General features: G+C 39.7%; 1 protein-coding gene across 1 annotated transcript; it reads right to left on the reverse strand.

Moving 5' to 3' along the window:
* Nucleotides 1-7,088: 7,088 nt before the first annotated feature.
* Nucleotides 7,089-36,401, reverse strand: LRRC8C (leucine rich repeat containing 8 VRAC subunit C; the record flags this gene model as incomplete). Its single annotated transcript, XM_082857763.1, has 2 exons — nt 36,260-36,401; nt 7,089-9,359 (listed from the first exon to the last, which is right to left on the reverse strand). The coding sequence occupies exons 1-2, from the start codon at nt 36,395-36,397 to the stop codon at nt 7,089-7,091; spliced, it is 2,409 nt and encodes an 802-aa protein (XP_082713889.1). The 5' UTR covers nt 36,398-36,401.
* Nucleotides 36,402-72,089: the final 35,688 nt, after the last annotated feature.

A 72,089-nucleotide genomic window follows, 5' to 3' on the forward strand; every position in this document is an offset into this window, starting at 1 on the left:
CAAAAGCCTTATGTAATATAAATCAGGTATTTAATCCCTCTGACATTTTTCATATTTCCCATTTGAAACCAATTCAGTTTCTTTAAGAGGTTATCTGGACTTAAAATATTTATGTAGCTAAATGTTTTGACTGAAGCTGAATCTCTAGTTTTCAATTTCACAAGCAGAAACTCATTTTAAACACTTCCTCACTTCTCGTAATAACCTAGAATGGAAAATAATCTTAAAATTTTATATATATATATATATATATATATATATGAAGTACTTTCCTGTACACATGAAGCTAACACTACAACGTAAATCAACTATACTTCAATTAAAAAAAAGCAAAGGGGAAAAATACTAAAGTTAGGGCAGTCAACATCCTGTCTTTGTTTCTGGATGCATAAAACAACTACACCTGTTAGCCTGCTGATACTGTTAAGGCTTAGAATGTGACTCCCAAGAAAATATGCAAGTTGCATCACCAGAGGCTAGAACCTGGGGAGAATTAAGAAGAAACCCTGAATAAATAATAAGTCCTGAATAAAGTCTTCCTTACCATTCTAACAAGTATCAGATTAATTTTTTCTTTAACACCACTTAGAGGTCATTAATGTACATGGCCTCAGGTTTTTGCTGAGACTGGCTACATCATAAATTATTTTTCGTAAAGCAATTTAAATCATTAAGAAATATAATTTATACATACAACTCAATGGGCATAAATGGAACACATCAACTATTTCATAAACTTGTGGACATTTATTTCTCAAACTTACAATGATTGTAGCTTCACATTTTGCATTGATTTTATCTATACCTGGACTGAATCAGCCTGAGATGTTGAAAGCTGTTCAAATGTTACTTAGAGTAATTTTTTTTTTTTTTTTTTTTTTTTTTGCGGTACGCGGGCCTCTCACTGTTGTGGCCTCTCCCGTTGCGGAGCACAGGCTCCGGACGCACAGGCTCAGCGGCCATGGCTCACGGGCCCAGCCGCTCCGCGGCATGTGGGATCTTCCCGGACCGGGGCACGAACCCGTGTCCCCTGCATCGGCAGGCGGACTCTCAACCACTGCGCCACCAGGGAAGCCCCTAGAGTATGATTTTAACAAACTTATTCCACATAATCTATGTGAAATTAAAATGGAATCCCACGAACCTTGTAATTCAGATTGAAGAAATGCAGTTTTTTCCTATACCAAAATCTCTGCTGAATAGTTGATTTTTTTTTCTTAGAAGAACTATGGAGGAGATATAAAATGCAAAACTTGCATGTTGCCTCTTTGTGTCACTTTCCCCAAGATCTGTATTACATGAAACTAATAAGAATGGAACTAAATACTTTTTTAATGGTGCTGTCTAAATGTAACCTGAGTTGAAATAAAATTAATTCCACAACAAGGACCTACTGTATAGCACAGAGAATTATATTCAATATCTTGTAATAACCTATAACATAAAAGAATCTGAAAAAGAATATATCTGTATATATTTATATCTGTATATCTGGATCACTTTGCTATATACCTGAAACTATCACAACATTGTATATTAACTATTCTTCAATTAAAAAAATTAATTCCTTAAGTGTTTAAAAAAATAAAGTCCATCTTCTAATTGTTCCCAAACTTTACAAAAGAAGAATCCCTGAATCAAAATAATCAGAATGGTCATTTCCGTTCAGATGTTTGGTAATAAAATCTTTGCCTAATGTTGTGTTTTTTATGCAAAATCTCCAAACTCTGAAAATACTTCATCACTTATGGTATGCCTGATCACATAAATGTTTACTTGTACCTTGCTTTGTTCAAAAATGTTTAAATATGAAATGTAAAGTATAGCCTGTATTCAAAGATTTACACACAAAAATAATGTAGCTTATGAAGAGCTTTTCACTTTTTCCTACTTGGATATTTAGGATGACATTCAAATGTACATTCAGAAATACGCAGGCCTTATGCTATGGCTATTTAAGTATCCCACTGAGTCTAAAATTGGCTTTAGTGACTACTCTCTTCATATACTTCTCCATCCAAATCAAAGTGCTTATCTTATATCTTGCTAGGCAACAATAATGAATAACTGAATCAATCTAGTTAATTTCAGTGTTTATCTCAATATTCTGTACAAATGAAAGGACTGGAAGATGGGGCAGTAGAAGGTGGCAGTGGACAAGAGACTTTTTCTTATGTGCATATTACACTGAAATCACCACATGTCTCTAATCTGCTGCCCATCTCAGTTCTTGTCTCCTCCAAAGGATTATCAGTAAAATAACTGAGTCATAAATAACTATGGAAAAATATGTAAAGTGACAATTTAGCTTCGAAATTTACCCGTCACAATTTTCTTATGCATAAGTGGTACATAAAGTTTTCTTATAAAGGGCTTCCCTAAGCCTGGGGTGTATGTGTTTAACTAGGGGAGGCCTTCTGGTTGTACAGAACCATTCTGATTTCTTTAATGACAATCATCACCATAAAAGTATTTACCGAAAGCTGGGCTGGACAGCCATGGTACAATGTGATCTGGCAAACGCACAGAAACTGCACTCCAGATTACACAGCAAGGCACTAATTACCCAAATGAAACTCCAGGGGCACCTTGGGGAGATGCAGTACAGAGAATTAAGGAAGGAAATAATTAGTCACAATTGCAGAAACTAGCTAAATACAAAGTGAAAGAATGCATGCAGCCTATTTCCTGCAGAGTACAGGAAGCCTTAATAACAGAATATGCAAAAATACAAGAGAAATCCAAAAGAGAAACATGGTTTCTACAAATGAATAAGAAAGGGACCAATCTCAATTTTAAATTACAAAAATGACTTTATTTTCTGTTCCTATGTACTACATAGCCAAATAACCCTAAGACATTGTATCATGAGTTTACACTATGACAAATCAACTTTCAAGCATTTTCTTGACAGTCTTAGAGGTTTTGCCAGCATTTGACACAATCTGAACACATAAAGCGAGAGAAAACAAGCAGCAGAAGGAAAACTAAGTGACCACGTAAGGCATTGAGTTTCAACCCTAGTAAAAATGTTCATTAAACAGGCAGAATCGTATGGGAGAGGGAATGGTATTCAGCAGAAAGCAAATTTATTCCACATCCGAAACCACACATAGGGACTGTTATTTAACATGGCCGAGAAATTAAGTTGTTCGAAGTTATATACCCCTTTTTGAGGTCTTCTAAATAAAAAAAAATTCCTTGGGGTGGGAGGAGACCCTCTTCCCTCACCCCAAAAGGAATTCAAGGATGTTACCTTTATCAGTGAAAGGCTCTGGGAAGATGGGGTAAGAGTGGACAGCTAGTTTGGAAGGATGGCATGTAATTGTATTAGAAGCATGTCACTGAGGCCTAAATCTGAAAAATCAATGGCACGTCTGGTCGAGACTGTCCAGGCTTTCTTACAATGTATCTGAATAGACAAGAAAAAAAGTGAGAAAATCTTACCGACCCTTGAGGCATTCCCCTCACTAATAACTGTGCTGTTTTGCTATGGAACCCTATGTACCCTGAGTTCTGGAGATCCTACCAAAAATGTGAATTGCTTGAATGGCATTATCACATTCAGGATTTATAGGAGAATGTAAATTGAATCTTACTTTAGTCTCTAAACACAAATGGAAATTGTTTTGCGGTTTATCTTATCTATTCACTACTACATATTGCTGACAGTTTTCATAAAGATGGATCATGAGTGTTCACTGTTTTAGTAAATATATCATTACTACTGATCAGGTGTTTGGTATGAAATTAGATTAGAGAGTAAAATACTCCTTAAAAAATGGACTTTTCTTAGAATTAGGAACATAAACAACAGCAAAACCCTTGGGGGAAATGATAACAAGAGATGTAAAGATTTTTTCTTCTCTTTCTTATAACAGAAATCATAAGATAGCATATTGCAGAAATGTGAACTTTCCTCATCCCAAGTAACCCAAGAAAGATTCCAGGTTGCTTAAGCCCCTCTCTATAAAGATGGCTTCAGAGGCAGATAAGGAGGCACCTCTAAATGACCAAAGTGTTCACAGCAGGCTCATGTCCCAAGCCTTTCTGAAAAAGCAGTGCCTGCACACAGGATGCCATGGAAATTGTTAGAACTCATTACAATAGCTACATTGGAAACCTAAGGCAGAGAAAGGTGGGTGAATGAACAATCAGAAAATTTACCAGTGTAAATAACAGGTTTCACTGTATCAAGAACATTTATATTAAAAGTGTTGTATTAAAAACAAAACAAAGTGAAAACCCAACATATAACTAGTTTTCTGAGATGTGGTCTTCTTAGGTGAGTTCCACTGGGATATACTTAGATGCTCTGTTTCAACCAGACCATCTCCAGACAACTGTCTGTTCTACACTTAACCATTAAAACTGACCAAAAAGCATACTCACTGTGGGTGTCCAATAGCCATAGGATTTAAGAGTACATATGATGCTTTTATATTTACATAAGCTGTTTCCCATGAGTCTTATAGAAGTTGGAGAAATAGAGCTAGTTGTTCCTTTTTAGCAAGAGCACTTGTAAAAATACGAAAAGGATTGGGTTAATACCCCTTTTAACACTGAGTTGATTCATTAAAGAACTTTAAAAAAGTCAGCAGTTCATTTACCTGAGTTTCCCAGTTAAAGGCTAAAGAGTAATTTAATGCTTTTCACTTAAGAATGTGAACAAAAATATACAATATTAAAAAGGGTCAGGGTCAGAAAATTTAGACTCAAGATGAAGTTTGAACATTTTGAATTTTTATAAAATCTAACAGAAACATCTATGAATTTTCCTTCCTAGTTAAACCATAAAGTCACAGAACTATACTGATTTACTGGATGTTATTTAGAACTTAGGTTAGGGGTCAGCCTGTGAAATCATTAAGAAAGCGAATCAAATTCTTTTGGCATTTTGAGCAAACTGTCACAAAGACTAATTATTAGTTACTTCAGTTATGAACACATATGAGATTATGCGTTAACACCAGATAAAGATTTCAGCATAAATATGATTTTTAACCTGAATAGGTCCCTTTTAAAGGTGATACAGAAAACAACTATAAATTTTATCCAGAAAAATAGTGCACCTAGTGTTTTACCAGTAGTTATCAAAGCTCACCTTGCAACAGGGTCATGCTCAGCCATGGACAACCTTCCAGGTTTGTTTGTTTGTTTAGAACAGGTAGCGCTATGTTTCTAAATATAACATATCGTTCATAATCAGGATCCTAACAACATTCGAGAATTGAATATTTTATCCTACAAGAAACATAACCATGTTACTATTTTAGACATTTTGTTTCAATTCCAGGGCAAAATAAACCAGCTATACAAAATCACCATTGTAACACTTAAACACAGAGCAGAGACAGCAAAGCATTTTGGTCTACATGATTCAATTATTAAATAAATGAAAAGCCTCTCTTCCCCAAATCCTTTACCCCACGAAGTATCTATCATAACATTTAAAACACAGTTGAGGTACATATATCTGCTGAGTAGTTCCCATAGCTGTGTTCCATGTATGACTCAAAGTAGCATTAAACAAAGTCACCAGGATCAAGGGGTAGATTTTAAAAGCAGCATCTTGAAACCCCAAACCATCTTTCTATTTTTCTTCGTTAAGTCACAAAACTTCCTTAGGTCAGACTAGGGTTCCGAAAACAGTGTGAATTTGGAACATAAAACAAAATTCCCATGATAGGTAGCACTGGTCCTGGATTGAGGGCACAAATAGTGCTTTCATTTTCCTGTTCTATACAGCTTAATAGTCAGTGAAAACTTGTGCCCAAGACCCATACTATGTTGGATGTTTAAGTACAGAGATAAATAAAACTTGGCTAACCACCAGGCAAAAATTATTTCTATCTACGTAGCAATTTATTCACACTTAAAAAAGAAAAAAAAAGGAACAGAACCATTTTAGATGAGATACTTTTTTTTAAGCCAAAGAGAGCAGACTTTCTGTGCTTGCATCACTAGCATTTGCAGCAAGGACAGGCTTGAGGGAGATAGATTTATATACGTACATATACGTGGATTATTTCGTGTAACAGGCAGAATTTGAATAGAGATCCCCACTTCCACACTACCCAGAGGAACCAGTGTGCCTGCCTGGAGTGCATCAGCTCTTTAGCAGAGTGCTTTAGTAGCACATTTTTTTTTTCTTCCATCGGATGTATTCACATATCAAGATATCAAAGATGATTAAGTTACTAAAAAACAGGCTTCAGAGTTTTAAATTTAATTACCTATTTGAATTAAAATAAATTAGCATTTCTAAGGTTGTTCACCAGTACTACATACAATATTGATATTAAATGGGAGGAACCTCTGTATTTCCTTTTCAATGATTTTTTTTAAATGTTGGTAAAAATGTAAATCAGTTAAATTATAAATGACCAATTCAAGCAAGCTGACCACGGGAGATTATTGTCTTTACTCACTTACAAAATCCTTGCCTAAGGATAAATAACTGTCAGGTATATGAAAGAATAGAATTTAGGGTTCTGTTGGAGGCAAGGGGAAATTTCGCAAATAATAGTCTATGACAATGCCCTTATGTGAGTTTACACTCCAGAGAAGTGTTTTCTATAGAATGAAATACTTGGCCAATGGAGAAGGCAGCTGGAATTAAAATAACTAGCACAGATTCCTTGGTACACATACAATGAAAACAAAAATAAGGACCCTGTACAGGTGTAAACAAGCTAAAAATGACCTTGGCAAAATATCTTCATGGATTTAAAAAACACCAAAAGCATGCAACTTAAAGTTCCCTTCCCTTCACAAGAATGAACTGAAAAACCAAAACAAACAAAACAACCAAAACAAAAAAACAGACGGAACCATCTGTTTCTGTCAGTAGAAAACAGTAATAGATACATTAGGTTCCAGGACAAATAAAACTTTAAAATATTAATATTGAAAAAATACAATTAACTTTTTATTAAAAATACATACTCCTTACTCAGTCTTTGTGTACATTTTGTTTTGTGTGAAAAAGAAAAAAATAATAAAATAGGAAAGGCATTAAGACTACCTAATTATTTATACTGTATTTGGTAGAAGCATGTTTCAGTCAAACTTTAAACAAAAATAAGTTATTCTGTTTTCATTTGCTCCCGGACATCAGAAGGCAGGGTTTCAAACAGAGCATCTTCTACAACTAAACCAGCTCGCTTCAGAGCCCGACAGTCGCCCAGTTCGGGAGGGAGGATTTCAAAGTGATTGCCTTTGACATCTAAATAGGAGAGAAATAGTAAATTTCCAATTTTTGGTGAAAGTACTGATAGGCTGTTTTTCCCAATCTTCAGAGTTTTGAGTTTCTTACAGAAATAGAGTTCATCTGGAAGGCTCTCCACTTTGTTACAAGTGATGGAAAAATACTGTAAACTTTGTAGAACTCCGATCTCAGGCGGGATAAATCTAATGTCATTGTAGGACAAGTCCAGGTATCGGATCTTGTTGCATAGGAAGAGGTGGGAAGGCAGCACCTCTATTTTATTGTGACTAAAGAAGAGGCGCTCCAGGCTGGTGAGTTTCTTTATATGCTCTGGGATGTAGGTGATGCTGTTATGCCACAGTTTTAGCACTGTCAACTTTCTCAAGTGCTGGAAGCTAACGATCTCCTCTACAGATTTCAGATTATTTTCCTTGAGGTCCAATTCCTGGAGGCTAAGCAGGCTGAACACGGCGTGAGGAATGCGCTCCAGGTCACAGTGGACCAGCTCCAGCTCTGTCAGGTTGGTCATCTTCTTCAGATTGTTAAGCATCACCAGCTTGGTGCCATCGTTGTGTATGCACATCTTCTGGAGATGGCTGGAAACATCAACCACTGCCTGTGGGATTTTGGAAACATTGCTTTTGATAGAGAGAATTTTAAGGCTTTTGAGATCCCGCAGAGACTCAAGGGTGATATTTTTGGAAATATCGTGACTTAGAGAGCCAACCAGGTAGAGCTCCTCCAGGTTCCGGAGGCCATACATCCAGGGGGGCAGCTCCCTCATATCATCAAACTTGACGCTCAAGACCTTGAGGTTCTCCTTCAGGAAGGAGAGCGCCGCGCTGTGGATTTTGACCGAGCACTGGTGCAGAGAGAGCTCCTGGAGATTGTCTAGCTGTGCAATGGTGGCTGGTATCATGACATTCTTAATGATTTCAAGTTTTAGAGACTGCAACTCCGTGATTTCAAAAACAGTGTCTGGAAGGCCAGAGAGCATGATGAGAGGCAATTCCAGGCGGTTATGGGCATTCGTCTGCAGCTTCTGCCTCAGTTTATCCGGAGTCCACTCGTTGTTTAAGTTCAGCTGCTTTAATTTGTTTTCACTCACTTCAGATAGGAACACTGCAAATCTCTTGGAATACAGAGGGTCGTACTGATCTATCATATGAAGCATAAAAGCAAAGTCATTTTTCACGTCTGGAATATCATCAATTCCAGTTTCCTGCCGGACGTACTCAAAAGAGTACTCCCTCAGAGAACGGTAGAACAGCCAGTATAAGGTATAAAGGCACGTCAATCCGTAGATACTTACAAAGCACAAGTAGCAAAAGGAGAGCTTCGAGAACAAGTGTGCCATGGTGTGATTGCAGGAAAAGTTCTTATATCCAGTCATGTCCTGAATGTCAACATTGCAGTCCACTGTAAATTGGACTTTGGAAACCAGGGCGCTATTATATGCAATGATGATTAGGAATTTTATAACCTTAAGTACAGTCTGACGAACATACATGGCGTATAATATATCACCTTCTTCTACGTGCAGCCTGAACTTCTTCACCTTCTCAAATAAAGCCTTCGCTTGCTCACCCTCCTTCTTATCTAGAGCCCCTGCAGTGGATTTGTCAACCACAAACTTCTCAGGAATTGACCTTAAAGACTGAGAGTTGACCAGGCCGCCTTCCGGACCAGACGGCGTGGCGTTGGACCTGCTCACGTTCTTCCTGTTGTCCTTTTCTTCTGAGTCCTCCCCAGACACTTCAGATAAAGCCCGTGTGGTCCAGGGAGAGTCAAAACACTTCCCCAGGATCGAGATGAAATGTTCTATTTTGGAGCTGGAACCAGGGAATTTGAACCAAAAGTTGCTACAGAGCATGAAGATCAGGGTATGGATGAGGACAAGGTAAGGGAAATACTTGGCGTACCAGTGGAGGGCTCGCTCATAGCACATCTGGTTAATGAAGCTGTACTGCTGAAGGTCCAAATCTGTCTTCAGTCCTTTCATTTCCACAGTGACTGGGTTAGTGGGAGACGGTTTCGGTGGAGGCAGTGGGGTGGTACTGGCCACTGCTTGAGAGACATTCGAAACGGAAGACTGGTTCTGAGAAGCCTGCACTCTTTTTGGAAGGCAGATTATCTTGTCTTGCATGACCTGAAACAAAGAAAGAATATTTTCAAATTATATTACTCAAAGAGCTTTCATAATGTCATTAGTGCGAAGAAAGCAGCAATACCATCCAATAAATGTCCATTTCCTTTGCCTGGAGAATACAACGTTCAATTCCAGCACCGAGATTTTTATTCTTAGCCCACATGTTGGAAAAATGAATTGTATCGATATATCTTTGTTCACCATGTCTAACTCAGGACACAAAACGCAGCAGTTTTTTAGGACACAGAACGATTCACAACAAAATAAATAGTTAAAGAACATTCATGTATTTAAAAAAATTTGCATTTCTTCTCTCACTGAAGCCTGGGAGAATCAGTCATTGGTCTGGGAAATACATCTTCTTATCAGACTCAGTCTTGAATTGGATGGCTCCCAAGACTGATATTAGTTTCTGTACGAGAAGCATTAAAAGGAGGAAATACGGGAGAAATTCCCGTCTTTATTGTTTCCTCTTTTCTTCCTATCCATATCTTAGACATGCATAGATGAACGTGAATGGCTTTAATAAAATGGGAATTTACTAAGCTTTTGTAAAAACTATTTCTTCAGAGAGAGATGAAAAAATACAGAAATGTTCGATAGTAAAATAGTTATGTCTAAACTTGCTGCTTTTCACACAAAATATTACATCAACTTCTATCCCTCTACCAATGCTTCAATTTGTTGAAAAGAATATTAAGCCCTAAGAATGTCCAGCAGTCTCATAAGATTGCAGTTTGGGTAAGAGAGAACACATTCTTTCTGAAGATGAGGGAGGATGAGGCAAAATAATCCTTGAATCAACCTGGAGGAATCATCCCCAGGAAGAAGTACACGTAAGTGGAATCATCTGGACAGTAAGCAAACAGTTCAGAGAAAGAATAATAACCAAGAAATTTATGGTAATAACACGGAATTGATAATGCAGGGGAAGTCTATTTGTACCTTATTAGGTCAAATGGCTGAAAATCCATAGAGTATAATGATTTTGCAACAGCAAAGCTCTTTATGTTGAGTCTAGAAGTAGAAACTGACTCTATTACAAAGTAGACTGCTATGGCATGAGAATATGACCATAACCTGGTGACATGGGAGATATAGCCCCGTAGAGAAAAGTATTTACAAGGTTTGACAATGCAGTGGAGCACCCAACCCTTAGTTGAGTGTCTGATACATAGGAGACCATCAGTATTTGCTGAGAAAGTGAATGAATCTAGAGCTGACACTAGTCCTTCCAATTCAGAGTTGCATAGGTCTGGGTGTAGACCACACGTCTCCTAGGGATGAAGATAAGGATGGTGATTATAGTGATGACAGCAACAACCTTTCTGTCGTATTTAATATGCAATCCTGTTCCAATAATGTCATGGGTATTAATTATTTTAATTGTCACCTTCACCTGATAAGGCAGGCACTCCTTTTATCCCAATTTCACAGATGAGGAGACCAAGCCACAGAAAGGTTAAGTAACTTGCTTAATGTTATCAAGCCCAGGCCACCTGGACCCAGAGCCCACATTCTTATTTTATTTTATTGAATTTCTAGGATTAAACCAAAAAGATCTCAATTTGACTTTATCCTAAGTAACAAATTACCTTATATAAATTATACATATTTTAGGGAAAAGCTTATCTCTCCCCATATCCTATGCAGAGAACAATGAAAGAATGAGGTTAGGGGAAGAGAGGAAGTTTCATTTATAACGATTTATAAAGGCTCCAGCCTAAAAGATATAGCAGGGGGCTACTACTTACCATGTAAATCAAAAGAAGGCAGGGAAGAAAAACAAATGTAATTGCATTCAGAGGGTTCAGTGGCTACAGAGGTGTGAGAATGTTTGAGAATGCCTTCAAACATTTTAATCACCTACCTGATGTTAAACATGCCCACGTTTGTGGGCATATATATGTCTACTTATAATTATACCCATAAAGTATTGCCAATCCATATGTCAAATATTAGAAAACTTAATTATTTTTCCTTTAAGTTTAAGATAAACATAAAGCTTTCATTTTAATCTCATCTCAATGGGGCATCCTTTATATTTCTTGGAGGTCAAGCACTCTACCTTGGAAACCTCTGGAACAGAAAATAGTAAGAGAAAGTCTTGACAGATGCCGGATTATCCTGAAGAAATATCCCAGAGAAAAAGTAAGAAAGTCAGTGTTTGGGGCCATATTCTAGATGTTTTCTCATTCGTGGTCTCATTTAATGCCCCCAATAATCTGTGAAGTAGGCATAAGGTAGGGGCTAGAGACCAGCATGGGAAGAAATTCTTCCCCAGCACCTTCTCCAAGAGTGACACCTTTGAGCTAGCATGTTAATATGACATTGTTAATGGTGTGATGAAAATAGAGACGAGCTAGAAGGTAAAAAGGCAGGCACCTTCTGGAGGTGCTACGTCCCTGCCAAGCAACCAGGTGGCCCCCTTACTGCCCCCTGCCCAGCCCTTCTCCAGGCTTGCTCCTCATGGGGAAAGACGATAAACCTCTGGAGCTTGGCTGCTACAGAGGGTTTCAGGTTATGTCCTGCACCAGGGTGCCCAGCTGAGGGGCAAGTGTGGGCTGAAATCCTGCTACTGCCCCCCTCGGTCAGCTGTTCACCCTTTCTGCACAAAGGTACCTGACTGGCTCGCATCTGCCATGCTAGAGAGGTAGGTCATTTTCTCCCCATTCTACAGAAGAACCCAACTAAAGTTCAGAGAAGTTCAATCACTTGCCCACGTTCACGTAGCTAGGAAACAGCAGAGCAGACTAGTATATTTCCACCATTCCAGATAGTCTCCGCATTCCTCCGAGTTTTTGCTACGATGGCTTTAAGAGAACAGCCCAACGTAGGAGGGGAACACGTAGACAATCTCCAGAAGTTCCTCTCCGCCTTCTGATGCCATATTTCTTTCAATCTTCACAAAGATGTAATTTTTAAAATGTGCCTATTTAAATCCCAGGAAGGTAAAGACAGTGCTCTATTTTCCAGAAGCTGTTAACTACTCAGAAATGAGCACAGAGTAGAAAAAGATGCTGGAATTTAGTCACCACGAACAATTGCTGCTCATGCTGCCAAGAGAACACATCCTAAGAAGACTCCAGCAGAGACACAGCTCATAGTTGAAGTCCCAAAGAATGTGATGGCCGGTTGTCTATCCAGGACTATGAAAAGGAAGAGGGCAGGTTACGGAGTCCAACAGTAAAGAGTGTGAGGACTTAAACAGTGAAATAGCCACAGGAGAGAGGAAGGAAGTTATCTTCCGTGGCTAATGGAAACTTTGCAACACTGAGAAGAATTGGGAGAAGCATCAATATTTTCAAAGGTAGAGTAAAACAGAGAAAGAAGACAGAAAAAAATAAGGCAGATAGGTTTCTTTTAAAAAAAGAAAAGGGTAAAGGGTGTTTCTAGGGGATATCTGTAAATAGCAGCTTGTAAGAACTTGAAAGTTTCTGCTTCACCTTTTCTGCTCTTTTGAGAAGCTTGTCTAATTAAACCTATACCTCACTTCTTTTTGCCTTTACCCAGAAATTTAAAGATTAAAGTACAAAACAAGCCTTAAGGAAAGGCTGCAAAACAAATTGCAAAGGCATAATGGTAGGGTTCCAGGCTGCCGGTGCAGGGCTAAAGGAGAGTGCTTGGGGTAAGACCAGGGAGAAAGCCACCGCCCACATCCCATCCTACAAACCATCGAGGCTCAGACCATCACCACCAGCTCATACACACACATGTCATTATGACGAGGAATCCCATCCTTTTCTTCTAGGGACAGCCCTCAGACTGCCTTTGGACGAAAAAGCATTGAGACTAGAGATACACAGAGTCTTTATATAGGGGGAGGACGAGAAAGAGGGGAAAGAAATGAGGGTAGGGGGAAGAGAAAAAAATTTAAAAAGCAAGATGAACGAGAGAATCTGATCCACAATATAGCAAGGTGAGAACGTTACTCTCCTAGAAGCAGATACGAGAATAATTCTTTAAAAAAAAAATGTTTTTTTTGATGTGGACCATTTTTAAAGTCTTTATTGAATTCGTTACAATATTGCTTCTGTTTTATGTTTTGGTTTTTTGGCCACTGAGGCATGTGGGATCTTAGCTCCCCAACCAGGTGTCAAACCCACAGCCCCTGCATTGGAAGGTGAAGTCTTAACCACTGGACCACCAGGGAAGTCCTCCATGAGAATAATTCTTGAACGAAATCATCTACTTTCAAGAAAATATCTCAGTTTGGGAATGAGGAAGATAGGGATATAGAAGGAGGTGAGTCACTGAGGGCAAAGGTCAGGTGAAGCCAGGCAACAAAGATGCTAACCGCCCCCCACCCCCACCCCGCGCTGTATTGGGATGAACAGGCTTGGAGGTAGGAGGAGTGAGTCAGCAGAGCAGAGAGGGGCTAGAATCGAAGGAAATAGCTCAAGCAACATGGTAGGAGGCTGGGGTGTACACTCATTATTTCTATTTTGAGATGTCAATACCTTTCACTCTTCCCTAAACCTTTGGTAAAATCTGCTAAATGTACACATACACCCCTATTATGAATGAACTTTGTGGAAATCACAGCAAAAAAAGGACTAAATTTCATGCTTGGATCAAACCTGAACAGACAAGGAGAGTTTGCCTGGGATGCTAAAAATCTATAAACTGTTTCCACGGAAGCAGGAACTGGGACCATGAGAACCTAATTCTTCTATGAGTCCGTCAGAACTTAGGCCATGGACTGGAATTTGATCCAATATCCTCTCTAGGTCCTACGGAGCAGCTGACATCCAGTAACATAAGTATATAAAATGCTCCTCAAGACTTTACAGTGAAAGTTCCTAGAGGAATAAAAAATATACATGTAAAATTGTTCCATGTCTGTCGTAATATCTAGGTAATATCTCTGGAAAAGAAACACAAGGGTTGCAGTGATTGGAGAAATGGGCTCACTAAAGTTGGATTCATGAATTCCCATTTGCAAATTATTTTGAGATAACACCACAGCTGTTTTTGAAAAAAAATCCTAAGGTCAATGAAATCAACTGAATTTCTTGCTTTTACTTTCTACAGGGGGATGTCTTTCAAGAGAAACGAAGTAAAATTCAAACTTCTTTAAAAAAGGAAGCAACCCATCCAAACTATGCCCTGAAACGCTGCTCAGATCTAGGAAAAGAAATCAAATATTTAAAATTGTAATGATCACATTTATACTAGCAAAGAGATGCATTTTTAAGTAGAGCATGTACACTCTTGATCACATATTGAAATACCTCGCATGGTCAATGTAAACTTAGGGCCTTTTAATAGTAATCTTCACAGTTTTAAATCATTAATGTTCATCTACATCTTTGATTGTTTATCTTTGATGATGGTTATTTGATTCTCAGTCCCTTTGTTAGAATCATAACACCCATTATTATAAGGGAAATCTAAGATCTACTTAATTTAGGCAGTTTCCAGAAAAGGACTGCGGTGAGAAGCAGCAGGGAACAGTGGTAACATGCTGAAACAGTTTCACATTTGCATGAATGAGACACCAAAGGGCTGAGGTTCAAACCAAACCAAACCAAACCAAACCACTTAGCTTCAGAGAAACGGCTTGATATAACAAAAATAGAGCAACATAAATAAAGGCCAGCTTATCTGTTATATGAGGGAGACATAAATGACATCGATGGCGGTGGTGTAGGATGTGTAGAACACAAGTGCTGAGTAGTTCTGCGTGTGCCTCAGGAAAAGTCAACCATTGTGGAGCCTCTGCTGTACGTCAGATATGTTAGAGATACCAAGAGCAATGTGCCCTTCCAGGTCAAGCACAGGAGAAAGACAACTGAATCAGTCATGAGTGTTGCAAGTGCTCAAATTCATGCTCGTCTTTCACAATGAACTTTATAATCAACTTTATAGTCTAGATCCAGAAAAAAAAAAAAACAAACTTGGTGGTATTTTTATTGGGATTACATTACATTTATAAATTAATTTAAGAAGCACTGACATCTTTATGGTGTTGATTCTTCCTCTCCATGGTGTGTGTTTCCACTTGTTCAATCTAATTTTCTGTCTCCCAAGAGTGTTTCATAGCTTTCCCCAAATAGATTTTGGACATTTATTGTTAAGTTATGCTTAAACATTTTATTTTTTGCTATTATAAATCTTTTTAAAAAAACACATATTTAGCACAGAAGGGAGCATCCTCCCTTCACCTTTCCTACTCCCTTGCCATTCCTTAGGAAGCCCTGATAAGCTTCGTGCGTACTCTTCTGGATCTATATCTGTGCATTTACAGAAACATGACATATAAACACATGGGATCTTCCTACATGAGTTGTTCTTGCACCTTGAGTTTTTCACTCTCATAGTATGTCTTGGAGACCTTAACACATCGGCACATAGGGATCTACTTCATTCTAAGGGCCACATTATTACATGGTGTGGATGTGCTCTAATTTATTAAAAACATTCCAACGACGATGTGCATTTAGGCAATTTATTAAAAACATTCCAACGACAGTGCCAGTCTCAAAAAAGTACATGCTGCCTGATTTTACATGGCATTCTGCAAATCAGGCCAGAGAACAGATCAGCGGTTGCCAGAGGTTCACTGCAAAGGTTCAGAACCAGGGAATTCCTTGGGGTGTTGAGATTCTTTTGTATCCTGCGTGGTGTTACAAGAATTTATGCATGTTTTAAAATTTAAATAGATACCTTGTTTTGATAAAGAGTGCATTTTAGAAATGCTGTCTAATATTAACAGAGCTCCACTGGCTTTTTTCTGTTTTTTAAATATCCTTCTTTAATCTCTATTTTGCACCTTTGTCTGTGATTTTGTTTTATTTTTTTAGGTGTCTGTTTTATGTATTTTTAAAAAAATCTAAACTAATCACCTCTTTCTCTTACAACTGAATTTAATCTATTACATTATTTTGCTAACCTAACTCATATTGGGATATTTACTGATATTTGGATTTATTTCCATAATTTTACTTATTTTTTTAACATGTTCATTGGAGTATAATTGCTTTACCATGGTGTGCTGTATAACAAAGTGAATCAGCTATACATATACATATATCCCCACATCCCCTCCCTCTTGCGCCTCCCTCTCCATATTTTTATTTCTATATATACCATTTCTTCCTTCTTCCTGTTTTCTGTTGCATTGATAACATCTTCCACATCTCCTGTTTTCCATCCTGCTTCAGCTGGTTGGGAAGGTGAAGATTAAATTTCTGTAATAAAGGTTATCTATTATTTCTCAAAACATATACACTTAAAGCTTTTCAGAATCCCTACCTCCCCTTCCAAGCATGTTTCAACTAGCCGCTGAACCATCCCGTTTTGTTGCTCCCAGAGTTTGTTTTAGCTTTCCTTTGAAACACACAATTAAAAAAAATAATCTGTAGTTGCTTGTGATTATTTACATATTTATCATGTGCTCACCAATTTTCTTAGATCCTTTATCTTGCCCCTGGGTTCCTTTTCCTTTTGATTAAAGTATCTCCCTTAATAATTCTCTAGGGTAGCTTTGAAGATTTTACCTTTAACCCCAGATCTTCTATAGTTTCACTTTAATTTTAAGTGTATGTAGATGAACACTGCTTGGTATCTGTAGCTAAGGATTTGACTTTCTTCAATTTTGGAAAACTTTAGCAAAATCTCCTTAAATAATTGCTTCAAAACTTGCTTCATCATTTCTTCCATTTTTTTCTGCAATTCCTATTAGATGTACGTTAGAGTCTCTCAACTCATCTTCCACGGGTGTGTGTTTGTGCTTTTTAATACCTGTCTCTCTCTGTGCTGGCCTCTGGGTAACTCAGAACTCTTATCTAATTCATTACATCTTTCTACAACTGAGTACAGTGACATTATTCTACCTATTGATATTTTAAAGTTCAGTGGCTTTTTTATTTCCATGATTTCTAAATTTTTTATATCCATTTGATCTTACGTCATATCTACCCACTTTTTAATGTTATTTCTTTGACCACTCTAAATCTATTTTTTCTGCTTTTTATTTTATTTTTTTTGAACTTTTTTAATTTTTATTCTTTTGGTACGCGGGCCTCTCACTGTTGTGGCCTCTCCCGTTGCGGAGCACAGGCTCCGGACGCGCAGGCCCAGCGGCCATGGCTCCGCGGCATGTGGGATCTTCCCGGACTGGGGCACGAACCCGTGTCCCCTGCATCGGCAGGCGGACTCTCAACCACTGCGCCACCAGGGAAGCCCTTTTCTGAACTTTTTAAAGTAAATGTATTTATTTTAACTTCACTGCTTGTTTTAAAACTTAGTTTCATCTCAAGTGGAGAGTATCAATATTCCAACTGTCAGTTTTGCTGAGAGAGTTTCTTAGCATAATTTTCTTCACGTGTTCTGGGTGGTAGGCTCGTTCTGAGATTGTTTTCTCTTGCGCACTCTTTTGTGGTTTCCTGCACCCAGCTCCCCAGTCCACCATTAGGGCTCGTCATGGTGTTTTGATGTTCCACTGTGATGTCAGGATCTCACAGTTCCAGTCAGGGAGACATGGGCAGGCTGACTCAGTTCCTGGTTGGGAGGCACCCCAGATGCACGGTTTCCTCTGAAGTACCAGCTCCAGCAGCCAGTTAATTGCCATTCTTTTTAGCTTCCTTTTGGGAGTGAGGACCTTTGGCTCCAAACAGTGACCAGGCTCCGGTCTCTTATCTTGCTTAGTGCATTTTTAGTTCCTTTACTGGCAGGAGCTGAGCTCCTGGCCGCTACTGCCTGCGTTTGGATGACAGCCCAGCTGTTGCTTCAGCCCCACTCAGTATTCCATTTGTGCTCCACAGAAGTGTTTATCTTGTTTTTGAGTCCATATATGCATTTTTGGTACCTCCTTTTATATTTTATCATGGCTATACCCGTTGAACACAGGGAGTGTTTTCAAGCATAACTCTTGCTTTACTATCTTTTCATAAGAGAGAGACAGTGTGCTGTAATATAAAATTAGTCTCAAGACTACCATTATGAAGAATCAACATTGCTTGGGTAGCGCCAAACAAGGTAAACCTGCAATGTCAAATTCCTCTCCCCACAAGAAAAGGCTGGATTTCTTTATACATCTCCCCCTAACAGCATATGAGAGTACTTATTTTCCTACAACCTCAACAATTAAGTACAATATTTTTTCTATGAACTATAGCCCCCAAATTATTTCTCTGGTTTAGACTTTAAATCTTAGTTATGACTCTATTATCACTGAAAGGAGTGAGAAAACTTGCTGCATATGGTGAAACAGCAGGCGTCATTCCAATATGTTAATGTGTGACCCAGGGGTATTCTTTAGATTATGATCTGTTCGTTTAAAAGATGGTGCTTTAACTTGCTTATGGCAAGTTGGATACAGACATGTAGACTGGAGCCACAAAGTGGCAGGTGGGCCAACAGGAAGGTGATTATCTTTTACCCTCCCTCCACTCCATAGATTCAAATACAACTGGTTCCAGAGGGTTGCACCCTGAAGCTGATTGTCCAGATTTGTCCCCAGTCTGACAGAACAAAACAAGCTATCTCTGCTGATCTGAGAGTGACCTAGCAAGAAACAGATCCCAAAGACCTATTCCCCAGGGCTTGTTCAGAGAGATACTAAGGACAGACTATCCATATAGTCTAAAACTATAAGGACAGTTTATAACTTATTGAATATCTACTTTATGCTAACCATTATAGGAAAATCAAGGAGGCCTAACTGACGTTCTAAAACTTATTGAATATCTACTTTATTGAATATCTACTAAAACTTATTGAATATTTACTTTATGCTAACCATTATAGGAAAATCAAGGAGGCATAACTAAAAGCACTTACAGTCTCATTGGAGAGACATAAATAGCCACATGAAAAGTCAAACAACAGTGCACGCAAGGCTGTATATATACCATGTGAATGATGTGGTAAATGAAATAAAAGCTAAGGCTTGCAGTGAGCAGAGAAGGATTCATGCAGTAGGAGCAACTTCATTTGGGCCTTGAAGCTGCTGGACTTGGATAGGTTTTGCGGGGAGGGTAAGGTCAGAACCTTGTGGGTTCCAGAGACAGGAGGCAAAGGGCTGCATTTGGGAAGAACAAGGAATAAGATTAAAAAGATGGGACCTCCCTGGCGGTCCAGTGGTTAGGATTCCGAGCTTCCACTGCAGAGGGTGCAGGTTCGACCCTTGGAAGGGGAACTAGGATCCTGCATACCGCACAGCGTGGCCAAAAATTTTTTTTAAATAAAAAGATGGACTGTTGCTCTTCCTTTCTGAGGTAGACCCATTTCTCCTGGGAAAAGAGATGGAGATACAAGGGAAGGGAATTAACTTTCATGTCACTAAGTTATCAGTTAATGTACAAACTAATTATGTTCTCTCAGAAATAAGATGCTAGAAGACAAAGCATCTATCCTCAAGAGATGTGAGATTTACCTTCATCAGTGATAGGATTAACTCTGAGAATGCAGAATCTGTTTTAAGGCTAACTGCTGAAAATGTTTTAAGTACCAAAAAATCTTGTTGAGAAAGAAGGAACTGAAAAGGCAGGGAAGATGGTTTTAAAAGGGCGAAGATTTAAGTGATTTCATTCTCAGCAAATGTCATATTCAAAAGGCTTACTATTCTCCAAGTCCAATACATGTGTATTTGGGGGCAATCACCACTGGAGCACAAAAACAGGCACCCATGATCACCACACACACTGCATCACTCTCACCAACACAAACGAGTCCTTGTCTCCAGGGGAAATGGAAAAGCATAACTGCAAGGGTGTGGCATCATTTCCTGCCTGCACTTTCTTCTTTAATGACAATGTTTAAAACTCATGTGTTGGTCAGGAAATAACACCCTGCGTATGGAGGAAGTTTAGAGCCAGAGAGTAAAGAGAGAAAGAGAGCGAGCAGTCTAGAGATAATTGACAAACTTTCAGATGTTTATTAATAAACACAAGGGCTGAGTAAAAAGTCTGTTTTTATTGGTTGCTCATTTCCTCAATAGCAACAGGAAAAGGAGAGGCACAAGATCATACCCGGGCACCTCTGGGGCATGAAGGCAATGTCCTAGGGAAAAAAATCGAAGGGGTTGGAGGGGTGAGCTGATTAAAACTTAGATTTTTGAATTAACGAATTCTCTTGGTGATAAGGTATAACAACACTACACTTGTTATAGGATTCATCTGTACATGATTAAAAACCAGACATCAAGCAAATCTTCTCTAGTGAAGCATCATCAGAAATTTCTCTGCTTGAGGAACATAAAATGCCACCAGTCTGGTGGAAGAATTAAACATTGAAAAAGTTAAAGCATAATTACCCGAGTCATTATTATACATTAACAGAACAAAAGTATACAGTTAACTGGAGCAGTATTTAAGTACTGATTTTCCCTCTATCGTAGTACCTGTGGAAACACAGTGTAATTGGCTATTATCATTTTACCTCCTAGACCAATAAGCTCTCTAAAGGCAAGCTCCAACCTTGTTGACGTCGCCTGGCACAAAGTAAGTATGTACTAAATATGAGGTGAATAAACACATACTGTGCCCCCTCCCCAAAGGAAAACAAACCACAACAACGGCAAGTACACACATGTATAAAATCAGATGCCAGTGAACATCTGGAAAAATTTGCCTTAGCTACCTTCCTCTGAGATGAAACAGCTCACTTCACACAACCTCCAAATTGCCAAGTGATGTCAGCCTAGTGATTCCTAAAGCCGGAGCTAAGTGCTGACTCATTGAAGGTGCACAAAGAGAGTGCCAGATTCGGGAGGCACGACCTATTCATTTCATTTCCAAGTGAAAGAAGAAACCATCACACCTACTTTAGGATCCTGTACGCATTTTGATACCTCTCTTAACAAAGGCAATTCTCCTACCACTATGAATATACAGACAGACTTTTCGAGGGTAAGGATGACTATACATACTATGAATGTTAATTTTTTTTAAACCCTCGGTCAGCCTGAGACTTTCCAGCCATCAAGGATGCTTTCGTTTCCTGTAGCTTGTATTTTAGTTGTATCTATGTTATGTTTTCTTCCCCTTTCTTTCGAGAAAAGCTTCTCCAGGACACAAAAAAAGAAAAATGAGGGAGTGGATGAGATTCAAAACTGTTTTCATTTTGCTTCATGGCATTTTCCCATAAGCCAAGTAGACTAATGAATTATTTAATCCATGGCAATTTTTTTTTTTTTTTTGCGGTACGCGGGCCTCTCCCTGTTGTGGCCTCTCCCGTTGCGGAGCACAGGCTCCGGATGCGCAGGCTCAGCGGCCATGGCTCACGGGCCCAGCCGCTCCGCGGCATGTGGGATCTTCCCGGACCGGGGCACGAACCCGTGTCCCCTGCATCGGCAGGCGGACTCTCAACCACTGCGCCACCAGGGAAGCCCGATCCATGGCAATATAAGATCTAAGTGGAAAGCGTCCATTTCAAAGTCAAACCATGCGAGAAAATTCAGTGCATACACAAAAACTATGGATAAACATTAGGAACATATTGTTAGTGATTCATAACCAAGACAATTTGTTTCTGGTGCTTAAAATTTTGAAATATTTATAATTATGCTCTTGAAATAAGAAAAAGCTCTGAAGCAACCCCCAGGGACTGAAACCACAGTTCTGTACTCAACTGACTTATCTCTGGACACCCTGCAGTTCACTGATAAATCTGTGAGCAGTAGTAAGATCAAAGAAATTGGGAGAGTCCCGGAGAAACATAAATCCTCTGGACTATCCACACCAATGTACAAACAGCACAAAGATACAGAATTCTAACACTGGAATCATACAAATAAACAAAAAAGTATTAAAAGAATCTTTTTAAAAAAAGATCATTTATTTTAGAAATTTTCTATAGTAATCAAAGAATAATTTGCTCTAGTTATTGGCAAGTGAATGATGTCAACTGCCAGGCTGTGGTAGCTGTACCTTGTTATGACAAGAAGACTTGTAGGTAAGGTAAGAGTCATGACAATTTATCATTTAGGTGTGGTGGACGGTAGGAGAATTTTTTTCCCAGCCATTATGCTTTTTGGAAGTTAAGCTATTCTGGACTGCAGAAATACCATTAATTTGGTTCCACACATTCCAAGCGAATAGATCTTTTACCATATAAGGTGAATTTCAGTTACGGATTTTTCCTTTTTTCTGACTCATCTAGATGGCTGATCTCTGGGCAGGACTCAAGACTCTTCTTTGTTCCTCCTTACTTCTTTCTAGAAGGAGGGCTAGTAGACATGGCAACATTTAAGGAGTAGTATTAAACCTTGGTGCTCATAAGGGGTTAAGGCTCTGAGTTCAAGCAGGGGATCTCTTGGAATTAGTTTGTGTGGAGTCTCTTCTTAGAGCTCCTCTTAGAAGCCATCACTTTGAAGTCTCTCTTCTTCCTTGAAGTTGATGTGATAGGGTGGGTCTGGAGCTGCTCTCTCTTGGAAGTGGATTATACCCTAGGAGGGCCAGGGGAGGATAGCTCACATAAGCTCTCCTCTTGGCTTTAGGGAGAATCAATAGTCAATTTCCTCCTCCCCACCCCTTCCTCACCCTGTCTCTTCCTTGCCCAGGTTCCCCTTTCCTTCATCTGGGCAAACAGAGATTAAAGTACAGGGAAAGAGGGCAAGGAGGCTTCCTGCGTTTCCTCCAGCTTCTGGTCCAGGTCTTCAGCACCTAGGCAAGGGAAGTCCTTGTGACTTAACCGAGTTCTGGCCTAGCTCACCAGGAGAGTGACGGTGAGGTTTGGGGCCAGAGCTTAGTTTTCATTAAATGTTCTTTGCCTGTCTTGTCCTCTGTCTATATAGCTCCTGCAGATCCTCTGGGAGAGGAAGGCAGATAGCTGTGGGAGGGAAGAATTGGGCATGTGGACCTTGATCTCAGACTTCTCTCAATCAGAGGCCCAACTCATCACACCTGTGACATATGGAAATGCCCCAGATGAAGAGAAGGCATTTGAAGTCTATAGTTTAAAAGACTAAAAATAATAAATTTCTATTTTACCATCATTTTTTTTTTCTTATCTGTGAAGTGGAAATGATGCCAATCCTGCTCCTTTAATGAAACTGGCTCAGAAAGGCCACGTATTTTATCCAAAATCATACGGCAGAGTCCATGTTTTCTGCTTGAAGCTCTGGGGAAAGATTTAACTCTTCTCTTTAATTTACTTGACCTAGCTGAAGTTATAAAAATTAACCAAGATTTTATATTTCCGCTGAGCATATGAGGTTTCTTACAAGGTAAAATGATGATGTAGCTGATGGCCTGTTTATTAGACAAAAGATTTGTGGCGGATACTGCAGAATTTCTAAAAATATTAAGTTAAGAAACTGACCAGTACAATGATACACAAAAGTGATTCAGAAAGGGATCTCTACAACATTGTCTCATCATGCATTAGGTATTTTCTGAGTCCAGTATCCAGCACCAACATTTTAAAACTTAACATCAACATCCCAAAACATAAGCTAATGTATTTGAATTTAAGATTACACAGCCTTAGCTTTAGGTATCGGTGCAAAGAATCTCACTAGCTCTTAAGACTAATATACCTTGAGTAGGGAGATGCCAACTCAAATTTAAAGTAGTTAACTCTAATATTGCCAGTTAGCATAGTTTATTTCTTAGGAGGGCTAAAGATTTAAACTTGCTATTACATGATGAACAGTCATGTGTACATTTAAAAGCCTTTACTCCTTTATTCTTAGAAATAAAGTGCTGTTACATCTAAAAAGCTGAAAGTCTTTATTTGCTAGACACTTCCATGTGGACATTTGCCCCACAAGTCTTATTCTTTGTAACACACCACAACACATTTTTTTTTTAGGAATATAATTTAAACCATCCTACCTAGAATATCAAGAAACGTGATTTCCCCAGGTAGACTTAACTATCCTTTCTCTTTTGCAGCTATTGCAATATATGGTTATTGCAATATGAACACACACACACACACACACACACACACACACACACACACACACACACCCCGCAGCAATTATCTTCTGTTTTAGAAGGATGTATATGAATGTCCATCTTTGCAACAGTTTAAACAACTTCAGGTCCAAGACCAAGTTTTGTGTTGTCAGAACTTAGCACAGTGCCTGCAACATTGCATACTGAATAAACTGGTACAATGAATGAATGTGTTATTTTGCTTCTTCCTTAAGCTCCTTTGGGGCAGAGATGGAGCCTTAAATTATTTTTTATTCCCAATAATACCTAACAGTGCTGGGAACCTAGTCAACATTCAATAAATATGCACTGATTTATCTGCAGTTTCATAGCAAAAATTTCATTAAACAGAACACTTCTTGCTAGCACCAAATACACTCAAGTAGAAACTAGATATTAATCCGTCAAGGAAGCTATAAAAGATTTCTATACTGGATGAGAACTTATACTAAATCACCTCTAAATTCTTTTCCAATTCTGAAATTCTATTATTTTTATTTTTAAAAGACATTTAACTAGTGCAGGACTATAACCTTCTTAGATTAGAATAAACGAATATCATGAAAATATCACCATTACTCAGAAACCACTAAATTTTAAACGAATTTTAAAAAATCTCCAAAAGACTAAAGTATACTAAATAGTTAATGAACATTAGCAAGCCCTCAAAAGTTCATTTGAAAACTCGTTGTTTAGAAAGAAGAAACCATTTTCCCACAAAACAACATGGAGGTTTTTAGACTCTCAGGGCAGTTCATAAAATCTATTCCATGGGTACAAGATCAAGTACTAATACTGTTACAGAACTCAATCAACACTCATAATGTGGTTCATTTGGGGATGCCCGAAATATTCTTCTCCATACGACATCTGTATGAATGGGCAATCATCTGGGTAAGAAAAACCTGGTTTTCACCATGGCATTCAACTTTATTATAAAACAACCACATATGGCCAAAACATAAATTCTCAGTTCTGTAAAAATATACTTCATTGGTCTCACTGAAATGATTCTGTAACTTGCTCTACTGAGGTGCCTCAATGTCTATAGTTTCTTAAGTTTCTCTGTCACAACAGCATGATTTTTTTTTATACACAAATTTCGGCTGTAGTTTTCTAACATGTGAGGGCATATAACATATACAAGTCAGGAATTGTTGATCTATTATTAGCACATTTTTGCAGTACATCCTCAAAGGACTTTTTCTTTCAAGTTTATTACTCAAGCATAAGGGCCTGTCTCCCTTCTCTGGCACTAGGTTTATGCTAATTATTCTAGAGAGGATGCTCCTAGTATTCCTGTCCAGCTCTGCAGTGCTGTGGTTAATCTCTGATACTACTAAAGAGAGATCATTTGCTACTGGCCGCTTTTTCTACTTTTTGCAGGAAGATCTGATTTTTATCACCTTGTTGTTAATTATCCCGCACAAAGCTTTCCTCCATCAGTTTATGATCCAGTTTTAAATTACAGTTTGTACAATTGTCTTTATTATTAAAAGAGTCAATGAATTCTTAGAGCTGCTGAAGCACATTGATGCATTCACTCAACACACATTTCTTGAGTGTTAGGTCTAAGACACAAAGGTGGGTACAAAGATGTATCACACACAGATCCTGCCTTTTGGCAACCTGAAGTCTTGAATGGGCCATGAGATATGTTCTTAACATTTGCTTCCACACACTGTGGTTAGTTAAGTGTCAACAAAGAGGTAATACTAATTGTTTTGGTAGTTCATAAGGTCCCAGGTTCCAGATACCGCAGGATTAAATTCTTTTTCTTAACTCTGGCAAGTCTGAAGCTTAAATCTCAGAAGGCTGACATTTGCAGTAATGCTCAATTTAGGTCAATACTGACTTCAAGTCTTACACAGTGGATCCTAGCAAGAAAACACTGCAAGGGGCTACAGTCCCCCGTGCTGTCTCTATATCTACCACACTGGCCTCTTGTGATTCCTTTGCCTGGAATGTTCTTCTCCCAGATACCCACATACCTCCCTCTCTCAGTTCCTTTAGTTCTGCTCCAATGTGACTTTTTCAGAGACGACAACCCTACTTAAAGTAGGACCCCTGTCCCTCTCTCTCCTTACACTGCTTTTTCCTTACAAAGCACTTACATCTGACATTATATTTTAAATGTATCTTTATTTTTTTGGCAGGGCCTTGTCATTTTTATCACTGCCTGACCCCATTGCCTGGAACTATTTATTATATGTTAAAGACAAATGCGCATGGTTCTGTCTGAGGACACATGGATTCTCCTTGTAGCCTCCCCTCCACCAGGCTATTCGCTCTCTACAATGGGCATCTGCAATAATAGGAATCTCACTACCTAACATGACATTTTCAGAAAGTTGTTAACTTTTTGAAAGTTGAGTTTGTACTGAGCGAAAATCTTTCCTAAAACTTCTGTTGTTGGTTATATTTGGTGTTCTAGGACACGTGGAATCAGTTTAAAACATCTACACTTTCCACATGGCAGCTCTTTGAGCATCTCCTGTCTGTTCTCATAGTAACATCAATCTTCTCAACTTTAGGCTATATATACCTTCAACCAGGTCTCATATAAGGGTTTTTGGTCCCTCTTTTATGCTGGTCACAATCTCTTAAGTTATGGTGTAAAATACCCAGAAATTAGCACAGTATCTCTGTAATTCAAAGGTCTCAGTCCCTTTCCACAGCCGTTAAATGCTCACTGTACATTAGCACATGCCAAAAATGTCTCATCCACTTTTCCTCACTCACTCGTCCCTTCATTCCACAGAATGAACTCTGGTGAGCACGTACACATGACCCACAGGACTGCTACTGTCTTTCATTCTGGGGATGTGGGAATGAACCCTACAGACGAGGCCTGGCCTTATGAAGTTTCTATTCCTAACAATTAGAGGTAATTCTTCCAACTAGAGTTTTGTTTTTGAAACAGAGGGATGCTAAATCTTAGAGCTAACAATTTACCCACTTGTGAAATCTAGAGTTAGGAAATTTCCTGCTTGTGAAATAGAATATTTGCACAGAGATTTATAAATTTACAACGGGAAAAGGGATGAGAATTAGATGGAGCTTCTGAAGAAATTAGTTCATATAGTCAAAGTGTTTTGTTGTGTGTGCGGTGGGATTGGGGACCCTCGGGGCAGAGGGCTGAACTCTCCATATTTCTCAAGGTACAGTATGTTATCAGGTCCTGCAAAGCCCCTCCCTCCCCATCTCCTTCATCTCCTCTTCCTCCTCTCTGTTTCTTTTCTTTCCTTTTATCACCTTACACCATTCTATTCCTCTTCACCACCATAAGTGAGCACTCTTCAAATAAATTTTGGTATATGTTCACCAAGTTGCTTTTTCTTAAAAAAAAATCTAACTAGACTTTTCTTAATATTGCTTTGAATTTATAAACTAATTTGTGAGGACTGAACATCTTTGTAATATCAAGTTTGTGCCATCCAAAGACATGCAATGTCTTTCCATTTATTCAAATTGTCTTATATGTCATCGACTAGGCATTTAAAAGTTTTTAAGTTCTTGTGTATTCTTTTTTTTTTTTTACTTTATAAACTTACTTATTTATTTATTTTTGGCTGCGTTGGGTCTTTGTTGCTGCGCGCGGGCTTTCTCTACTTGCAGTGAGCGGGGGCTACTCTTCGTTGTGTGCGCGGGCTTCTCACTGCCGTGGCTTCTCTTGTTGCGGAGCGTGGGCTCTAGGTGCGCGGGCTTCAGTAGTTGGGGTGCGCAGGCTCAGCAGTTGTGGCTCGCAGGTTCTAGAGTGCAGGCTCAGTAGCTGTGGCACACAGGCTTAGTTGCTGCACGGCATGTGGGATCTTCTCAGACCAGGGCTCGAACCCGTGTCCCCTGCATTGGCAGGCGGATTCTTAACCACTGTGCCACCAGGGAAGTCTCTGTGTATTCTTGATTAGCTTAATTCCTAGATATCTGATAGTTTTTGTTGCCATTCTGAGTGGTATCTTATTTTTGTTAAATCTTTTAGTTGGTATGTATCTTTCTAGTTGGGAGTGTTTTATTTCATAGTTTAAAAATTAGACACAAAACAATAACACTAGATTTAAAGAAAAACTATATGAAGGCCAGATGTCCCAAAACAATAGGAACTATAAAATAATAAAAATGCAGGATTTTACAAGAAAACAGTAGTATAGGGGACAAAGGAGCAGCGCTCATTATTTATATTAAATAGAAGACTCCAGATATAACCTAGAAACTTACTAGCCTTGTAATTAAAATGTAGAGCCAGTGTTGGCCTAATCCTTAGCACAGGGTCACTGTATGGCTGGGAGGATCCAGATGTGGTCAGTGTTCTCAGTGAAATGGGAAAGAAGGGCCTTGGAGAGGAACCAAGCGAGGACAGAAGAATTCAAGTGGATCTGTTCGTCTGACAGGATGAGAGGATCGGGGAGGGTCTCCGAATCAGGGGTCCTGATTAGAAATACAAGATTATCTCCCTCCATATCATGATAAACCCACTTAGTAGAGATTTTTAAACATGGATTTTGGCGATTTACAGTACAGGATCCACAACAGAGACTAAATATACAGTAAATCTCATTTGCTTCACATAGGAAAAAAATCCAGTACTCTGTCAGTGCTTTATTATTTGAGGGAAAAGATGTATTATTAAACAATCAATGGCAACATGGTCATAACAATCCATAATGGTGAAATAAAAGGAAATGTTCCCCATTCACTGACTGGCATTGGACGGCATCCGATGATCTAAGAAAAGCATTTAGATTCATGCCCTGTGTTAAACCCAAGCAAGTGAGGTGAAAGGCACTCATATATTATTCTTGTGGCCAGGAATTCACTGTACATTAAGTTGTCAAGGTGATAGATGACAAGAAATAAAGTTCTAGGGAAGAAAAAAGTATCAGTTTGAATAAACCACCATAACAAGGAAGTCCTAACTGAGGCATATTTTTGTTACTAGATGTAACAGGGATTCTGAAGTAGTGTTTCTCTCACAGCATCTACCACCATCCCTACAGAGATGCGAAAGGTTTTCTTTAAAATTATGCTCACCATCAAATGATTTTTGTTTCATATTCCCCAAAGACTGAAGTAGAATATTGACATGTCGTGGGTACACAGAAACTTTATAAAACATATCGTAGACGAGGTCTTCATTTTAAGCCTACCCATTGGTGCTATCTGCTGTTTCATTAGCATTCTGAATTTCACCTTAAACAATAGGCTAATCTAAGTACGAATTTCTGAGTCTCCATCTGTAAATTCAGATCTGGCAAAAGAAAAAGATCTACTAGAGATCCCGGTTAGTATGGGACAGAGGACTGGGGGAGAGAGGTATTATAGAAGCAAGGATTCAGGGCACATTATCAAAATGAACTACTCTGAAATCCCTCTGCGGTCTATAATTTTTACCACCTGTGCTTTCCAGTGAACTGCCTGTGAGCATTATCGGCTGAAGGCCATGTGCCATGGCGTTGATGCTGATGGTTCTAAATCAGAGAAGCAGTTGAGTATGTACCAAAAATAAAAGTGGGGATTAACTCCAACCAAGCAGCTCAGATGCACCAACTCTTGTCCAGTGTGATCCTGCTGGCGCCAGCCAGTTTGCTCCTGGTGACGGGCTTAGTCCACAAGGAATTTTTTTTTTTGGTAGGTGGTTTCAAGTCATTGAAATCATTCCCTTGGCTCCCCACCCCCCCCCAATTCAGAAAGCAGGAAATGTCTTTCCTGTGTAGCAGTCACAGAGCAGTCCCCTAGGGTTTTCAGGGGGCTTGTCTTCCAGTTCCTGCTTCTGGTTTCTAACTGTTAACTCTATATTTGGTAATGGCCTGACGATGGGCTGTTGTGGATTTGGTCATCATAAGATAACCTGGAGTCACGGAGCAGAGATCTAAAGCAATCTTATTTTTCCAGGAAGCAACGTGTTGACCTTTCAGGATCTCGTCTATTTTATTGAGTGTTTTGAGTAGTTGAATAATGTTGTTTATTTATAGCACAAGATTGGGTGTTTACGCTATGGGTCCTTGAGGGTCTGTGACTGTACAGAAATAGGATACATACACTCTCCTGGTTTACAATGAGTTTATATTTGTTTCTTTGTTTCTTTCTGATGTAATCTAAGGAATGCTCTTTATGCATGCTCCTATCCCATGGCAGCCTTGAAAATAGCTACTTGCTCAGAAACGAATAAATATTTGTCAGATGAGTAAGACAAGTGTTGACTTTAATCCTTTTACATCAGGGCAAGAACGAATCAACATCCCACTGATAGTCGATGACTTCCTCCTTCCCCCAGCATCTTTAAAGCTACATAGTGTTAAACCTATAGGCACACAATCTTTTAGGAATAAAGAGATAATGAAATAGTGTTTGCCATTGGAAGAAGCCATCTAGAAAATAGTCAAAAACGATTGGATGCCTATTTTACCAGCAGAGTGCTCTTCTAACCCTACTTAGATTTTGCTTTGTCGTGTTTTCAAACCCCAAGCGTTAACTTGTTTTGTAAGTAAGATCGGAATGACTGCACTTTCATTTCACAAAAGGAAAATCAAGGCATAAAAACATATTTTGATTATTGTAAGATCACCTTGGAAATGGGAAAGGATTTTGAGCTTCACAGAGAACCTTTTGTTTACGAAGTTATCAGTCATTAAAACAATTTCAGAGGATTATCATAAGAGAGCTAAAATAAGAGATTAAATTCTCCCCCTTGGAAACATTACTTTCATTTGTAATATGAATACTGAGTGGTTTTACTTTCTTTAGTAATTTATATCTTATTTCTTGTCTCTTCAATGTTCACTATAGGTTGGAAGTTTTTTTTTTTTTAATAGCAGGTGTATAGTGAATAATCTTTTAGAGAATCTAAGCTGTAATTCAGAAAATCAATTCTTTTTATAACTTTCTATTTTCTCTTTTAGTCATTTTGCACTTGTTTTTATACGTAAAATCCTGTTTTACGAGCCAAAATTTGGCCACAGGATCTGTGAAACTGTAATGATTCCATAATATCCCACAGCAGGGTGCACAGGGGTGAAAGCCACATGCTGGAGAACTGACCTGAGATCTGAACCCTCGCTGCATCCCTCTTGGCTTTGGGGGCATTACGTAACCTTTCAGATGAGAATTCTCACCTGAAAGATGGAACTAATCTACTCCCCAAGGGTCCTTCTGGGAGCTAAATAAAGTACATAAGGATTCTACACACAGGTAGCACAGGTTCCTTACCAGTATCACTCAATGTGAGTGCTATTAGCATCCTGGATTCTGTGGGAATGCCCCACCCAGTGCAGGATGCCCCCGAAAATGCCATGAGGACCCATAATGAGGGCTTTGTGAAATGATCACACTAAATCTATTGCTTATTTTTTCTTCCATTCCTCTTTTTTAAAAATGTATATTTTGGATTTGTATACTCATTCTTTGAGAATTAGCTCAAATTCACCTCCTCAAGTCCCTAACTTCCAGTAGCTGAGATGACATCATATTTAATGCTCTTGAAATCTATCACCATAAAGGCGCTTACACACCAAATGGCACTGCTTCTGTATTTGTACAGTCTGTAGACTATTAGCAGTCTGACGGCAGGGGCTGTACTGTATTTCTCTTTCAGTGTTTCGAGCACCCCACATAATGCCTGACATATCTCGGGTGCTTAGGGATGTTTGTTGAACAAATGGTCCATCCCATATGAATTCTGAGCCTGGTAACCTTCATGTTCTGATGGAATTTTCCTTTGGGGTATTTCACATTTTTTAGAATCTTGACATCTCAGACTACACTTCCTGTACCCAGTCAATTGGTGTCCATATTCTTCTTAAAGGCTGTAAGGATAAAACAGGCCTGTGTGTGAGGTGTCCAGATTAGGTCACCCATCTGAGGAGCAGGTACTAAGCGTGCTGGGCAGGGTGCTAAGTGGGATGCTTCTGTGCAGCAGAGAGACATGACGGGGGCTGTGCTCCAGGAAGAGGGTTCTGACCAGGGCTCAGGAAGAGATGCTTAAGTTGTTCTTGAATCCCCTTCTGAAGTCACTGGCCACATCCCTAAATGATGTTCATCATAGACACTTTCATAGGTCCACACTACCATTTTCATTTATTTTGTTCCAAGTTAGCTACTAGTTCTTATAGATACTCTGTGTGGTTTCTCTTTTCTGCATTTCATCCTGCTATGAAATAAGTAAACAAGAGAAACGTCTACATACTCCAATATAAAATTAAAAGTTAAAAAAAAAAAAGGAGAAACGACTCCTGTGCTTGTTCATAAGCAGGTCCTGTGGCAGTGCTGGTGCTGTGCGTGGCACAGTAATAAAGACAGACATAGAGTCCTCCTGCAGATCTATGTCACCTCCCTCTGCTATTTCCCAAACTTGCCACTCCAAAATTCGCCCTTCTCTACTACCTACCTTGTTGCCACATCCTGCTACCTCCCTTACCTCACAATCGCTCAGCAGATGTGTCACTTACTATTTCACAGAAGCTACAAGGCACACGCTCCCATCTTACTGTGCCTCTCCTCTCCTGCAATAAAATGCATCTGTAGCCATCATTACTATTCTTGTGGAAGGTACACCCTCCACCCAAATCAAGGATAATCCCACCTGGATCCTGGATCCATCACATCCTTCCTCCTGACCATTCTTCTCTTACCCTGAACTACTGGGTCTTATATCCAACTGCTCACTTCTCCACTTGGATATCTAACATATTTCAAACTCAACATGCTCAAAAACAAACTTTTTCCAAGTGGCTCAGGCCCCAAAATCTGAAGAGTCATTCTTGATTTCTCTTTTTCTCTCATACATATCACTCACGCTCAGTTCAATCTTCTCGCAAGTCTTAATGTTTTTTCCTTCAAAATATATCCAGAACCACGGCTTCAGTCCTGGTCCAAGCCATCTGATTCATACCTTCCCTGGATTATTGCACTAGCCTTCTCAGTAATCTCCCTGCTTCAGCTCTTGCCCCCCCCCCATACTGTATTCTCAACACCTAGAGTGGTCTTGTCAAAACCTAAGTCAGATAATGCCAACCCTCCAAACATGCCCCACCCTTGTCAGAGCAAGGACAGAACCTTTACAGGGGCCTCCAGGCCCTACGTGATCCGGCAGCTGTTACCTCTCAGGCCTCATTCTTCTACCACTCTTCTCCTCACTCTGCTGTAGCCCACTGGCCACCTGGCTTTTCCCTCAACATGCGAGGAATACCCATGCTTCAGGCCTGTGACATCACCAGGGGTCTTCCTAGGATCATCTCAACATTCAAACTTATAGTATTATCATAAACCTCATTTGGTACCAGAATCATTGGAAAGAAACAGGATTGGAGTCACAGCTTGTCAGCCAGGCAGCATCAGACTCTCTCCCTTTGGGGGAATCTTCACAACTGCCTGTGTGGTGGTCCACACCACTGCCCAGGAGCTAGTCTCTCCCTAAGCTTCTCCACGATCATCTCAGATGCAAGAAAAAGAGATCCACTGTAGGCAGATTCCGGATTTACTCTGGCTTTGATGCCTTATGCTCCAAAGGAGCCAATAGCTCTTGTAACTCAGTAGATACACCTTCCATGTATCAAGGGACATGCCCAGTTACAAGTGTCACCACAGTCACAGAAATCCCATCTATGGCTTCCTACCAGGCACTTATCATTCTCCCAGCCCAGATGCAGTTGACCAATCAGCAGCCATTTATGCCATAAGCAATGTTGCCTAGTAACACAGTTAACATTCTACCTTTATCAGGCTCCCAGAGAAGCTGAGCTAGAAAGCTGAGAAAGCCAAATGTCAAATTCTCCTGCAGAAGGGGAGGGGTCCTGTGACTGCTTTGTTCATTGTGTCTCTTACTCTTTCTTTTCCCTCTGTCTGGATGGCTCCTCCCGGGACATCTGCAAGGCCCGCTCCCGCACCGACTTCAGTTCCCTCCTCAAAAGTCACCTCCCAGTGAGGCCACCCTATTTGAGAACCACAACTCTTAATCTCACCTGCTGTGATCTCCTACCGTCCTCGTATGCTTTATTTTCTTTTTCATTGTCCTTATTACCTTCTAACATATATAATTTACCAACTGATTTTGCTTATTTTGCTTGTTTTTTCCCCCACAGAATTTAAGTTCTTTAAGGCTGGGATATTTGTCTTTTATTTCTTTCCTCCTGCACTGAAAATGCTTGGCCCCTAGAACAGTGCCTGGCACACAGTAGATTCTTCAACAACTATTTGTTTTATTTATGAATGAATTAATGCCCTTTCTCTCTTTCAAACTCTAGTTTTTCATTGGCATCCTTTTTTTTGGTGGGGGGAGGAGGGCGAGATATTTTCAGCCCACAAATAAAAAGCAGCATGGTGTTAGGGATTAAGGATAGGGACTTTGGGGCCAAACTGCTTGGACTTCAATAAGGGTTTTGCTACTCACCTTGGAAGTTTCTCTAATCTCTCTGTGCCTTAGTTTTGCATCTATAAACGGGGATGATAACAGTATATCCTAGGGTTGGCATGAGGATGAAATGATTTAAAACATGTGTAAAGTGTTCAGAAGAGTGCCTGACACGTAGGAAGCACTAGATGTTAACTATTATTAAAATCAACATTAAAAAGGTCTTTATTTCTCCTCTGCACCACTTCTAGCTATTTCGCTCTCTCCTGGCTCTCCTTCCTCTCAGATGATCTACTTGAAAGTTCCATAAGCCTTTAACTCCCATTCACTTTTCCAACCAGTGACACTAAGATTTCTAATGCCCTAGCTACTGCTTTTCTCCCCTTAGCCCGTGCCATCACTGACCACACCTGAGCCCCTCCTCTCTCTTGGTTTCCCCCCATCCTTATGGCTGCCCCTACTCAGCCTTCTCCAGAGGAGTCTCCTTTTCATTCATTCGCTCTTTACTGTTATTCCTGACATCATCTCACCAACCACATTCTCCTGGGGTGACTCCATTCCCGGGCATGGCTTCAACTCTCATGCTGATGACACCCAAAGGGTGTCAATCCTAATGACTGTTTCCTAGAGACGTCATGTCCTTTCTCATATCCATGACTTGGAGCTTTCCTTCCTCTTCCTGGCACTTTCTTCATCCCCAGCTCCCTTTTCCTGACTGGTTCTCAAGTTTTAATACACCATTTCTCTTGTTCCTCTCCTTTGGACTTGCATAGAGCTTTTCAGAAAAAAAAAAAAAAAACAAACTCTAGCACAGTATAACCTTTTCTGTTGTTTGTTTATCTAGTTTCCCCCTAGAAATGAACAGCTTACAGGTATATATGTCCTCAAAGTATGGTGCCTGATACATAGGCTTGCAAAAAATCTGGATTCAATATATGAATATACAGTATCTATAGAGAACAAATTATGATTCAGTTACAATTTAATTCAGAACTAAGCATTGGGTAAGATAATATCTCATCAAAATGTCAGTCCTCCCAGAAAATCTTATCGGGGGTAAATGTAAGAGATAAAGAAAAACATTCCATTTTAACAATATAAATGGCACTCTGGCTATACATAATATATTTTGCTATATTCTATATTTTGCTGTGGATATAAAACCAACTTTGAAAGATAAAGGGCTCCCTTTGATGTTTGTGACATCAAATATTACTTGACTATAGTCAACTGCTCTTTGAGCTCTGTTAAATCTTACAAGTACCATATTTACCTAATTAGGAAAGTTTGGGAAATCAGGCTTCAGGCTCCCTGCCATGATTGCAAACACCATGCATAAGTACAGAAGAGCAACTAATATATACATGGTTAAAAATCACACACTCTTTTTAAAGAGGTCTCAACGGCTTAGTGACTTGCTCTGGCTCTGTTTTTTTTTTTTTTTTCGGTACGCGGGCCTCTCACTGTTGTGGCCTCTCCCGTTGCGGAGCACAGGCTCCGGACACGCAGGCTCAGCGGCCATGGCTCACGGGCCCAGCCAATCCGCGGCATGTGGGATCTTCCCGGACCGGGGCACGAACTCGCGTCCCCTGCATCGGCAGGCGGACTCTCAACCACTGCGCCACCAGGGAAGCCCCTGGCTCTGTTCTGACATGAGTCTAGGGACCTACCTGCAAAGTGCATCCGAACACACCGATCATCAGCATGGCCACGGACAAGTAATCGGTAAATACATCCCACCATGGCTTCAGAACCCGGAAGGCAGGCTGCTGCTCAGAGAACTGCCGGAACTCTGTCACCGGAATCATGTTTCTGAGAAAAGAGAGATTACTGGTGAATTAATTTATCTTTATGCACAACATACTGCATTGTTAACAGCATTTGAAATTCCGCTTCAACTCGTCGGATTCAGTGGTCGGAATCAGTCCAGGAGCTGTCACAGCACCTCAGAGTTTGAACAAGCCATTGAGAAATCCACCAATTGAGGAAATAAGGAGCCCCATGTCGAAAAATCAAGTACCTTTGCTAACTCTTGTCTAACCAGTGGGTGCCCTTTAGCTCCACATGGACCAGAGAGAGCATGACCAGAGCCACCCGTTATTTCCTGGTCTCCCTTCCCCTAAACAGAGCACAAAGATGCCAGAAAGAGCAGAGCCCATCCTTTAAAATGTTTTTGCCATTTATCTTATCATCTTAGGTTTTTGCTTCAAACTATTTTTTTAAGTGTATCCTCAGCATTGGTTTGTATTAATTATTTACTAAGCCCTATTTGTAAAGCCTTTTGCTTGCTCCCTGGGGAAGGCAAACGGCTTTGCCACTGGTCCTCTTCTTGTAAAAGGGACAGTCTCATTGTGGGGAGGAGGTGTTGGGGAGAACTTCAATTTTTTTTTTTTGCCCTCCCTCTTTTTTTGGTTCCTGTGCTTTTGACTTGATTTTTTTTCTCTATTTCCTAAATTTCACTGTGAACCTCAAACTTATCCTCTGACAGTTTTCTCTGGAAACACCTAACTCTATCTAAATGACAGAGGATAAATGAATAGGGTGCACTGAGGCTCTGGGAAAAGGGGAAGAGACACATCCTTTTCTTAGCCTGCGTTGTCCTTTCTTATCGCTCAGTCCCACTGCCTGTATTATGATCTAAGACTTGAAGGTAACCATCCAGCTACAGGGAGAAGGAATATTCTTTCCTTATCTCATGGCAAGGAATAAGGGTGGCCAGTGAGGGCCAAAAAGACAGTTTCTCTCCCTTTTGCCATCTTTGGATCCAATAATCTTGCTCTTTACACCTGCCCTTGTTATTTAGTCTGATTAAAGGCAGGGAAAAGCTACATTTGGTGCTCATTCTTCCAAGCCTTTTTGTTTCCTGGATCTTCTCTTCCCTAATAGTGAATTAAAGGCTGTACAATAAACAGCCTAAAGAAAACCAGAGCCTCTTCTTGGAGTTCACTGCTGTTTATCTTTGGAAACTATTATAATGTGTTCCATTCCATCTCACTGCTTTATCTGACTTTTTCTTAAGCAGTCTTCCTTAACATGACGTTGAAAATTCAACCGCTTCATGCTGCTTTCACCTATGACCTACCTACTCGACATCTTTGCAGCATTTGATATGATTGCCTCATTTTATTGAAACACAACTTTCCTTTTCTTCTTTTTTTTTTTTACTGTTTATTTATTTTTGGCTGCGCCAGGTCTTAGTTGTGGCACTCGGGCTTTTCGTTGTTGTGGCATGAGGACTTCTTAGTTGTGGCACGCAAACTCTTAGTTGCAGCATGCACGCGGGATCTAGTTCTCCAACCAGGGATGGAACCAGGGTCCCCTGCATTGGGAGTGCGGAGTCCTACCCACTGGACCACCATGAAAAGTCCGAAAACACAACTTTCTTAACTCTACTTTGTTACCACCACTGGGCTGGAAGTTTCTTGAAGGGGGAAAACCTATATGTTATGCATATGTGTGTTCTCAAAACATATGTTGCAGGCAAGCCACCCAAGCTAAATGAAAAACTTCACTTATTCCTAGTGTTATTAGCATTTCAGACTAGTCCAAAGTTTGATTTTCCTGACCTTTCACGACCTTTTTCTTCTCAATGGATCATTATAATCTCATGGCCCCAAATGTTTTCTCGTCACAGCTATCCAGTGGCGGTCACAGACAGGCACGAACTCATCTTAACTTCCACATTCTGCCTAAAAGCTACTGTCTTGTTCTATTTTGCACCTCTACCACTTACCACAGTGCCTGGAAAACAAGAGGCCCTGAACAACTGTCTGTTAAATTGATGGGTGAATTCGGATGCTTGTTCGTGGAGCAATGCTCACTCAATCAGATTGGGGGGGACCCTAGCCAGCTACAGTGACAGCACTAACAAGTATGGTGCCTGTGCTGTAGTCTACATCCTTTGATAGATTTAGTTATTGTCTCCTTCATGATAACTTCCTGTACATCTTGGAGGGAATTGGGCTTGTTCTTTGAAGCAAGGAACAATTTCAGGAATAAAATATACCAATGTGTATTTTATTGAGAGCTGTGTTCTCAAACTTTTTGACCTCAGGATCCTTTCATGTTCTAAAATGTAGTGAGGAGGACCTCAAAGAGCACTTTTTAGGTGGGTGATACCTATCAATACTGGCCACATGAGAAATTAAAACCAAGAAATTTCAAAAATATATATTAACTCACTTAAAAATAACAAAACCATTACAAGTTAACATAAATTGTTATTACGAAAAATAACTATATTCTCCAACACAAAAACAATTAATGAGAATAATAGCATTGTTTTATATTTTTGTAAATCTCTTTAAAAGCTGGCTTAATAGAATATAGCTGGATTCTCATATCTGCTTATTCAATCTGCTGAGTTTTTTTTTTTTTTTTTTTGCTGTACGCGGGCCTCTCACTGTTGTGGCTTCTCCTGTTGTGCAGCACAGGATCCGGACGCGCAGGCTCAGCGGCCATGGCTCACGGGCCCAGCCGCTCCGCGGCATGTGGGATCTTCCCGGACCGAGGCACGAACACATGTCCTCTGTATCAGCAGGTGGACTCTCAACCACTGCGTCACCAGGGAAGCCCGAGATATGTTGTTTTGATTGAAATTTATGAATCAAATATATGTGCAGTTAGCAAAAGGAGGACTTTCTTAACAGACTTTTTATATAATTGGGGATATTAACTTTTGATAATATATCAAACTAACTTGGTTAGTTGCAATATGGAATCTGAAAACTATATCAATGAACTTTTCAAACTCCTTGATGTTAAAACTCATTCGTCAGGGAGGACCTTCAAGATGGTGGAGAAGTAAGACATGGAGATCACCTTCCCCCCCACAACTACATCAAAAATACATCTACATGTGGAACCACTCCTATAGAACACCTACTGAACGCTGGCAGAAGACCTCAGACTTCCCAAAAGGCAAGAAACTCCACAAGTACCTGGGTACGGAAAAAGAAAAAAGGAAAAACAGAGACAAAAGAATAGGGACAGGACCTGCACCAGTGGGAAGGAGCTGTGAAGGAGGAAAGGTTTCCACACACTAGGAAGCTCCTTCACAGGCGGAGACTGCGGGTGGCGGAGGGGGACAGCTTCGGAGCCACGGAGGAGAGCACAGCAACAGGGGTGCGGAGGGCAAAGCGAAGAGATTCCCGCACAGAGGATCGGTGCCGACCGGCACTCACCAGCCTGAGAGGCTTGTCTGCTCACCCGCCAGGGCGGGCGGGGCTGGGAGCTGAGGCTCGGGCTTCGGTTGGAGCGCAGGGAGAGGGCTGGGGTTGGCAGCGTAAACACAGCCTGCAGGGGGCTAGTGCGCTACAGCTAGCAGGGAGGGAGTCCGGGAGAAAGTCTGGACTTACAGAAGAGGCAAGAGACCATTGTTTCCGGGTTCGCGAGGAGAGGGGATTAAAAGCGCCACTTGAAGGCGCAACAGAAACGGGTGCGAGCCGCGGCTAGCAGCCGCGACCCCACAGACGGGCATGAGATGCTAAGGCCGCTGCTGCCGCCACCAAGAAGCCTGTGTGCGAGCACAGGTCACTATCCACACCTCCCCTCCTGGGACTGGTGCAGCCTGCCACTGCCAGGGTCCCGTGATCCAGGGACAACTTCCCCGGGAGAACGCACGGCGCGCCTCAGGCTGGTGCAACGTCACAGTGGCCTCTGCCGCCACAGGCCCGCCCCGCAATCCGTACCCCTCCCTCCCCCTGGCTTGAGTGAGCCAGAGCCCCCGAATCAGCTGCTCCTTTAACCCCGTCCTGTCTGAGCGAGAACAGACGCCCTCCAGCGACCTACACGCAGAGGCGGGGCCAAATCCAAAGCTGAGCCCGGGAGCTGTGAGAACACAGAAGAGAAAGGGACACCTCTCCCAGCAGCCTCAGGAGCAGCGGATTAAAGCTCCACAATCAACTTGATGTACCCTGCATCTGTGGAATACATGAATAGACGAATCATCCCAAATTGAGGAGGTGGACTTTGGGAGCAACTGTAGACTTGGGGTTTGCTGTCTGCGACTTATTTGTTTCTAATTTTTATGTTTATCTCAGTATAGATTTTAGCACTTGTTATCATTGGTGGATTTGTTTATTGGTTTGGTTGTTCTCTTCTTTTTTTATTATTTATTTAAATAAGTTTTTTCATCTATTATTCTCTTTTTCATTCTTTTTTTCCTCCCTTTTTTCTGAGCCATGTGGCTGACAGGGTCTTGGTGCTCTGACCTGGTGTCAGGCCTGAGCCTCTTGAGGTGGGAGAGCTGAGTTAATGACATTGGACCACCAGTGACCTCCCAGCGCCATGTAATATAAATCAGCGAGAGCTCTCCCACAGATCTCCATCTCAATGCTAAGACCCAGCTCCACCCAACTGCCAGCAAGCTCCAGTGCTGGACGCCCCACGCCAATCAACTAGCAAGACAGGAGCACAACCCTGCCCATGAGCAGAGAGGCTGCCTAAAGCCATACTCAGTTCACAGACACCCCGAAACACACCACCGGATGCGGCCCTGCCCACAAGAAAGACAAGATCCAGCCCCACCCACCAGAACAGAGGCACCAGTCCCCTCCACCAGGAAGCCTACACAAGCCACTGAACCAACCTCAGCCACTGGAGGGCAGACACCAAAAACAACGGAAACTAGGAACCTGCAGCCTGCGAAAAGGAGACCCCAAACACAGGAAATTAAACAAAATGAGAAAACAGAAATATGCAGCAGACGAAGGAGCAAGGTAAAAACCCACCAGACCAAACAAATGAAGAGGAAATAGGCAGTCTACCTGAAAAAGAATTCAGAATAATGGTAGTAAAGATGATCCAAATTCTTGGAAATAGAATAGACAAAATGCAAGAAACATTTAACAAGGACCTAGAAGAGCTAAAGAGGAAACAAGCAACAATGAACAACACAATAAATGAAATTAAAAATACTCTAGATGGGATCAATACCAGAATAACTGAGGCAGAAGAACGGATAAGTGACCTGGAAGATAAAATAATGGAAATAACTACTGCAGAGCAGAATAAAGAAAAAAGAATGAAAAGAATTGAGAACAGTCTTAGAACTCTGGGACAACATTAAATGCACCAACATTCAAATTATAGGGGTCCCAGAAGAAGAAGAGAAAAAGAAAGGGTCTGGGAAAATATTTGAAGAGATTATGGTTGAAAACTTCCCTAACATGGGAAAGGAAACAGTCAATCAAGCCCAAGAAGGGCAGAGAGTCCCATACAGGATAAACACAAAGAGAAACATAACAAGACACATATTAATCAAACTATCAAAAATTAAATAAAAGAAAAAATATTAAAAGCAGCAAGGGAAAAGCAACAAATAACATACAGGGGAAACCCCATAATGTTAACAGCTGATCTTTCAGCAGAAACTCTGCAAGCTAGAAGGGAGTAGCAGGACATATTTAAAGTGATGAAAGGGAAAAACATACAACCAAGATTACTCTACCCAGCAAGGATCTCATTCAGATTCGATGGAGAAATTAAAACCTTTACAGACAAGCAAAAGCTAAGAGAATTCAGCACCACCAAACCAGCTTTACAACAAATGCTAAAGGAACTTCTCTAAGCGGGAAACACAAGAGAAGGAAGAGACATACAAAAACAAACTCAAAACAATTAAGAAAATGGTAATAGGAACATACAAATTGATAATTACTTAAATGTAAATGGATTAAATGCTGCAACCACATGACACAGACTGGCTGAATGGATACAAAAACAAGACCCATATATATGTTGTCTACAAGAGACCCACTTCAGACCTCGGGACACATACAGACAAAGTGATGGGATGGAAAAAGATATTCCATGCAAATGGAAATCAGAAGAAAGCTGGAGTAGCAATTCTCATATCAGACAAAATAGACTTTAAGATAAAGACTATTACAAGAGACAAAGAAGGACACTACATAATGATCAAGGGATCGATCCAGAAGAAGATATAACAATGGTGAATATTTATGCACCCAACATAGGAGCACCACAATACATAAGGCAAATGCTAACAGCCATAAAAGGGGAAATCGACATAACACAATCATAATAGGGGACTTTAACACCCCACTTTCACCAATGGACAGATCATCCAAAATGGAAATAAATAAGGAAACACAAGCTTTAAATGATACATTAAACAAGATGGACTTAATTGATATTTATAGGACATTCCATCCAAAAACAACAGAATAAACTTTCTTCTCAAGTGCTCATGGAACATTCTCCAGGATAGATCATATCTTGAGTCACAAATCAAGCCTTGGTAAATTGAAGAAAATTGAAATTGTATCAAGTATCTTTTCTGACCACAACGCTGTGAGACTAGATATCAATTACAGGAAAAAACTGTAAAAAATACAAACACATGGAGGCTAAACAATATGCTACTAAATAACCAAGAGATCACTGAAGAAATTAAAGAGGAAATAAAAAAATACCTCGAAACAAATGAAAATGAAAACACGATGACCCAAAACCTATGCGATGCAGCAAAAGCAGTTCTAAGAGGGAAGTTTAGAGCAAAACAATCCTACCTCAAGAAACAAGAAACATCTCAAATCAACAACCTAACCTTACACCTAAGGCAATCAGAGAAAGAAGAACAGAAAAAACCCGAAGTTAGCAGAAGGAAAGAAATCATAAAGATCAGATCAGAAATAAATGAAACAGAAATGAAGGAAGCAATAGCAAAGATCAGTAAAACTAAAAGCTGGTTCTTTGAGAAGTTAAACAAAATTGATAAACCATTAGCCAGACTTACCAAGAAATAAAAGTGAGAAAACTCAAATCAACAGAATTAGAAATGAAAAAGGAGAAGTAAAAACTGACACTGCAGAAATACAAAGTATCATGAGATATTACTATAAGCAACTATATGCCAATAAAATGAACAACGTGGAAGAAATGGAAAATTCTTAGAAAATCAAAACCTTCCAAGACTGAACCAAGAAGATATAGAAAATATAAACAGACAAATCACAAGCACTGAAGTTGAAACTGTGATTAAAAATCTTCCAACAAACAAAAGCCCAGGACCAGACAGATTCACAGGCGAATTCTATCAAACATTTAGAGAGAAGATAACACCTATCCTTCTCAAACTCGTGCAAAATATAGCAGAGGGAGGAACATTCCCAAACTCATTCTATGAGGTCACCATCACTCTGATATCAAAACCAGACTAAGATGTCACCAAAAAAAGAAAATTACAGGCCAATATCACTGATGAACATAGATGTAAAAATCCTCAACAAAATACTAGAAAACAGAATCCAACAGCACATTAAAAGGATCCTACACCATGATCAAGTGGGGTTTATCCCAGGAATGCAAGGTTTCTTCAAGATATGCAAGTCAATCAATGTGATACACCATATTAACAAATTGAAGGATAGAAACCATATGATAATCTGAATAGATGCAGAAAAAGCTTTCGACAAAGTTCAACACCCATTTATGATAAAAACCCTCCAGAAAGTAGGCATAGAGGGAACTTACCTCAACATAATAAAAACTATATATGAGAAACCCACAGCCAACATCGTTCTCAATGGGGAAAAACTGAAATCATTTCCTCTAAGATCAAGGAAAAGACAAGGTTGCCCACTCTCACCGCTGTTATTCAACACATTTCTGGAAGTTTTAGCCACAGCAATCAAAGGAGAAAGAGATATAAAAGGAATCCAAATCAGAAAAGAAGTAAAATTGTCATTGTTTGCAGATGACATGATACTATACATAGAGAATCCTAAAGATGCTACCAGAAAACTACTAGAGCTAATCAATGTATTTGGTAAAGTAGCAGCATACTAAATCAATGCACAGAAATGTCTTGCATTCCTATACACTAATGATGAAAAATTTGAAAGAGAAATTAAGGAAACACTCCCATTTACCACTGCAACAAAAAGAATAAAATACCTAGGAATAAACCTACCTAAGGAGACAAACTACCTGTATACAGAAAACTATAAGACAGTGATGAAAGAAATTAGAAACGACACAAACAGATGGAGAGATATACCATGTTCTTGGATTGGAAGAATCAACATTGTGAAAATGATTATACTACACAAAACAATCTACATATTCAATGCAATCTCTATCAGGCTACCAATGGCATTTTTCACAGAACTAGAACAAAAAATTGCACAATTTGTATGGAAACACAAAAGACCCCGAATAGCCAAAGCAATCTTGAGAAAGAAAAACGGAGCTGGAGGAATCAGGCTCCCAGACTTCAGACTATACTACAAAGCTACAGTAATCTAGACAGTATGGTACTGGCACAAAAACAGAAATATAGATCAATGGAACAGGATAGAAAGCCCAGATAAACCCACACACATATGGTCACCGTGTCTTTGATAAACAATGCAAGAATATACAATGGAGAAAAGACAGCCTCTTCAATAAGTGGTGCTGGGAAAACTGGACAGCTACCTGTAAAAGAATGAAATTAGAACACTCCCTAACACAGTATACAAAAATAAACTCAAAATGGATAAAGACCTAAATGTAAGGCCAGACACTATCAAACTCTTAGAGGAAAACATAGGCAGAACACTTTATTACATAAATCACAGCAAAATCCCTTTTACCCACATCCTAGAATAATGGAAATAACAACAAAAATAAACAAATGGTACCTAATGAAACTTAAAAGCCTTTGCACAGCAAAGGAAACCATAAACAAGATGGAAAGACAACCTTCAGAATGTGAGAAAATATTTGCAAATGAAGCAACTGCCAAAGGATTAATCTCCAAAATATACAAGCAGCTCATGCAGCTCAATATCAAAAAAACAAATAACCCAATCCAAAAATGGGCAGAAGACCTAAATAGACATTTCTCCAAAGAAGATATACAGATTGACAACAAACATATGAAAGGATGTTCAACATCACTAATCATTAGAGAAATGCAAATCAAAACTACAATGAGGTATCACCTCACACCAATCAGTATGGCCATCATCAAAAAATCTACAAACAGGGGGCTTCCCTGGTGGCGCAGTGGTTGAGAGTCTGCCTCCCGATGCAGGGGACATGGGTTCGTGCCCCGGTCCGGGAAGATCCCACATGCCGCGGAGCGGCTAGGCCCGTGAGCCATGGCCGCTGAGCCTGTGCGTCCGGAGCCTGTGCTTTGCAACGGGAGAGCCCACAACAGTGAGAGGCCCGCGTACTGCAAAAAAAAAAAAAAAAAGTCTACAAACAATAAATGCTGGAGAGGGTGTGGAGAAAAGGGAACCCTCTGGCACTGTTGGTGGGAATGTTAATTGATACAGCCACTATGGAGAACAGTATGGAGGTTCCTTAAAAAACTAAAAATAGAACTACCATACGACCCAGCAATCCCACTCCTGTGTATATACCCTGAGAAAACCATAATTCAAAAGGAATCATGTACCACAATGTTCATTGCAGCTCTATTTACAGTAGCCAGGATATGGAAGCAACCTAAGTGTCCATCGAGAGATGAATGGATAAAGAAGATGGGTCACATATATACTATGGAATATTACTTAGCCATAAAAAAAACCCGAAATTGAACTATTTGCAGTGAGGTGGAAGGACCTAGAGTCTGTCATACAGGGTGAAGTAAGTCAGAAAAACAAATACCATATGCTAACACCTATATATGGAATCTAAAAAAAAGGTTCTCATGAACCTAGGGGCAGGACAGTAATAAAGACGGAGACCTAGAAAATGGACTTGAGGACATGGGGAGAGGGAAGGGTAAGCTGGGACGAAGTGAGAGAGTAGCATTGACATATATACACTACCAAATGTAAAACAAATAGCTAGTGGGAAGCAGCTGCATAGCACAGGGAGATCAGTTCGGTGCTCTGTGACCACCTAGAGGGGTGGGATAGGGAGAGTGGGAGGGAGATGCAAGAGGGAGGGGATATGGGGATATATGTATACATATGGCTGATTCACTGTTACACAGCAGAAGCTAACAGAACATTGTAAAGCAATGACACTCCAATAAGGATGTTAAAAAAAAAAACTCATTCGTCTATCTTTCACTTTGAATGGATCTTTTATCTGTACATGATTTGGTAAAAACATGTGTTGGTCATCTGGAAAATACTGGATCACTTAGTTATGGAGATCTTCCAAATGTTACAAATCATACCTAAAAATCACATTCATTAATATCACTACTGCTTTCATCAGAAAATTTTTTAAGTAATTGGAGGCTATCCAACTCATGGTGGTGGACACAAATTTTCCAAAATTCTATTCCTCACTTGAAAGTTTGAATTTTATTTGTGGCAGCAAATATTATCAGTTGTTTGCCTTGAGATGTCAAGTTCGCTTCAATCATTTTGAGAAAGTATCTTCCACATAGTCAAGTCTGAATAATCAGTTGTTTTATTCAATTAAAAATGGTATGTTATGATAAAGTGGCTAATTCAACTTTCAACTCCAATAAGGATTTCCCTTGAGACACCCACTGTACTTTGAATTCAGCAGAAGTGCTTTATGTATTCTTCCCTTTCATCACACTGTATATTATTACAATACGTAGTCAAAGGTCGAGAGCTATTAAAATAATAATTTTACTGATTCAATGAGGACATTAGATGAAACTGGCTTTTTTCTTCCTTTAAGTTGTAAAAGTGTGCCAATGAAGAATACTGTACAGTAGAATTTGGTGCCTCTATTTTGATTCACGCTAAGATGACTTACCCACCATTGCTTTTGTACCATCAGTGAAAAAGGCAAAAAAATATCTTAGCATTAAAAATTAGTTTTGATCTTGTGGACCCCCTGAAAATGTTTAGGTGACTGGTGTTCCATGAGTCACACTTTGAGAACCACTGAGGTAGAGGCTCACTGTTCCTTCCTTTATCTATGGCTCACCTTGCAAAAGCAAAGGCCTGGCACTTATTCATGAGATTCTCTGAGTCCTTGGCTGAGTTGTTTCATTGGCATCATTCTCTTCATAGGGAAAATAAAGACAAACTGAGGAATCTAAGAAACTTAAGTATTATCTACTGCTTCCTAATACTGGTACAGCCTAGTTAAGACGGACTGTCAGAGAAACAAACAGTCAAGATGAAACAGACTTTCAGCATTATAACTCTACTCAATGTACTTAACCTCTTTTGGGTAAGTGTGTGTATGTACTCGTGTATGTACATGCCCTTATATGTACGTACATATATAATACATATAAATGTATGCAGACATACGTATAATACACACACAGATGTATAATACACATACACATAGACTTTATTGTTTTTACATATCACAAGGCTCAAAGCCAATATCCAGCACAGATTTAATCCTTGGAATTATTTTTGATGCAAGGAGGAAGTAAAGGAGAAGTTGACTTAAAAACGCCAAAACTAAACAGAGGGTAGATGAACCTTGTGCTTGCTTAATTGAAAAACAATTTTGTATTCTTTCACAAATTTCAGCATCTCTTAAAGTTGTGTATTACAGTGATGACACAATTTCTCTTTCACTATCATTGTAGTTTCCACACGATTTGTGACCATTTCAAGCTGAAGAAGCCACTTCTGAATAAACTGCTGAGTTTATAGTTTTTTCCCCTAAAGATCAATTAGGATAATTATACTTATATTTAATTTTTTTTTCTATTTTAGAAATATAAATGGTTATCTTTATATTTCTTCCAGCTCTAATTTCCAACCATTATGTAAGATTTTAGCTTACCTAATAATGTCTTTGGAAACATGGCATTTCACATTCAATCAAGAGATTCTGGTATCCTATACCAAGGTGAGGGGGGGCTAGGATGAATTGGTAGATTGGGATTGACATATATACACTATTGATACTCTGTATAAAATTGAAAACTAATGAGAACCTACTGTATACCACAGGGAACTCAACACTCTGTGGTGACCTAAATGGGAAGGAAATCCAAAAAAGAGGGGATATATGTATACGTATAGCTGATTCACTTTGCTGTACAGTAGAAACTAAGACAACATTGTAAAGCAACTATACTCCAATAAAAATTTTTTAAAAAATTTTTAAAAAAGAAATTCTGGTATCCTAATTAAAAATATATAAACTTTTATATTATGTTATATATTTGCCTCTGTATCCTTTTGCAGAAATCTATTTGCATTACTTTTATTAAAAATACTTATTACCAAAAGTCATTTTAATGGCCTCATTGTCTATAAAATTTTACCTCTCAAAAATATCACATAACATAATCCTTAGGTAAAGAATATTGGTAAAGTTAGTTGCAAACTCAGAGTTTTTTATTTCTTTCATTTATCTGGTTCTTCCTGAAACAATCTGTCTTCCTCCCTCTCAGGAGAAGTTTAATATCTTCTCCAGAATTAATTACAGAACAAATTCTACTCTATTTGTTAACCCATGACTTTAAGAATACCAAACATATTCTACTTTGATTCAAATCTGATTGCTAACACTGTTTTCCAACAGCTATCAGGTGGGTATATATGGCTAACAGTGCTTTGTTCCACATTTTTCTGGCAGATGGAGAATGGCATCACCTTTAGACAGTACAATCATATACCACTCAAGGAAACAAGGGCCAATTCCAAGTGATAATAGTAATCATATCAGTAACATAGTGAGTGTCCCCTTACAAAAATGAATTTTAAAAATTCAGTAATTCCTGAGCATCAAGTGTGAATTCTACAGGAAAGAAACCCACATATATTATTCATCTACGTGGCTAAATCTAATGGTCAATTCTCAGCCCTCACCTTACCTGCTCTATCTTCAGCATTTGGCATAAAGTGACCATTCTCTACTTGGCTTTCAGGATGTCACAGCCTTTAGGTTTTCCTCCTGTTTTCCATGCTGTTCCTTCTTTAACTACTTGTCTGTTACCTCATCTTCCCCCTGACCTCTGACTTTGGTGTGCCCAATGCTTAGTCTTCGATGCAGTTCTCTCCCCTAACTCACTCCCCTGTGAGCATAGTGCTTTAAATGGCAGACCCAACTGCCTACTCGGTATCTCCGTCTGGACATCCAGTAGACACATGAAACTCACTACGTGCCACACTAACTCCAGTTCCATTCCCTTATCTCCACCTCTCCCATCCCTGGCAAAGCCCTGTTGCTCTTGCAACTTTTCCCCCTTGATGGCAACTCCATCTTTCCAGGTGCTCAGACCAACGTTTCTGGAGTTATCCGTGAGTCTTCTTTGTCTCTTACATCCCACATCCCATCTGTCAAAAAATACTTATATTCCTTATTGTCTGTCTCCCCTAAAAGAATGAAAGTTTCTTGAGGACAGGAACTTTCTTTTCAATTCTATTTTGTATTTTGACGTGTCCCTGTACCTAGAAAATAATGCTTGGCATATAGTAGGCACTCAATATTTGCTGAATAAATCAGTGAATAACTAGTAATTTTAATAAAGATAGGGGGTGCAATTGCCTTTCGTTTTGGAAAGAATGATTATGAAAGCAAAGCATGTGTCTGAGTAATGTCATGGGAGGAATATCCCACAGTGCAGGGCCGGGACATTGGCAGAGCCAAGGCCAGTGCAGAAAAGCAGTGTAAAAGAGGAAGGGCACAGAAATACCATGATTTATTTATGGGTCCTTCTCAGTGGTACCAATCAAAATAAAGTCATCAGAACATGCTCCAAACATCAATTATAAAACAAATTACGTTTCCTCTAGCAGCGCAAAGATGGAAATAAAAAACAGGACAAAAGCCGAAGTTTCTAATTTTATAGAAATATCTTTCTTTCTTAGGAGAGTGTGACTCTGGATTGTGTTTTACTCTGTAGTTGTGGTATATGTGACAAAATTTTTTTTAGAAAAATCCACTACAGAAGACCATAATTATATGGTTCTATAGACATATACTTAATTTAAAGAAACTCATAAATGGGTTATAACAGTTCAGAACCTGAAAGGCACTTTCAGAAGTCATCCACTCCATAACTCTCATTTTATGAGTGAACAACCTGAACCAAGAGAGATTATGTGACTTACCCAAGGAACACAGCTAGCGGTGAGCCTTGACTTCTGGTCAAATCTTACCTCTTACTATACAGCTCTTAGTTAACTACATCATGCTGATCTGAATGTACAGAATCTAAAATATACTAGGAAACAAATGGTTTAAATAGAATTTCTCTTTTCATGTCCCTCTTTGAAAATAAAATGAAAAATAAACTATTATTAATACATTTAAATGATTCTTAAGCTATAGTGCTCTTATAGTCCCATAAATGAGAACTTTAGATTCAGAAGGAATCACGAGGCAAGTTGAACTTGCAACCCAGTGGATACTTCTGTACTATCATCTCCTTGAATATTTCCGCTATGCCATGTGTTAAATTAATGGCCCAATCACATTATTTGAAAAGTATTCAAAATGAGCTTAACCTGTTTTTCTAAGACAGGTGGGGAACAAAAATTATGCCTACCTGGCAATTTTAGTTATCTTTTAATCAGTAAAGATAGAATACCTCTTTCTCATTATACCCTTCCCATATTTAAAGAAAACCCCTTTAGTCACTGTGCTTCAGGTCACACATCTCAAGGCTGCTGCTTTACATACTAGTTTCCACAGTTATCTTTAACATAGTCATAAGCTTTTTTTAAAAAATTAATTTAATTTTTTATACGGCAGGTCCTTATTAGTTATCTATTTTATACATATTAGTGTATAGATGTCAATCCCAATCTCCCAATTCATCCCACCACCACCAAAAATTTGTTATGTACTATTATCAGTAGCTGATTTTTCTCTCACAAGCATAATTCATTTACTCATGCACTTGCTATAAATAATTATAGCATTATAATAAATATGTATTAAAATGTATATTAAAATGTACATTAAAAATATAAATTTTAAGATATGTCACGCACCGTGCTAGGTGCTGGTGGAATGGAAGTGAACAAAATAGAGAAAGTGCCTGCCTCACCCCTGTGTCCTCTACTAGGAGAATGTGCCTGAAAGAAATTCCTATAAAAGCATGAATTGTAACTGCTCTTCTTTGTACATGTGATTGATTATTGTTTCTGGTGCCAATGGTGCATTTAAAGAGGTGGCTGTTTTCATTTCATTGAGGACAAGTTTTATATCTTGTTTAACTTTGTATCTTCTAGAAAACAGCACAATGCCTTAGAATAGACCCTCCATACATATTTGTTAAATTCAAAGAGGCCTAAACATATACATGCCCAACTGAGCATTTTGTAGTAAAGACCAAATTCTTCTATTATGGTATTATCCTCTGTTATAGTTTGATACTACAATAAATAAGAGAGTAACTATTATCACACAGCTTCACACTGTAAATAGTGATTATTCAAAGAACATCCACTACTGAAGAGACAGTTTGAGAAGAGGACAAGAGTCAGGAATAATTTATAATTTCAAAGTGAAGGGTCATTGAAATTTTTTTTTTTTTTTGCGGTACGCGGGCCTCTCACTGTTGTGGCCTCTCCCGTTGAGGAGCACAGGCTCCGGACGCGCAGGCTCAGCGGCCATGGCTCACGGGCCCAGCCGCTCCGCGGCATGTGGGATCTTCCCAGACTGGGGCACGAACCCGTGTCCCCTGCATCGGCAGGTGGACTCTCAACCACTGCACCACCAGGGAAGCCTGGGTCACTGAAATTCTAATGTACAATGTCTGTCACCAGTTACTAAAAGGGTGTGTCATTCGATGACGACTTCTTAGGCACCAACCTGTACCCAATGGCCACATTTTGTGACTCCCTTATCAAAACATTACCCTATTAAGAAACAATCGGCAGAAAACAGAGCCAAACAAAGAAGTTTTATTTACAATATAATGGTCTGGAATACTGCATTTATAAATCTTAGTGAGATCTTGATTTCTTTAGAATTTTTGTCAAAGAGCTTCAGCTCCATGTATATGACACTAATAATTATGTAATGCTTAATCTATACATTTTAAGTAAATTTCAACTCAGAAATCTTTTTGAGAATGAGGCTAAATTGTGATCTAATCGTTTTTTAAACCCTGACCATAAAAGATTATCATAAAATCATAAAATGTTACTCATTCCCTCAGCTCTCTGCACCCCACTGGTCTTCTTGGTCACCTCTTCATTCCACACTCTTTCTACCTCCTTTAAACCAGGAACAACCTTCCAGGAATTAGTGGATACTCAACCCCCCGCCCCCCAACCCCATAAGATTCTAAACTCTTGAAAAGACTGTTTGTTTCCCCTTATGTGATTTAGACGAGGTTTCGGTTCTTACCAGTCTTCACATCCAAAAACTAAGTCTAGATTTCAATTTAGTAAATCTGTAATGATTGTTTTGAAGATGATTTATTTCTTCCTTTAATGGACAAAAAAAGACTGAGGCTTATCTTTAGTCCAGTTTTCCCCCTTGAACAAAGACAGCGTAATAGTTCTAAGCAGCTGACACACCATGAATATACAGTGCAGGCCGGAAGATTTAAACAAGTGCAGGAAGCCATCTACCTGGAAGGCAACTTTCTTTCTGAGGAAGGGACAGGGAGGAGAGGGAGGTGGAGAAGACGGGAATATTCCTGCTCTCTAGAACATTAAAACTAAAAAGTTTTTGTGTTTTTTTTTCGCGGTACGCAGGCCTCTCACTGTTGTGGCCTCTCCCGTTGCGGAGCACAGGCTCCGGACGCGCAGGCTCAGCAGCCATGGCTCATGGGCCCAGCCGCTCCGCGGCATGTGGGATCATCCTGGACCAGGGGAAGAACCCGTGTCCCCTGCATCGGCAGGCGGACTCTCAACCACTGCGCCACCAGGGAAGTCCTAAAAAGTTTTTTGTTTATTTTTCACAAAATAGAGCAGTCTGAAAAGGCAGGGATCACCTTTTCTTTCATAGTGCATGCTATGGGGCCTAAAATGCTCAATAGTTTGTTGAATCGAATTCCTAATGATTCTGTGGGGGGAATGTTGCCTTTTCTGTTCCAACAGAAAGTTTGGTGTGTTTTACAAACACCTTTTCACACACATAAGTAGACTGGTATGTATGAAAACAGAGCACCAACCAAAAGAGTGACAGGGAAGTTAAAGCAACTTGTTATCAAAACTTTGCTACTAAGCTTTCTTTTTCAATGGGGTAAAATTTCAAATTTCCAGCCATGTTAAATACAGTAGGAGACAAAAGTAACCCTCCTCCGGAAACAAGAGATTGGCGGTTAAAGTGAGAGATTGAAAGACTAATGGATTTATAGTATGACCATTTTTATCATCCTTTAACTCATCTTTATAAGAATCTGACATTCACAATTTCTCTTTTAAGATCAGGGACCATGGTAGGGTTGTTAATAGCAGAAAAATATTAAATGCTGAATAAATTTCTTTGGGGCTTTTCAAGAAGGTTATTCTCAAGAAGTTAGCTCTTGGTCTGTCTTTTCTGTTGGCTGTGCTCGGTAAAATCCATGATGGAAGGAAGAAGTTCAGATCCTCCAGTCTCCAAGAAAAAAAAAAAAAACTACAGGAGAAAATCAACAATGACCAGAATTTTACTGTCAGCATATTAAAACTGACATGAATGTACCTGAATATTGGAATATTAGGTTTTTGTCCAGCCAACCAATAAATATTTAATGCAAGGCTTTGTGTCTAAAAGAAAAATATTTGTTGGGTTTGGCTGTAAAGTTAACACATTGATTTAATGGCCCATCTTTTCCAAGTTAGACATTATATGAGCTCCCTCTTCCAACTCTTATCTTCTTACAGCAAAGCTAAATAAAATCTAACATGATGATATTCAGTTCTCCTAGAGTCTCCCATCCTAAAGGCTGGCAAAGGGCATAAAAAGCTTCTGTATATGAAGGCTCCAGGAGAATATGGTCAAAGGCTAGACTGTGCCAAGAATCTAAATGAAAAAATCCTTGGAAAATATAAATCAATTCATTAAAATACATCTGTTTCTGAAGATAATTATTCTTTTCCAAAAACACATAATAAGACCCTATTTCCCGCCCTCCAGAAAAAGGAAAGAAACTAGGTGATGCACATGATTGCAAAGGTTGAGTGATCTCTGGGGCTCTCATAAAGTCACTACAAAGGAGATACAAGCAATAGTAGCAGGTCCTTGTGGTGCTAACCCTACGATAGGAATGTTCTTTCAATCTCTCCTCACTTTTCAGACTCCTATGTACCCTGCAGAGCTTGGCTTTAGTACCACTTACTCAGAGAAGCTGTCCTTGATCTCACTGACTAGGGCAAATCCAACACTGCAGGCTCTCACAGCACTGTGGACCTCTCTTGGTTGTCCCTGTCATAGACACCATTTTCCATTCATTTGTGTGGTTCTGGGTGAATGTTGGTCTCCATTGTCTTCCCGACACCTAACAGTCTTGGCACATAACAGGTGCTCAATATATATTAATCGAACAAATTAATAATTCATTCAAAACAAAGTTCCAAGAACAGTTCCAAAAACAGTTCCAAGTGTGAGATCTCAGACTTATTAATTTGAATACTTTGTCAGCAAAAAGAAAATAGAGGGAAAAATTTAGAGCCCATCAGCTAACTTGGAATAAGACCCCAAACAGTGCCATCTTTATAGACAAACTGTATAGCAATATTTTGAAATTGTTTACTTGCAGTTGCTATTATTAGTAAGAAAGATGGCTTGGGGCCAGATGAGGTCTTCCTGAGAAAACTATTTCAAAGATATTGAGCTCTGCCAAATGTATTTTTAAATGGTTCAAAGACCTAGAAGATAAGATACTAAAGCCCAGTAATATATCAACTTGCATGGTGACATCCAGTTATCTAAAGCAGTTTTATTCAACAGCTTCATCAGTAGGATGAAAAGGCAGATTGAGGATGCTTGAAAGGAATAAAACTGATTCAAGAGTTGTTAAATTGGGAGGTTTTAATTATTAATCACAAATACTGAAAAACTATGCAGAAAGGTCACAGACATTTAAAAACAGATTTAGAAGGAAAAAGTGAGGAAGAAACAAGTAAAATTTCTTTTTAAAAGTCGAACATTTCAAAGCTGAGGGATCCTTGGAAGTTCTGAAGTAAAATGGGATTTAGGAACGAGTGAATAATCTTTTGGGTGGCTTAGGGCCAAGGGAAAAGACAAGGTTTACGGAACAACTGTGGGGATTTATTTGCTTTTACTTATCCTGTAATGTTTAATCCTATTTCAGATGACCCATGTTAAAAACTTAACAGACCAATGTTGTAGGGCCCTAAAAAATGGTTATACAGACATAAGTTAAAATTGTTTCTGGAAAAACAAAGTAAATGTCTACTCAACAAAGGAATAGAAATTGGTAAGAGATAAGTTGGTTCATTTCTACTCAATGTTCTTAGATATGAAAAGTGTTGGTATTCTTGTGGCAAAGAAGTGTGACCTAGGGAAATGAGGTGTAGAAGGCGAGGATTTTGATTCATCCTTGGTCTTTCCTTTCTGGAGGCTGAGAGAGGGATATATTATCATTAGAGATAGCTACTCTAGAGGCACAAAGTTTTTCAAGGATAGATTCGGTGCCATTGAAAAGCTCTATATTCCTAGCACCTACCACGGTGCCTGGCAGCTTTATTCATTCTTTCTACAAGTACTAGGGTAGCTTTTATCTGAAAGGTATTGAGCTCACTAACGTGGATATACCAATGATTAAGACAGATATAACTCCTGTCCTTATGAACCTTATATCATGATGAAAAGACATAGTAAATAACGACACACAACCATTTAATCACAATTGTGACAGGTGTGATGAAGTGGAAGTTTTGGGTACTCTGGTAGTATACTGTAAGTCCCCTACATACGAACCTTCAGGTTGCAAACTTTCAAAGATACAAACGTGTTTGCATGTCCAATCACGTAAGTTAGTTCACGTGTCTGGCGTACACTGTCACGTGCGTGCATCCTCTACAAGTGGTTGTGTTTTTGTTTACTTACATTGTGTAGCTTACTGATGAAGACCTGATGGAATTGGAAGCCCAGAAAAAGGACGAAGAGAGACAAGAGGCAGAAGTAGTAACTGAAGAACTGAAGAGATTCACGATGCAGGAGATGGCAAGGGGATTTTCTTTATTTGAGAAGGTACTGTTAGTTTTTGAGGCACAGGACCCGAACGTAGAATGGTACATGAAGGTTGTGGCAGCCGTTCGGAATGTAATCCAGTGCTACCGTGTCATCCATGATGAGATAAAAAGAGCTCCTACCCAGATATCACTGGGTCGTTTTTTCAAGAGGGCAGATAGAACTGAATCCAGCAAGGAATCAGAACCTGCGCCATCAACGTCAGGCATGAGTGAAATTGCAGCTTGCCCTCCGTCCCCTATTGCTGACGATCCTTCAGCTCTACCACCTCCCACCTCCTCTCCCTCCTCCAGTCAGTAACTCTTCTTGCCTGTTCACTCGATGCCAGATGCTGTACTGTACTACTGTACTTTTCAAGGAACTGTACTGTAAGATTAAAAATGTTTTATTTTTTGTGTTTGTTTTTTTATGTATTATTTGTGTGAAAAGTATTATAAACCTATTACAGCACAGTACCATATAGCCGATTGTGTTAGTTGGGGACCCTGGCTAACTTTGTTGGACTTACCAACAAACTGGACTTATGAATGTGCTCTCAGAACAGAACGCGTCCGTATGTAGGGGACTTACTATACTGAGGTACCTGAGCTACAGGGGGTTTAGGAAGTGATGCCTACATGAAAATAGGAAGTATAGGTAGGAATAGTTACTTTGATAAAGTTGGAGCCCAGGACCAGGAGAACATTCTGGGCAGAATGAAAGGGCTGAAATGTGACGGCTTTTGGGTCCCCCTTTGAGACATATCATTTTGCCCTCCATCACTCATTAGAAAGGTTTTGGTTCTGTTTATTCGAATAAGGTTGGACTTGATACCTTCTGTCTCTGGAGACATGAGGGAAGGGGTAGCCTGAGCTCGTTCAGATTCCATGAGACAGAGGGTGCCCCAGGTTACATGTTCTTAGACTGAAAGGACAAAAAGTCACCGGGACTCACCAGCAGTCTTTTTCTAAGGTGGCAGCTATGAGGGCCAAAGGCTGCTCGTCTCTCCTGCATCCGTCCAAATGTGTACCAGCCTGCGGAGTAGTCATCTCACTCAGAATCTGTCTAGAATTCCTCCTTCGGAACTGACTTCTGAGTTACACACAGGAAATTCAGTCTTTGGTCAGAGGACAGTCTCCTTTAGTCTGTTTTATTTATGTTTTTTTCTTTTCCTCCCTTGGGTAGAACCTTCTTCCTTCCATTTCTTTCTTCCTCTTTCCCTTCCTTTTTCCTCCATCCCTCCCATTCTTCCTCTTTCAACATTTGTTATCCAACCACTCTGTGTCAAGTACTGGGGATAAAAGATAAATAAAAAGCGATAGTTGACTATGTGGGCAACAGATCTATAAGCAAGGAGACTCAAAATGTGTTATCCCTTCTTTTTGTTCCTCATCTATTTGTATGGATTCAAACCCAAAGGGTTTATGTGAGCCAGACCAGCACTAGGAAAGAAGCACACCAACTAGCCCTTTAACCTCTGCAGGCAGTTTGCCAAGAGCCCTGTCAGAGAAGGACAGAGATATAAAAGCAAGCATGAAATTGTCCTGGGATGAAGTAAAAATAAAAATGGAAATAGGGGCTTCCTTAGTGGCGCAGTGGTTAAGAATCTGCCTGCCAATGCAGCGGACACGGGTTCGAGCCCTCGTCTGGGAAGATCCCACATGCTGCAGAGCAACTAAGCCCATGCGCCATGACTACTGAGCCTGTGCACCTAGAGCCTGTGCACCGCAACGAAGAGTAGCCCCTGCTCGCCGCAACTAGAGAAAGCCTGTGCGCAGCAACAAAGACCCAAATGCAGCCAAAAATAAAATAAAAAATGGAAATAAATAGGTACCTTAACTTTCACAATCTGAACTGGAATAGACTGGGATAGATTTTTTGTTACACAAACTCTTGCAACTTGCTATTCAAAACCCAAGAACCAAATAAATTTGGATAAGAGAGACTATTTATTCAGTATTTCCATCCATTATTTCTTTTTGTAATTGAGATATAACTGACATATAACATTGTATTATTTTTAACTGTACAACATAATGATTTGACATACTATATATTGTGAAATGATTACCAGAACAAGTTTAGTTAATATCCATCACCACACAGTTACAATTTTTTTTTCTTATGATGAGAACTTTTAAGATCTACTCTTAGCAACTTTCTAATACACAATACAGCATTGTTAACTATAGTCATCATGTTGTCCATTACATCCCCAGAATTCATTTATCTTATAACTGGAAGTTTGTACCTTTCAACCGCCTTCACCCATTTCAGCCACGACCCCCATGCCCACCCCCCGCCCAGCCTCTGGTAACCACCAGTCTCTTCTCTGTATCTATGAGTTTTTTGGTTTGTTTGTTTTAAGATTCCACATACAAGTGAGATCACATAGTATTTGTCTTTCTCTGTCTCACTTATTTTACCTAGCATAATGCCCTCAAAGTCCATCCATGTTGTTGAAAATGGCAGGATTTCCTCCTTTTTCATGACTCAGTAATATTCCATTGTATATAGACACCACGTTTACTTTATTCATTCATCCATCAGAGGACACTTCAGTTGTTTCTATGTTTTGGCTGTTGTAAATAATGCTGCAATGAACATGGGGGTGCACACATCTTTTCCAGTTAGTGTTTTTGTTTCCTTTGGATAAATGCACAGAAGTGGAATTGCTAGATCATATGGTAGTTCTATTTTTAATTTTTTGAGGAAACACCACACTGTTTTCTATAGTGGCTACACCAATTTACATTCCTACCAACAGTGCACAAGGGTTCCCCTTTTTCCATATCCTCACCAACACTTGTTATTTCTTCTTTTTGATGATAGCCATTGATTTGCATTTCCCTGATGATTAGTGACGTTGAGCACATTTTCATGTGCTTGTTGGCGATTTGTATGTCTTCTTTGGAAAAATATCTATTCAAATCCTCTGCCTATTTTAAAAAATTGGATTGTTTGGGTTTTTTATTTTCCTATTGAGTTGCATGAGTTCTTCATATTTTTTGGATATTAACCATTTATCAGATATATGACTTGCAAATAATTTCTCCCATACCATATGTTGCCTTTTCATTTCCTTGATGGTTTCCCTTCCTGTACAGAAGCTTTTTAGTTTGATGTAATCCCACTTGTTTATTTTTGATTTTGTTGCCTTTGTTTTGGGTCTCAAGAGCTCACTGCTAAAAACACTGTCAATGATCTTACCCTCTATGTTTTCTTCTAGGAGTTTTATGGTTTCAGGTCTTTAACTCATTTTGAATTGATTTTTGTGTATGGTATATGATAGTGTTCCAGTTTCATTCTTTTGCATGTGGTTGTCCAGTTTTCCCAGCACCATTTATTAAAGAGACAATCCTTTCCCCATTGTATATTCATCCTTTTTTCTTAAACTGGTGCTTCTTTCTGGTGAGAAAGTCCATAGCGCTTTTCTAATCCTCAGTGGGATTTGTAATCCCCCAAATACTTAACCACTACACTGCAGTACATCAGCTGTTATGACTACAGAAGAGCAGAAAAACGTGTGTGGAAAGAAAGTAGCTGCAGGAATTAAACTAGAAAAAAGTGGTAAGAACATGAATGAGTCAGCATAAGGGTATAAGAGCTTTAAAAGATATCAACTTCAAAGAGAAAATGAAATTATTTGGGTTGCCCTAGTAACACCAAGATAAAAATGTGGAAGTGAAAATGCAGGATTTAACACTAGGAAAACCTTTGGCACCAAGATCTCTCATATCATGGAATGAGCTTTACCATGGCAACAGGCAAAAAACATGTAAACGGATTAAAGAAAAAATATCCAAGGGAGTGGAAGCACGGTAATAAAGACAAAGCTGATCTAATAAATAAACTGTACCTTTCTTTTCTTTTAATTCACAGAATTAAATAGGGGGAAGGCAAAGGGTCTGCAGGGATCAAATGAGACTTTCCTCAGTGACATGTGGTCTTAAATGATTTTAAAAGTTCAGCTTAATGTATTATTTTCACACACTTATTTTTCCCCAAATGGTATAGAATCTCTACTCAGTCTAGACCTCTGGTTTTATTATAGGAAAAGGCAAAAGAAATAAAAACAGAAGGAATAGGTTAAATTTTCCATGCCCAATCTCTACTTCTTTGGAGGAGTTATGTCCCTGGCGATTAAGGCAAGAAGAGACATTCATATTAATGTACTACTGCAGTATTAAAGGATTACTCTAGTATTATAGTATTCAGGACACGGCACTGAAGTCAAAGCGTCCAGGTGTGAATCCTGGCTCTGCCACTTGTGAGCTGGGTGACCATGAACAGGTTACTCAATCCTTCTGTTTCCTCTTTTTTTTTTTTTTTTTTTTTTTGCGGTATGCGGGCCTCTCACTGTTGTGGCCTCTCCCGTTGCGGAGCACAGGCTCCGGACGCGCAGGCTCAGTGGCCATGGCTCACGGGCCCAGCCGCTCCGCGGCATGTGGGATCTTCCCGGACCGGGGCACGAACCCGTGTCCCCTGCATCGGCAGGCGGACCCTCAACCACTGCGCCACCAGGGAAGCCCTGTTTCCTCATTTTTAAAATGGGCAAAAGGATGGTATCTTCCTTCACTGGGTTTCTGGGAAGTGTATAAGAGGTAATTCTGGCAAACACTAATTGCTGTACTAGGCAGGAAATTAGCACTCATATATGACAACTACTAATATTATCAATAGAGCTAACAATCCAATTTGATAAGTATGATAGGGAGTTTACTATTAAGAATAAGAATTTCTTGGTGTTTAGGGCCTTCAGCTCTAACTTGAGGTATCAAACTAAAAACAATTCTTTTTTAAAACAAAAGAAACAAGCTTTGAAAGATCGTTTTTGTTAAAAGGGAGAGGAAAGATCTAACAATGAATATTTAATATTATTATACCTACTAAATACCAGGCATTAAACAAGTTATCTGTTGAGCTTCCACATGAAACCCATGAGGCAGGTATGATCTTAGCTCTTCAGAAGAAGAAATGTACAAGAGAGACGAATGATTTCTCCAAGGTTACAAAGCCTGTGACTGGCACACCAAAACTTCCCACTCCGCTCTGTCAGATTCCAATGCTCAAACTCATTCTACTTCATGAGAGAAATTATTTTAGTCTCTAACAACCTCCTTTATGGGAAATTCAGCCTTGTCATCCATTGGCCAAAAAGCCTATTTGGGGAGTTAGCTATCTGAGGACTGAATTCAGGGCAATCAAATCTCTAGCCTAAAATCTGGCACTGAGAGAGAAATCCAGTCTGAGGAAAGATCTTTTAAAAGTTTACAAAGGACTCAGCTTCTCTCCACGAGGGGGTAACTGGTATCGCACTTACACTTCTCTTGTAAGTAGAGAGAAAAACACAATTTTACCAGAACCACAGAATATCTTTTATGTTATACTCTTGGTTACACCTATTTTTCGTTTGATGGTAAACCCTTGGGTGGAGAATGCAATCCCCCAATTTCACACTGTTCCAATCTCCTTTAGGGGGATCTGCATGTGACTTTCAGGAACTCAGTGCAGCAAAACAGCGAGAACCTTCTGTACTGAGAATTTGAATACTGGGAAACATATACCAAATGAAAATAGAAGGACAGTGACTACTTACTTCCTTTACATTTTTCTTATTCAAGTTAATTTGGTCAAGACACTTAACTATTAACCATCTCTTGCCCCTAGAAAATTATCAGATCCTCCCTTTCTTGATGTTTCAGCAGTGTTTTGCTTTATTGCAGATATGTCTACAGAGGATTTGTTTTTCTAAAAAATGGTTCAAATGTTCATTGTCTTTTTTTTCAAATTAATTAATTAATTAATTTTTGGGGGGGCTGTGTTGGGTCTTCGTTTCTGTGGGAGGGCTTTCTCTAGTTGCGGCAAGCGGGGGCCACTCTTCATCGCGGTGCGCGGGACTCTCACTATCGCGGCCTCTCTTGCTGCGGAGCACAGGCTCCAGACGCGCAGGCTCAGTAGTTGTGGCTCACGGGCCTAGTTGCTCCGCGGCATGTGGGATCTTCCCAGACCAGGGCTCGAACCCGTGTCCCCTGCATTGGCAGGCAGACTCTCAACCACTGCACCACCAAGGAAGCCCCATTGTCTTTTTAAAATTATGATTCTCAATTTCTTGCTTCCAGTTTCAGATCACACAATGTTTCCAGAAGCAGGGGACAGAAAATGCTTCAGGTGCACTTTACGTAAAAAATTCCCATAGGTACCTGAAGTCTCTTCCCAATCCCTGGGTTGATTGGGAAGAACTAAGGTTGGCAGCCTTAGTTCTGCCAACTAATTCTTTTTTTTTTTTTAATCTTTATTGGAGTACAATTGCTCTACAATGGTGTGTTAGTTTCTGCTTTATATCAAAGTGAATCTGCTATACATATACATATATCCCCATATCTCCTCCCTCTTGCGTCTCCCTCCCACCCTCCCTATCCCACCCCTCTAGGTGGTCACAAAGCACCGAGCTGATCTCCCTGTGCTATGCAGCTGCTTCCCACTAGCTATCTATTTTACATTTGGTAGTGTACATATGTCTATGCCACTCTCTCACTTTGTCCCAGCTTACCCTTCCCACTCCCCGTGTCCTCAAGTACATTCTCTACATTTGCGTCTTTATTCCTGTCCTGCCCCTAGGTTCTTCAGAACCTTTTTTTTTTTTAATATTCCATATATATGTGTTAGCATACGGTATTTGTTTTTCTCTTTCTGACTTACTTCACTCTGTATGACAGACTCTATGTCCACCCATCTCACTACAAATAACTCAATTTTGTTTCTTTATATGGCTGAGTGATATTCCATTGCATATATGTGCCATATCTTTATCCATTCATCTGTTGATGGACACTTAGGTTGCTTCCATGTCCTGGTTATTGCAATTAGAGCTGCAATGAACATTGTGGTACATGACTCTTTTTGAATTATGGTTTTCTCAGGGTATATGTCCATCAGTGGGATTGCTGGGTCAATATGGTGGTTCTATTTTTAGTTTTTTAAGGAACCTCCATACTGTTCTCCCTAGTGGCTGTATCAATTTACATTCCCACCAACAGTGCAAGAGGGCTCCCTTTTCTCCACACCCTCTCCAGCATTTATTGTTTGTAGACTTTTTTTTTTTTTTCCGGTACGCGGGCCTCTCACTGTTGTGGCCTCTCCCGTTGCGGAGCACAGGCTCTGGACTTGTAGGCTCAGCGGCCATGGCTCACGTGCCCAGCCGCTCCGCGGCATGTGGGATCTTCCCAAACAGGGGCACGAACCTGTGTCCCCTGCATCGGCAGGCGGACTCATAACCACTGCGCCACCAGGGAAGCCCTGTTTGTAGATTTTTTGATGACGGCCATTCTGACTGGTGTGAGGTGATACCTCATTGTAGTTTTGATTTGCATTTCTCTAATGATTAGTGATGTTGAGCATCCTTTCATGTGTTTGCTGGCAATCTGTATATCTTCTTTGGAGAAATGTCTATTTAGGTCTTCAGCTCATGCAGCTCAATACGAAAAAGACAAACAACTAATTCTTGATGTTAAGACATACCCAAACATGTAGACCATTCTGAAATTGTAGCTCTTTCAGGGGAATCTGACTTACGATATGATTTCACGTCAACCTGAGTTCTAGGGTGCATGTTCCCTTAGCTTCAATTTTTCTTCATATCATCAAATACAACCTGCAGATACTTCTATTAGTGCTCTGCTTTCTATTTATATTTAACCTTAATGTTTTCATCCCAACTCCCCAAGTTTCCTCCTTTTCTTGTTTTCCCCAATATAAGTGACTCATGATGTATCTAATGGATCAGATGTATGGTTTGAGAGAGAAGATGACACCAAGATTTTTGACTTGAGGAACAGAAAGGATGGAGGTGACATTTTCTGAAGGGAGAAGGAAACGACAGAAAGAGCAAATTTGGGGAGGGGGGGATGAGGAATTTGGTTAGAGACATGTTAAATATGAGACATCTATTAAGACGAACAAGTGGAGGGACTCCAGAAACAGTTGGATATACTAGGCTAGAGTTAGGAAAGATCTGGGCTGGAGATATAAATTTGGGGGTCATCAGGGTATAGGAAGTGATTAAAGCCATGGGACAGTATGAAGTCACTTTGGAAGTATACAGAGAGAAGAAAACTACCTAAGGACTTCTACAGCAAGGAGCATTTTCCCACCAGATGTGGGATTGAATTACTCTCTCACTTGTTTAGGTTACCGTGAAAATGTCATATTATCATTAACATGATAATGGAACACTGTCTCTGGTGACCCTCTTTAAAATATTAATACTAACTTGTCACCACCAGTGGCACACTATCCAAGCATTCCAGTTTTTCATTCTCCTAAGTGACTTTTATCAACAGCATTATCTTTATCAGATGTACTACATACGTGTCTACTAGTGTTTTTGTCTGTCTCCTGCATTATAAGGTACATCCCATAAGAAACAGGGACTTTGTTTTGTTCACTCGTACCTCCCAGTGTGCAGAACAGTGCCTGGCACATAAAAAGGACTCGGTAAATAGTTGCTGAATGAATGAATGATGAAGAATGAGTATACACATATTCTGAAATTCTCTCAGTTGTTGAAAATGAATAACTATTATACCTGTTTTATTGCTCTTCACAAATTGAAGGTTTGTGGCCACCCTACATTGTCAGATAATGGTTAACATTTTTTAGCAATAAAGTACTTTAAAATTAAGGTATGTACATTGTTTTTTAAATATAATGCTATTATTGCACACAATAGACTACAGTGTACTATAAACATAACTTCTATATGCACTGGGAAACCAAAATTTGGTGTGATTTGATTTATTGAAATATTTGCTTTATTGTGGTGGTCTGGAATCAAACACACAACACCTGTGAGGTATGCCTGTATAACAGAAATATTTCTGTAAATACCAGAATTTAGAGTTAGGTGCACTTAGTTTTGAAGAAGAGAACCACCAGATTTGTTTTTGCAACACTCTGCATCTTCTCATGATACCCACACTCTGCTTCAGGGCAGAGGAGAAGCAAAGAAGGTATAAAAGGCCACCTGCGAGATTTATGCGGAGGTTGAAAAGGAAAATCTTTCTCTGCCTTGTTCAGGGAGTTGGGAGAGGGAAGATAGGAGAGGAGTGGGAAAAGAGAGGTTCTCGGCCTGATTTATTTTGAACTTGGGCTCCTAGATAATAACTGTAGCAGTATCATATTCTTTCCTCTACTTCCATTGCCTGTCTAAATCACCTTCCAGGGACCTACCATAGAATAAGGTAAAGACTGCAAGAAGGGAAGGACAGGTACTTACTAAGCAATGGCAGGCAAGAGTGATCATTGATAGTTTGGGTCAGAATTCTCAATGGTAAATGACTGGCAAAGCACAAGTGCAGGAGGATGGGAGAGTCAGGACTGTGGGAAGCCATGGTGAATCTACCATCATTCTGCAAAAAACATGATACTAAACTGGTGGTAAGAAGAGCCTGTAAGTCAGCCTTTTGCTATAACTAGCATTATTCAGTCCCTTACTGGAGTCTGAGTTCCATCTTTCAAGAGGAATGTGGAAAAATATTAGATAGACAGTTATTTAAGAGCAAGTTCCACCTGCAAAAATATATCCAGATTTCAATATTTCCAACTCAGCTCTATTGCTATTACCCTGGTCCAAGCCACCATCATCTCTCAGCTAGATTACTGCAATAGCCTCACAACTGGTCTCCCTGCTTCTACCACTGACCCATATAGATTTGTCTCAACTGAGCGGCAGAATGATCCTATTAAAATATTGGGTTTCTCCTATGCTCAAAACCTTCTGACAACTCCGTCTCACTCAGAAAAAGCCAAAATGTTTACAAAAATCCTACTAGGCCCTATGTAGTCTGCACTCTTCCCACGCTCAGCACCAGTGTCATAGCCTCCTTCACTCTGGCTAGCTCCAGCCACACTGGTCTTTCCTGCAGTTTTTTCAACATCCCAGGTTCACTCCTGCCCCAGGGCCTTTGCATGTGCAGTACCCTCTGCCTGGAATTCTCCTCTTCCTGATACCAGCACTTATCTGCATTCCAACCACTTTTCACCATTTCTGTCACTACCACTCTGGGCCAAGCCTTCACCAGCTCTCGTGTGGATAATACAGCAAAGCTGATTTCATGTATTACAACCGCAGCCCCGGCACTCCCTTTCTTCCTGCCCTGCCTTATTTTTCTCCATAGCATTTGGCACCTTTGAACATGCTACACATTTTAGTTACTTACGTGTTTCTCTTGTCTCCTCCCCCTTGACCATAAGTCCCATGAAGGCAGGAATTTTTGTCAGATTTGGACACTATTTTGTCCCTAATGTCCAGGAGAGTGTCTGGCCCATATTTGTCATTCAGTAGGTATTTTTTGATTGAAAGAATAAAGCAACAGAAACAGAATTTAAGGAGACAGGTTACCTAAATCGAGACAAGCAAAGGAATATATAAGTCTAACAGATGATTCAAGAACCTAGAAGTATATGGGTAGACTAAGGTACCGACTACAAAGTGCTTCAATTTCAGATGTAAAAACAGGCCCTCAAACGGCGGCATGAGAGATTTAGGGTAGACAGGAAGAACCTGTTGTTATATTATTCAATAGACGGTTCTAGAACAAAACCTGTGGGTTGGTCATGCCACTGAGATGTGAAAAATGGGTGCGACTTGCTCTCTGGGGGCGGAGTGCTAGCTGAGAAAGCCCCCCGCTGCTCTGCTCGGAGCCTAAGGTGAGTATTTCCCCAGGAGCCAACATCACTTACTGAAACAGCAGAGAGTGCCATGTGCTTCCAAAGGGGAAACACATGTACTGGTGCTCAATCAGGAATTACCCACTGCAAAACCTGTTGACAGAATCTGGGCTGAGCCGGGCTCCTGAAATTTATTAGAAAATCTTGGGGGAAACAAAACGCAGGGGACATAGAGTGGTGGCTCTCAATGTGTGGAATCAGCTGGAAAGTTTTAAAAATACTAATACCCGGGTCCAGTTAAATCAGAACATACCCCAGGCATGAAGTGTCTTCTTTAAAGGTGCCCAGGTGATTCCAACATGCAGCTGAGGTTGAGATCTATCTCCCTAGAAACCTCGTACTTCCTCTTTTTGTGATTAAAAAGTAACCCTATGAACCAGGTGATGTCTTAAGGAAAAACTGGAGCTTTATCTGTGCCTACCAAAGCAGAGTTCACTTACTTAAAATGCTTTCAGTACTCTATGAACTCATATTTTTGTATCATGTCTTTAGTTAATAGGTACCTCACCTCTCCCCCGATCACCACATCAGAATGACAGGCTTCCCCAGGTGGCCCACCCTCCTGTGGGAAGAGGGTGACGTTTGACGGGGTCATGACCACAACTGCAGTGTCCTATTTTGGAAGGCTGTGGCTGGGTGTCTTCACAGGCAGTCCAAGATCAACACTCTCCCTACCTGCTCTGTTCACTCCTTCACTCCCTGGGGTTATTTATATATGAATCCATCTCCCCGCCCACACTATAAATTCTATAAGGGCAGACGCTGCCTTGCGCATTTTGGCACTCCCAGCCTCTGACCTTGTTGTCTGAGGAATAATGACAAGGAGCTCCACAGGCACGGCAATGATTTACCCCTCCAGGACATTTTCTAATGTGGACGATGCATCGAACACTAGAACTGTAGTTTTGATGGGGTCCATTTTTACTTTACAGGTGTTTTATTTTAGAATAACAGTGAGTGTGGGTCTTACCAGCAAAGATCTCTTTATGAATAAAGAAAAATCCCATCTCCACCACAACATGAGCTAAGGTTTACTACGTGCCTAGACAGTGTCAGGCACGTCACATGTATCATATTATTTATCCCCGAACATCCCTAGGCTCTAGGTACCCTTACGGAAGAAACGGAGACCTTGGAAGGTTAAACGTCCTGCCCAGGGTTACACAGCAGTAAGTAGAAGAGCCTGGATGCAACCAAGGTGATCTGGTTTTAGAGCCAATTATTCTAAGTAAGTCACTAAACCTAACATTTCATGGATAACAGAATTGAAAATTGAATTTCTTCCTGATTTAATTTAGGAATTAGTTGGCAGGAAAGGGTGTTTTCCTTTACTCTAAAGAAGGGTTTCTTAAAAACTGGGAGTGCTACTACTTAACATGTCCTATTAACTTACATTATAATATCAGAGATGCTTTCTTTTAAATTCATATTATATTCAGAGTATAACATATTAAGAGATGTTATCTTTAAACTTTCTGTTTGCTTTTCCATTGGTGCTGACTCCTAACTTTTTGGCTTTAAATCTCTTAGCTCTTCAGTCTCTTGGTCAAGCACTTAATAATTTTAAAGAATTTTAAGAGTAGAATCTAATCTCATCGCATAGCTAAATGAGAGTACAGCTAGTCTATTTTCCTGTTGTACATCCATATTTTTAATAAAAATTTATAGTTTATTACTTGATAATGAAAGATAATACACAGTTTCAATTTTTATGTCAAATACTTAGTTTAGGAAAGATAATGAAGATTTCTTTAACCTTCTTCATAGGTGATTCTGATATAAAAATACTGACGATGCTTAGGTAGCGTTTCTGCTCCTTTCCCCACTTTCACTAAATAAATTAGTTGGAGTATGCGATGTTGAGAGATTGGGAATGACTCTCTTAAAATGTCATAGGGATGAAAAATTTTCTCTTTCTCAGATTATAGTCTAAAAACAAACATTTTAAAACAGGCTTCATTCCAGGTTTCCAAGCAAACACACCCAAATAGATTAACTAATATATCAGAGCCTTAGACTGTTTTCAAATGCTATACCTACACTGCTTATGATGTCATACAAATAATTTTGATTCAGTTTGAATGTGTCAACAGGAAGAGGTCTGGCAGAAACAAAATTCTAAGCAAACTAATTATGAGACTCAAGCAATTCCATTACCAGAAATGCTAGTTAAACCAAACAGTAGTGCGGCCAAAGAACATCAAGGAACACCACTGTTTTCAAGACTTGTGGTTTCCTCATATAAGGGACCTATTCTGCTCTTATTTGGATGTGGCACAAGGGGGCTTTTTGAAAGCATGGTATATTTCAATCTAATAAAAAAAATCTCAATACAGCTGAGTGAACGTAAAGTTGCTCGCAGTCAGACACTCACATTCCTCAGTCTCTATAAATATGTCTGCCGCTTAACATCAATAACACACCTTGTTGCCTCACCTAAAACATTCTTGGTTTTGCACATCAAATATTCTAATGTGATCCGGTCCTTTGTGCACGGCTCCAGTTTGGGTCTAATACTCTCTTCCCTTCTATTGAAGAATAGGTCTCCTGAAAATTTTGTAGAAACAGACTGTCGTCATACTAAGCATCTTTCTTCCAAACCACAATGGCCACTGCTGACTGAGCTTACTAGGCAAAATCATTCATAAAGGTGGGCTATGTTCCTTCTTATGGCATCAGTGAGATATTAATAGCATTTTAATACAAAACCTCAGGGTAATTTGTGCAAATTCTTTTCTCTATGAAGTGATTCTAGTTTTGTACATTTAGGCTGATATGAAATCCTTAGTCCAAAGCAATATATGCCAACAGTAAAATAAAAGTATTCCTGTTATTGCCTTATGGGTATATGTTACGTCATTGAACATCTGTATTCTGAGAACTCTAAGTTTAGTCATAAGCAGCCACATTAAACTAAAAATGGAAGTAAGTTATCTCTACTTACCATTTTGTTCAACATAACATAATGCAGTGGTTAAAATGCAAATTTTACAGCCAGAAAGACCTAGGTTTGAAATCTAGGTCTGTGGCAATCTCTTTAAATTATGCACACTTAGAAAAATGCTTGGCAGTAAATATGACAATTATCAACCTCATTATTTAATTAAGAAAATATTAGCTAGGCTTCTCTCCTGGGAAGCTTCTGAATTCTGAAAATCCCACTTACTGTATGTTTCTCTATATCTACTGTTCATGGAATATGCCTAAAAGTACCCCCAAACTGTGGTGTCCTCTAAAACATCTGGTAATTTTTTCCACTTACCTCAAGATAGGCCAGTTTCTTCAAATCAACCACCTCTAATTTACCTGTTTTACCTGTCTTTGCTGCATGGATATACTGAAACAAAAACCCATGAACATGCCAACCTACCCCAACTCTTGAACTAGATATCTGGAAATTTAGAGGTCCCAGATATGCAAATCTGTTAGATCCTCCCCACCCCATTCCTGACTATGTGGTTCCTGAAGCTTCCTCGGCACCTAGCATCCCTGGAGCATGACCCAAAGCTTTAAGAAAACCTCAATAGCTAAGACTAGTAAAGATAAGGCCAATGGAGCAGTTCCTAAGAACAAGTACCCATCCCTACCCCCCACCTTCAGGTGGTTAGACCTGCCAGCATGAAAATCACACCACCGTGGAAAGGCAGTTCCTCGGACTGCTGCCATCCAAGAACACCGCTGCCTTTCTGGGGTGTACAGGATGGCCAGCAGCTGCAGCTGCAGGACTGATCCGTCCCCTTACAGGAGACTTCCTGGAAGCTGAGTCACTATTTCCAGGAGTAGTCACTGAAAAAGCCTTCATGTTGAATCTTCCTTGCAAGGTGCTACCATGGCCCTGTGCTCTTTGTGGCCTGAGCTATAAGATGGCAACACCACGGTAGGAAAGATCACTTATTGTCTCCTGGTATCCAGTGTCTCCTTTTTACAAGATAATTTTTATGTGCCTGTTCCAGCCCCCTTGCAGGCAGGTGTGACCATGTGACTTAGTCTTAACCAGTGAAATAGAAAAGATATCTTTGATTCTGAGTTGTGTCCTTAAAGGAAAGGAGCTTGCCCTCAACATACCCTCATCCTCACTTCTGAGGAGGGTATGTCACTTCAATCAGACCAACAAGGGATACATGATAGCAACGGTGGAGCATCAAGACATAAGGAGGCTGAACCCTTGCCATTATAGACCCCCATGATCACGTTCCTACTAGTATGGGAAAGAAGGAATGACTTTTCTTGTTTAAGCCACTATTAGGAGGAGGGGATGGGTATCTCTGACATCATTTGAACTCAAAACTCTTAGCCACATATGGCAGTGCTCACACTGGGGTAGGTGAATGCATCCACGTGGGGAGTGTGAGAAGCCATAAGACATACATGTGTATTCTCTAGGTACATAGACTTTACTCAAAGATTCTGGATTAAAAGTGTTATACTGAAACCAATGGGGACATGGTTTCATATGTTTTTGAAAGTTAAAATACAAGATAATAAATGAAATTTGGTGCTGCAGACAGAATATTTCTAGCTCTATTCCAGGTTCCTGAAATAAGCAGAAAATCTCTTCTATCCTGAGGGAGGCTCTGATGGAAAGTAGGAGGTGTATAAGTTGTAGAAAGGATATTTAACTACAAGTCCAAGGTTCTAGACTCAACTCCACTTCTGACTATACTATATGAGACAAGTCCTGCTGCTGCTCTGTGCTTTTAGGTTTATGAAACAGAGCCACATGTCTATGTGTCCAGTCAACACACTGCCATATATATATATATATATATA

This window comes from Leucopleurus acutus (assembly GCF_964270905.1).
Source record: "Leucopleurus acutus genome assembly, chromosome: 2".
NCBI lineage: Eukaryota > Metazoa > Chordata > Mammalia > Artiodactyla > Delphinidae > Leucopleurus > Leucopleurus acutus.